The 72,089-nt window shown below is 37.0% G+C and overlaps 2 protein-coding genes and 4 long non-coding RNA genes across 15 annotated transcripts in view; 2 read left to right on the top strand and 4 right to left on the bottom strand.

Annotated features, from left to right (window-relative positions):
• Positions 1-2,729, top strand: part of LOC147544039 (Pseudouridine synthase family protein) — a 7,378-nt gene extending 4,649 nt beyond the window's left edge. Inside the window, exons 4-10 of the mRNA XM_086633271.1 lie at positions 33-80; positions 165-245; positions 872-985; positions 1,087-1,188; positions 1,397-1,508; positions 1,999-2,045; positions 2,182-2,729. Coding sequence (XP_086489397.1) covers positions 33-80; positions 165-245; positions 872-985; positions 1,087-1,188; positions 1,397-1,508; positions 1,999-2,045; positions 2,182-2,517 — 840 coding nt within the window. The 3' untranslated portion in view covers positions 2,518-2,729. The remainder of the gene's footprint in view (positions 1-32; positions 81-164; positions 246-871; positions 986-1,086; positions 1,189-1,396; positions 1,509-1,998; positions 2,046-2,181) is intronic.
• An 8,239-nt stretch (positions 2,730-10,968) lies between these two features.
• Positions 10,969-18,474, bottom strand: LOC147544038 (uncharacterized). The gene is made up of 9 exons (XR_015224239.1): positions 18,427-18,474; positions 17,695-17,865; positions 15,416-17,430; positions 15,223-15,316; positions 14,309-15,131; positions 12,439-12,618; positions 11,873-12,407; positions 11,565-11,669; positions 10,969-11,476 (listed from the first exon to the last, which is right to left on the bottom strand). It is a non-coding gene; the product is annotated as an uncharacterized LOC147544038 (long non-coding RNA).
• Positions 18,475-19,750: 1,276 nt separating this feature from the next.
• Positions 19,751-22,752, top strand: LOC147544037 (uncharacterized). Its single transcript, XM_086633927.1, has one exon. The coding sequence runs from the start codon at positions 19,930-19,932 to the stop codon at positions 22,000-22,002; it is 2,073 nt and encodes a 690-aa protein (XP_086490053.1). The 5' UTR covers positions 19,751-19,929; the 3' UTR covers positions 22,003-22,752.
• A 7,683-nt stretch (positions 22,753-30,435) lies between these two features.
• LOC147544036 (uncharacterized) lies at positions 30,436-30,951 on the bottom strand. 2 transcript variants are annotated; one of them, XR_015223302.1, is made up of 3 exons: positions 30,828-30,951; positions 30,669-30,742; positions 30,436-30,577 (listed from the first exon to the last, which is right to left on the bottom strand). It is a non-coding gene; the product is annotated as an uncharacterized LOC147544036 (long non-coding RNA). The 2 variants fall into 2 exon arrangements; XR_015223303.1 differs by having other exon boundaries at positions 30,833-30,932.
• Positions 30,952-31,354: 403 nt separating this feature from the next.
• LOC147544035 (uncharacterized) lies at positions 31,355-32,045 on the bottom strand. Its single transcript, XR_015223304.1, has 4 exons — positions 31,930-32,045; positions 31,804-31,819; positions 31,619-31,715; positions 31,355-31,505 (listed from the first exon to the last, which is right to left on the bottom strand). It is a non-coding gene; the product is annotated as an uncharacterized LOC147544035 (long non-coding RNA).
• A 2,700-nt stretch (positions 32,046-34,745) lies between these two features.
• Positions 34,746-55,670, bottom strand: LOC147544034 (uncharacterized). Of its 9 annotated transcripts, XR_015223294.1 has the most exons (9): positions 55,211-55,640; positions 50,493-50,673; positions 49,076-49,191; positions 48,364-48,413; positions 48,212-48,260; positions 47,107-47,330; positions 46,030-46,338; positions 45,703-45,920; positions 44,501-45,295 (listed from the first exon to the last, which is right to left on the bottom strand). It is a non-coding gene; the product is annotated as an uncharacterized LOC147544034 (long non-coding RNA). The 9 variants fall into 9 exon arrangements; XR_015223296.1 differs by lacking the exons at positions 44,501-45,295; positions 45,703-45,920; positions 46,030-46,338; ... (4 more) ...; positions 50,493-50,673; positions 55,211-55,640 and adding exons at positions 36,352-36,555; positions 36,651-36,732; positions 38,499-38,605; ... (2 more) ...; positions 42,094-42,189; positions 42,353-42,483; XR_015223293.1 differs by lacking the exons at positions 47,107-47,330; positions 48,212-48,260; positions 48,364-48,413; ... (1 more) ...; positions 50,493-50,673; positions 55,211-55,640 and adding exons at positions 39,475-39,570; positions 42,358-42,409 and having other exon boundaries at positions 44,917-44,973; positions 45,862-45,920; positions 46,030-46,201.
• Positions 55,671-72,089: the final 16,419 nt, after the last annotated feature.

Genomic DNA, 72,089 nt, shown 5'->3' with positions numbered 1-72,089 from the left:
TTTACACGGTACTTGTTCTTGTTGAGTTTCAGGACCCATCTATTATTGTTGTTAATAAGCCTCCAGGCATGCCAGTTCAGGTAACCTAATTGTACTTGGATTCTCTTGATACTTTATAGTTTCTCTTAGTTTCTCACTTATAGTTCATATTTTTCTTTTAACAGGGTGGCATTGGCATAAAGAAAAGTTTGGATGTGCTAGCATCAACTTATTTAAGATATGACTACCCAGAACCCCCACGGCTGGTGAGTTTTCACTAATGATTTTAGTCCACGTTTGCGTCAACTTGAATGAAGCTATAAGTGACATATATAATGAAATTTGAATTATGAATAATGGGAAAGATGGTCCTTCTAGGTCCGAAGATGGTCCACATGAAGTACGCTAGTTTCCACTTTTATTAAATTGTAACATGTTTACTGTATTTAACTAGCCATAAACAAACTAATTACTTGCTGATTGACTCAAAAGCAATAAAATTAGTGATATTTAGCTTCTGCTTAGAAGATATTTTGCGAACCCCACGTCTAACAGAACTACAGAAGGAGCACAACCTTTATTGGATGAAAGAAAGTAAGGAATACTATATTTGGTTTAAGGCTTGAATACCTATATTCATAATCTCCGTCTTGAGCGCACAAACACACACGCACACTTGGGATGTCAAACTTGATCCACGGGAAAAGGTTGTTACTTTTCTAGTTGCCATCCCTCTTGAATTATAAACCTAGCTGCTTCCATTCAGGATGATGTCACATTTACTTTGGAATTATGTTCACCATTGTTTTACTTTTTGGAATTCTAAGTAACTTTTTTCTATAGGTTAGTTTCTTGTGATTTTTTTCCTGAGAACAAATTATTAAATTATTAGGTACACCGATTGGATAGAGATAGCAGTGGTGTCCTAGTGATGGGGAGGACACAAACAAGTGCTACCATTCTGCATTCCGTTTTCCGTGAAAAGACTTTTGGAGCATCAAATGATGTGAGTTGATTTTGTATTGCATTAGTACCTGCTAGGAACAGTTTCCGACTCATCATTATCCTTTTTGACTTACAATTACAACTGGTATATGATATATTAAGGATACAAACAACACCACAAGACTCTTGCAGAGGAAATACTGGGCACTTGTCATCGGAAATCCCAGACGCACGAGTGGATTAATTTCTGCTCCACTAGGAAAGGTTAGCTTGATAACACTGAACTTCGGATAGAACTTTTCTTTCGTTGCTTAGTAGATATGTAAGATAATGCTGTTATGAGTCCTAGATACAATGACGAGCTCTACACTTCGTAGGTTAATATTTTCAATTTACTTTTGATATTTGAGTTATGCTTTATGTGCCAAATGTTTGTTCATGTTTAAGAGTTTCTAGGTTTTATTTGTGTCAGGTGATTGTAGATAATGGAAAGTCTGAGAGAATAACTGTTGTCAATGGTACTGAAAGCATGTCATCTCAGCACGCCGTGACCGAGTATCGCTTCATTCAATCTCCCATTCAAGGTTAGCATTATGATCTTTAGGTCCTAACCTAGGTAACATGTGTAGTCTATTTCTTATGCCTTTGCCGCATCAATCACATAGACAAGATTGTCAGACCTAACTGGTTGGAGGTGGGCTATACTAACTCCTCGATGAATCGTTGTTTCATGCTTATTTTCTCTATTTAGTCATATGTTTTTGCTTATTTATTAGAAAAAAAATGTTCATCATAACTTAACCTCCTACAGCTTTTGAAAGAAATCAGTAAACAATGTAAGGTGTAAAATATTAATTATGCTTTCAAGTTTCAACTTACACGAGACTTGCACCTTGGATGCTGCCTTGGTTCTGTCCCGAAGCTATGTTCCGAATTATCAAGGCAAACCACCTCTGGACATCATTCTCTTAATAGAACCTAGTATGCTAGTAGTATGAACAACATAGATTTCAAACAATTTTCGTTATAATGGAACGTTTTGATTATTCTTAAGCTTTCATGTATTCTTTGCAGGTTTAACATGGATAGAGTTGTGCCCGGTTACTGGTAGAAAGCACCAGGTAAGAGAAGTCTCACTGAGTCATAGTTGCCAAAGAATACTTCATGAGAAACAATTCAATATCACTCTATCTGCTAAAAGCAAAAAAACTGTACATAAATTGGATCTTTTTATTCGTTATGTTTGTCTTTATTCAGCTTCGTGTTCACTGTGCTGAGGTCTTGGGAACACCTATCGTTGGAGACTACAAATACGGCTGGCAAGCTCACAGGAAATGGAAGCCCTTTCCTTCTCTCTGTTCCGTGACCGGGTTGACTGAGAAGCTCGTAAGTTTTGACAGTGGAAGCATCTCAGTGAAGGAGCCTCGCTTGCATCTTCATTGCAGGCAGATGGTTTTGCCAAATGTCGATTTGGCTTTGCAACATGTGCAATCATCAACCTCAAGTCTTGATCTTTCTGAGCTTGACAGCCTCAACTTTATTGCTCCTTTGCCTTCTCATATGCAAAGAAGTTGGGATATATTGAACTCGTAATTGCATTTGAAAATCCCATTTTCAGAGCACATCGTCAGCTCGTATTGCGCCAATTTCTGATTCTAAATTTTGTTTTTATTCATTAGTTAATGATTAAATACTGAAGATCACTATAATAATGAGAAATTAATACCCCGTAAGAGAGCTTTTGTGTTGTGTACTAATGAGTAATTAACACCCCATAAGAGAAGAACGTTTCTATTGTGTACCAAGATATTTTCAGACGGTGGATGTTACAAGATTTTTGTTGCAATCGTAAAATGTTAATCTTTTGACAGGTCCTTGAACAGGAAAGGACAGATAAAACAGGAACGACCCTTCAATTTTATATCGGTTAGGGATGTCACCTGACATATGTCGTTCCGGGTGTAGTGCTTGTAAGAGAAGTTTCAGAAAGACATAACTGCTCTAGTGAACTAGTTTAATGTCGAGTATGGTCTTTGCTGGGCCAAATATCAGTCACCGACAAGGATACACATGTTGAAGTCATTAGGGAGGTGGATTTGACGGAATCATGCTACTTTAGCTTTGATATGGGAAGTCGACGTGAGTCCCTAAGGGATGTTGAATTTTGCTCTAGTTTAGAGACAAGCTAGGAGAAGACCGGTGCCTCTAGTAAGAGCTCTGCTTAGAGTTCGGAATGGTAAGGGAGGTCTAAGGAAATCAAATCGGAAACTTGAACCCCATACTGCCTCAAGGCAAGTGGGAAGGTGAATCTAAGATGAGATTTACTTGACCTGGGTTGGATATTATCCTCCGGCAGTCAACACGTGGCTCTGATAAGACCGGTGCCTTACCACCGCATCATCTTAATCGAGCATAATCAAGAAAAATCCAAACCTATATGAGCTTATCAGGTTTTCCCTAAACAGGGGAGAAGTTCAGTTCCAAATTCAGACTTTGAATTCATTTCTTACACTGCAAGAAACACGTCACTGACTTGAGCTTCGGATGGTTTACTTTGTTTTTTTTGCTGGTTTTGTTTTTATCAACAAGACCAGAGAATTGAGATCTCTGATTTATAGATCTCAATCATCAAAGATATAATCGAGAATACCGTTTGGATATTATCAATTTGACACTAGAGGAAGGAGGAAACTTTAGTAACCTGGATTGATCATCCTGAATTCAACATTTTGTGTTCATAGATTCAAAACCTACATTCAAATCTTTGAATTAACCATGGCATCCAACGAGGGCTTGACAACAGAGATAGCTCAGTTGAAAGAGGAGAAGAAACGTGGGACTGATGCCATGTTAATAATGCAGTAAACTCTTTTTAAATTGCAGGAAGAATTTGGGCAGATGAAGAAACATGAGGAAAGGAGGGAGCCATTTCAGTCCGTCACTAAAAGTTTATTCGCAACCCAGCCGTTGCTTTTGCCTCATTTATCGGTAACGATAGAGAAGCTTTGACAGGAAAAAAAGATGGGAAGAGGTGAGGAAGAAAAAGCGGGAGACAAAAAACGAAAGAGCTAGAGAGGCTGCAGAAAGAGGACGGAGAGGCCAACTCAGTCCCCGATCCTAGTACTAGAAATTGTTCCCGATAAGGACAAATCTTTGCACAAAGCCTTGGTAGTTCAATCGCTAGCCGAGATGAAAAAGAAGATAGGTGAGAAGAAGACGCCAACACTCGAAAGGATACTCCCCTAGCGTAAAAGTACTCAACGCTGAGAGACTAATGGACTTTAAATGATCAATGTTGGAGACTTATGATGGGTCGAAAAACCTGAAAATGTTCCTCCAAAATTACATTGAGCTCATGAGTCTAGGGACCAGAGATGAGCCAATTATGTGTCGGGTCTTCCCCACCATGTTGAGAGGAAAGCTTGGTCTTGGTATTTTACTCTACTTTCTAGAATTATAAAGTCATTAGCAGTAAGATGCCCGAGAAGAGCTCTGAATATCTGCTCAGAGTAATCCAAAATAAGCGAGAGTCACTAAGGAGTTCTTGGCAGAGATTCAGAGACGAAGTGGTACAAATTCCACACCTAAACGCCGAACATTTGCTCCAAAGACCGACTCCTATTATATGTTGTTATTCTTGAATTTAGAGGAGGAGAAGAAGAAGTAAAAACTTTGTAAGAAATTGGTCAACTGTAGATGACCAAATTATTTTTGTAATTGCTATAGGGAAACATTTTAGTTGACCATATCTTCTCCATGCCAGTAAGGGTCGCCAGTAAATTGTCATTGTCAACAATTTTAATCTTTCTTTTCTTGAAACTTTCTCTTTTCACCTCCGTCCACCATTTTGGACCACCATCACCACTTATTTATTTCCCTCACCTACTGATGCACCGGAAAAGGTTGCACACCCAAGCGGAGGTATCAAGTAGTAATCCGGCAAAGCCGGGATCGATCCAAGGATAGGAAGGTAGTTTGGATGTCGAAGGGTCTTATCCCCCGGTCTAGATATTACAAACTAACTTAGACTAAAAATGAGAAGAACAAAGGTAAACGGGGGTTTTGATTGAATAAGCAATAAAGAAAACAAATAAACTAAATTAAACTATCAAAGTGAACGGGCGAGAGAGATTCGAGAGAAGAGTTCGGAGGAACAAGAGTCGGGAGACGATAAGACTCGATTCGGGCAACAAATAAGTGAGAGAGGTGTCGAAGTTCGGGAATCCATAATGATAAACCTACGACTATGTGTAGTCCGATTTGATGTGTCGAGGTACAATCGATATTCGACTCCTAAAGTAGATGTCTCTAAGTACTATGTATATCCGAAGATCATACTTAGTCAAACAAACGTCTAAATCGGTTAATCCCGAGTCATCGAAAGTGTCGTCTAGTCGCCTAACTATGTGAAGTGCATGACAAGACACATGAAATTATGACTTAGACTACGATCGATATCGAATACTTCGTTTCGTCTATTAACTATGCGAAGTGCTTGACAAGACACATGAAAATACGGTCAAAACGATAATCGAAATAAATGAACATCAATTTATAATCAAAACATCAAATCATATTAAACATTATCACGAATTCATCACATTTCATCTCATATAATCGACACACTAAAGTTAGCTAAACATGGTGATTAAATAAGAAATGGAAAGAAGATGATGAGAGAATCCCCCTTTTTCAATGTGGTTGGAGGCTAAGATTGTCGGAAAATATGAGTCTTTAAGGTGCAGCCGATCTCCCCTTAGCAAATTTTGGGTTCCCCATAGCGACCACCATCATCTTCTCCATTTATCACAAACCTCCATTAAAGCTAAACCCTAGCTTTATCTCTCTAGCAATTTCTAACCCAAAATCAAATCAAACCAAATGAGAAGCAAAATCATGGCATGGGGAGTAAAAGCCCTAAGATTTCCGGCCAAGAAGGTGGCCGGAATCCTAGAAATCCGGCAAAACAACTTCCGGCCAAGAAAGAAGAAATCCGGCCAGCAGCTCCCATGGAAGCTTCCCGTGCCCGCAGCCGCGTCCCGTCCGTGCGTCCCATGCTTGCAGTCGCGTCCGTGAAGGCGTCCTTGCTGTCCCGTGTGCCGGCAGCAGCCCGAGCTCGAGAACGAGCAACACAGCCCGAGCTGCTGTTGCAGCAGCTGGCCGTCCGAGCTGTAGAAGCTCCAGTCCGTCTTACAGGGTTGCTGCTGCAGCTCCCGTGGAAGCTCCCTTCCGTGCGCTATACTGCTGCTGCCGAACTCTTATGTCCGGCCAAAGCTTTGGCCGGCCTAGCTTGGCCGACCAAGCTTTGGCCGGTCTCCTTCCCCTCTCTAGCAAACCCTCAAGTAACTCAAACCCTAGATTTTTTATGGAGAAACTCTAGCCTCCTTTTCTCTCTCTCCTCCTTGCCTCCTTTTCCAAGGTTGAAGAAGATGAATAATAGATTAAACTACTAAAACCCTAGAGTCCATTGACTTAGTCAATCCATTTAGACTTTGTTGACTCTAATCCATAAAGAGAGGGTGCTCATATAATTTCTCCTTGTCATTCTTCTTTGGGCTTGTGTGGGCTTTGGGTTTGGTTTAGAAACCAAGAGAGTGCCTCCATCCTTGTCTCTACATCTCCAAATTCTCACAAAGGACTAGAATACCCTCAGACTTCTTTCTTTCCTATCTTCTCCGTCCGAACTCCGAATTGAATACCGTTTTCACCGTCGGACTCGTCATTGACTATACTTGTCATTTGATTTGCTTGAAGTCTTTTTATCTCATTTTCGACACATGAAATGATAGTGATGATTCGCTCTCTTTATTCCAAATTACATGTTTAACTCCAAAATAGGTACCTAACATGAAAAACACATAAAATTATTATTGATAACACTCGAAAAGGACTAATTAGTCTAAGTTAGGCTCTCCAAATGTGACATTTTCGTGTCACATCACCCACTCTCTTCCCTTCTCTCCCTCTCTCTCCTTTGAACAAGTATAAACCTATCAAATGACATTTGTACAAACAAAATCATTCGACTCGACATTCTCTTTCTGTTTAAACAAGTATAACCATATGAAATGGCATTTATATAAATGCAATAGAAGGTGCTCTTTCGGTGAGAAAGAATTTGCCATATAATCAACATGATAAGTTGCTTATGAATGCAATAAAAAAGATAAAAGGGTCCACGAGTTTTAGGCCCAAAATAAAATTCAAAAAGGATTAAGGTCCAATCTTCCTAGAAAATAGGATTTTAGTCCTTTACCCTTTTGGAAGAAACATAGTTGATAGATAATGTGTTATGTATGACACATATAAAAAAAATGAAATAAAGTATGAAACTTTGTTATTTATGAAACAAAACAAGAATCAATAAACAGAAACACACTGTAACTTTGACATCTAGACATACTTTAACTATACTAAATGTGTTTTGTTGTAGAAATATACGTAATTGATACTAAATAACGTGTTTATTGCGAAACAGATAGTAAGTTTGAAATCAATCGAAAAAATCTGAGAAAAAAAAAGAAAGAGAATTTTTGGGATTGGTTTTCAAAAGTGGGTTTTTCCTTATATAAAAGGTTATAATGGGTATTATGATTAAATAGAAATGATAGAGATCTGTTTTTTCTATAGAGATGGGTCAATTTGGACTAAATATCCATTATAATCATTATTTTGACTTAAAATCCTATATTAATACTAGGGTAGACTAACTGTGTGTTTAGGTGTAGATTTTTAGACTAGGAACCCAAAAATTCAAGATTAAAAGCCTATCCACAATCGAGTTCAACAACAAAAACGTCTAATAGTAGTTTGTCATAATCACAATTACAAACTAAACCACTAAATTAGAATCATACAGCTTTGAAATAACCTAATCACATCAAATTATAGATACCCATAGTTTTCTTCAATCAATGTTCACAAATATTAGCTAACTAAAGTGCTTAAATAGCAACAAAATCCCTTAGATCCAACCCAAAATGAGAAAACTAGAAAACAAAATCTTAATTTTGAACGCCAGTTTGGCGCCTTAAAAAGTATAACCTTCGAACACCGACTTTTTAATGTATTAAAGGGAAAAATGAAATCGAAACAAGAGATCCCTCTTCGTCGGGTTTGAAAGAAAGAGGATTGAGGAGAGAGAAAAGATGAGAGGAGGAGAGAAAAAGGATAAATAGAGGTGGTGGAGGAAGATGTGGACGGGTAGAAAGTCACACGGTTAGAGAGATCGTTAGGTGGGCACCAGCAACCAGGCTTTGGGCCTTCAAATAGACGGGCAAACGGGCAGAAGGTCGGTTCTGGTAATCGGGTAGCTGGGTAGGTGAACATCGGTGAAGGAAACTGCTACTGGTTGGCAAATGTTAGGGTAGGAAAGAGGTACTGGCAGGCTAACGTCAGGGTAGGCAACGAGTACTAGCAACCTGTAGACCTGCACAAGACAAACAGAATCGTGAAGTCCAAGGGCACTGGGGATGGTGTCGGCCAAGGACCTTTCGACGGTCTAGTCGGTAACTTAGTTCGATAAAATAAGGTAAATAGAACAAAGATGGAGTTACTAATGATATCAGTGTGGATGTAGCGTCGCGTTGGCACGACTCGCAGAGTGGTCGGAGCTCGATTCTACGGAATGATTAATTGCATAGCTTCTGGACTACTCGATCAACATAGTAGATTTTTGGTTATGGAAGAGTAGGATTCTGCTTGAGGAAGGATAAAAATAGAAAGATATGAGAGGAACAGGAAGCCTCTAGCGAGTTCTGATGAGGTATCGTAGACACTTCTAGCCGGAACCTCTGCCTTAGACTAGTGATTGTGAGGGTAAGAAATCATCGGTCAAGAAGTCAGCTGGACCGGGCCATTGACCGGATGTCGAACCTCCACCTTGTTAATATTTTTGTGGGCACCGACAACGTCTTTGGGCTTAACCTTTGATAAAAGAGACAAGGACACACGTTACCGTAAGTCATTTGGGACACCGGGATGGTGCCAGCCTAAGGGAGCTCCGACGGTCAAGTCAGTAAGCTTGCAAGAGAAGTAAAATGTACGTGACTATATCCTTAGAATGTTACCGTTAGTTGGATAATGGTCGGAGTTTAGGCAGGGCTCGTAGAGTGGCCGAAGCTCGCTCTCTACGGATAGACTGACTTGTTTGGAGAGAGATTATCAGGTCTGCCTCGTGTATGAACAACCCTTTAGGAGAGGTTTGCTTGTTCAGGGGTATGTACCGTAAATAAGTGAAAAGCTTTATGGTCCTGACCTTGTATGTGGATAATCACGTGGGTGACAAGTAAAGGACCTGACCTTTAAGAGAGATAAAGTAGGCAAGCTCGTAAAGGTAAAGTGGTTGAACCCTTGATCTCGTGAGTGTCTGGAGAGAGAAAGTAGCCTGCTTCCTCAAGGTCCCGTACTTTGATGATTGTACCTGGTGAAGAAGGCAACAAGATCCTGAACCTTCTACAAACAGTTCCTCGTAAAGACTTGTATAATATGAGACCGATCCTTAGGTGAGAGGATGAAGACGGGATTATGCAACAGAGCGGGATTGTTCCAAAGAGCAAGACTCTATGAGAGAGAAAGTAAGGTGTCTTGGATAACGGGTGATGATGTTTAGGCTGGTACTCGATGTGTTTACTCGATGTTTAGGATGGTCGCTCTGTATGAGAGAAAGTAGTGGGGTGTGTTCGGCGATAACCAGATCCTCGAGTCTATTCGTCGAGAGTTGGATGCCCTGTATCATTCTTGGTTTCGTCCTTTTATAGTGTCTTGGGTCGACTGTTACCCGTTGATGAGTTGTCATCTTTAATGGTGGTAAAGCATGGGTTGTCACCATTAATATGAATTTCGTAACCCCTTAACGGATATATCCAGGTACGGTCATCTTGAATGACTGTAATGTCTCTCCAACGGATATACGGCAGGAGGTCCGTTAAGGATTTGAGGGCGGACCTCTTTATCCAGGGTTGGATGTGCTTTCGTACTTGGGTCTGTTGAGAAGGCGAGGGCAAACCTTTTCTTCTAGGGCTGGAAGTGCTTGCATATTTCAGTCTCGTGAGGAGGCCAGGGCGGACCTCTTCATCCAGGGCTGGAAGTGTTTCTTTATTTTGGCGTTGCTTGGGATGTCCGAAGATGAATGGGTCGGGCCCATTAGCCATTAATTCATGGGCTTGGTCATCGAGTAAGCCCATTAATCGCGAATTTCTTGGGGCAGTCCTAGTGACGTATTTTGGCCCATACAGTGATGAGACATGAAAATGTCCCATCTGAATCTCTTAACTTGGGTTAGTTAGTATATTTCGAGCAGTTACTCTGATGAATTGCTTGTTTCTATTTCGAGCAGTTACACAAACATAAACAAAAGGATTCGCAACCACAAACTAATACACAAGAAGACCCAAACTAGCTCAAACGAACACAAAAAAGAAATAACACTTTGCAAGTCAAGATGATATAATAACTTAGGCTCTAGTTGGAGATGCTAACCCTTCTGAGTTACCCCATCCAAGACTCCATTTAAGCAAAACCCTATAGATGTTTACTGTACCGTCAACAATAAATCAAAATAGCATCACTTTGTAACTCGTAAGTTCTGTCCTTGTGGCTTCTGTTTTTTTGCAGCATACCTTAAAGGGGAGTAATATTTCCATGACTGAAATACTTAGAACATCACATATAAGTTACCAAAAATCCCTAAAATGAAGTTGCATTGTCATAGGAAAATCAAAGACAGATTAATTATCAATATTATATTATACAAGAATGGAAGAAATGGAGTGAAAGGCAAGAAATTTACCGTGCTAGATTCTACAATCATGTGTAATTACTTCTGAATCATACTTCTCTCTTGGAGATTCTACCATCAACTGAAATGCAAAACAACAAAGAACAGGAAAAAACCAAATTGAACGACCTGTTGCTCCACTTTTCCTTTACATGGTGGAGATTCTACCATCATGTGTAATTACTACTAAGTTCCAACATATTTCGCGGCAATGTTACCTTATTGAAGACACTGAAAGCGGAAGCAGATCTAAAAACACAGGAATAAAACAACATGTTCTTAATTTCCCCAACAACCACGACACTGAGAAGAGTTAAAACAACTCACAGCATTCAATAACAGCATGATTATCAATATTATACAAGAATTGAAAGAAATGGAATAAAAGGCAAGGAAACAACAATGCTAGCAGGCAAGAGCGAGAACTGTTAATTTCAGCCAGCTATAAACTGTATAAGACTAGTAACAACTCTATCTCCCTGAATTTGTAAACTCGAACAAAGAAAAACAAAGGCAATTTAGCCCTAATTGCACAACAAGATCCGTACAGTTTAAAGGTCTATAGAACACCAGTATAGCAAGATTTAGGAGGTCTTCTTCCTTGAGACTGGTTATAATTTTTTCTTCAAATAACTATGCGAAATTTGCAGCTCCAATCTCCTAGTTGCTGAAACGTGTAAGACAACTAAATATCAAATAGTTAACAAATTTTCTTAATGGCAATTCCCCATTTATCTCAAATGTCTCTCATAACACAAATGTTCAAGAGTCGATCTGCAGTTTAAATTGAGGTACCAGCTTGGTTATCGTTCAAAGAAATAAAATAAGTGTTATTAAATAAAGATTCCAACTGCCTGCTTACCTCTTGCTTCTTCAGTCAAACGAGGGAACTCACTTTTCAACCGAAGCGACCCGATCGCATGAGAGCAGAATCCAAAATTTCAACATGATTGATTGCAGCTATAACCTGAACATCACGAAACCCTCAGTAAAATATTTTTACTAAAATGTGAAAGGTAGACATTCTAGTTTACTATCCTTATAACGTGGCAAACAGAAACAAAGACCGATAAAACGTTAATATCCTTATAACGTATGTTTATCCAGTATGCATTAATTTTGGCAGTAAATCATTAAGACAGTTCCAACTTTTCTGACACCTAGGATTACCTTAGTTAGGAACGTATTTTGATCCTTAGTTGTGAATTAGAAACTTCCTGCAGATAAACCAGGAACAATCAATACATATGCAACTAGAACAAAACCCACATAGGAATCCCCCGTCAAAGGTGATTTATTATCACAGCTTAAATTTGAATCAAGAGGGTCTAATTTGCTCGTACTCGAGAATATATTCACATTAAACTTGGCATCCTTCTTTTTGTACTCGTTCACCTTCACTTTCAATACCCATATCACTTTCAATATCCAAATCTTAAAGACAGCTGAACCAAAGTATGATCGAGAGCTTCAACTTCAAACTCACTTAATAAAGGGAAACTGACTTTCATGCATTTATTTCTCTTCGAAAATAAATTCTTGGTCGGAGGTAAGTGTCACACGATTACTTCTAACCTATTCCGCAACAATGATACCTTCCCGAGGATACTTAAAGTTGTCAAGACTATGTAAGCACATTAGAAGAAATGAAATGAAAAGTGAGGAATTAATATTGCTAGCAAGTAAGGAGGGCAGCCAATGATACCTTCCCGAGGATACTTAAAGTGAAATGATACTTCTAACAGCAAATTGATAAAACACAGGAAAAAAAACAATCCTTAGTTTTCCCAACAACCAAGACACAAAGAAAAGTTTAAATGACTCACAACATTTAATAACCGCACATATACGATTCAAAAAATCAGACTTCAGTCTCCAGTACGAAATTGTGCTGCAATATTCAGTGCTACTGGGACCTGAAAGACATAAAGTTATCAAGACTACATAAGCACATTAGAAGAAATGAAATGAAAAGTGAGGAATTAATATTGCTAGCAAGTAAGTAGGGCATCCAATGTATACCTTCAGTCTGTTAAAAGATGTATAAGGATCTAGTAACAACTCCATTTCACTGGATCAAAAAAATACAAACAACAAAAGTAGAGGAAATTTAATCCTACTTCCATAATGAGACCCATAAAATTTCTTCTAAATGAGAACATCAGCAAAAGCTGCAAGGAATCAGATCTCCTAACATGCTTAATTAACAATAACAATCAACTAGATGTCTAACCTATGCAGTCTAACAACGAAAAAGAATTTCAAAGCTGCACGGTCAATCAATAGAAGTGATGATTTCAAAGCTTAGCAGTCCAAACAATTTCTTTGTAGGATTTTAGCATCTGGAAAAGCAAGTTATGTTTGCATGTAACAGCGAAAGAATTCACGTGTCAAGTAAGAAAATAATAGTGAGTGAGTCACAAACAAGCACCGCAATAACACTCATGCATGCACCTCATCTAGGAACAATTACAAGAAAACACACAAACAAGTACAACAAACACACGACGCACAAACACAAAAAAAAACTCCGACCTACAACACAAACACTTGTACAAAGACAAACACCAAACATAAACAGAAACACCATAAAAAAACCACAACAACAAGCGCAAGCAGAAACAGAAACAAAAACACAAACACATATTACTAGCTCACCGAAAACGAGATTAGGGACCACAAGCCAAGCACTCCAAACAAGCTAATTGAATAAACCAGTACGAAATCACTAGTTCACTAAAAGAAACCCTTATTTTTGGAAAGGGCGTAAAATCATAAGAAGCGCTCAGTGCTTGCCTGGGTGTAAAGGATGGTCATCCGGCCGAAGAAAGCTAAACACAAACACAAACACAAACGAAAACATAAACACAAACACAACCACCAGCCCAACCACAATCACGAACACAGACACAACTACAAACACAAAGAGAAACACAATCACAAAGACAAACACAAAAAAACCGCAAACACAAGCACAATTACAAACACAAACACATGTAATGAATCAAAAGTAAACACAAACACATGCACACCTACAAACATAAGCACAAATACAAGCAAAAGCAGACACAACTAATAACTCAAACTCAAAAAAATAGCACAAAAGCAACCAAATTAAAAACACCCCAAGAAGACTATCTTTTACCAAACAAATATTAATTTTTCCTCTTCAAACACAACCAACAAAATTAAGACGCTCGAAATCGATAAAAGGGTTGAAGAAACATTTTACTCTGAATGCAATAAACTCAAAATTGGAGGTTTTCAAGATGCTGAATCAACGCTTACAAATTGGAAATATAGAGACAATAAATATCGGTTTAAAGTTTGAACATAAAAGGTTCGTTCCTCTAATTGAACATCCAAATGTGTTGAGCATATGTTAGTACACAACAACAACCAAGGGAAGCAAAACTTGATTATTAATCTGACATAGTGCCATAGCCAAATTTAGCAAATATCAGCTTAAACCAAAAGGTGCTGGTATGCAATCTTATCTTGTAAAGATATGATATATATAACTCATGATTGTCATGATGATTATTAAAGCACATAAGAGAATAAAACAAGAAGATAATGGTCTGAGTTCGCCTTTTTGGAGCTTACACTTTCAAACTCAACTTCCTTACATAAGAAACATTCCTCCAAGTCTGAGCTTCGTGATATGAGCGTCATCCTAAGTAGACCCCACCAAAGGATTAATTGAATCTGGTTCTCACCGGTTTACGTATTGTAGCTTTACTTCAGCAGTTCAACATCTTTTCTTATCAAGTTTTAATACAAGGGGGATATCTTTCGCGACCAACCCAAGATGTGTTTGTTTATTGGGGTAATATTGCATTACCTAAGAAGGGAAGGAAGATAATGGAGAATAAGTCCTCATGCGATGGTTTTGGGGCAGTATGGAAAGAGAAGAACAACACTATCATCAAAGGCTACCAGGTCAAGCCCGATTCTCAAGTTATTTATCCATATTTGGAAAATTTATGGAGATTTAATAATGAAAGACGAAATTGCTAGAAGATGCAAATTGTACCAGAATAAGTAATCCATAGTTCCCATACCACCGATTTTCTGGAGCCGGAATCCTAGAAGATTAAGCCAGATATACAAGTTTTGCACCCCTAGGATTGTACAAGTGTTATGAGGTGTTATGAGCAGATATACAAGTTTTGCACCCGGTAGGATTGTAAAAGTGTTCTTAATAGTCTTATTTCAGCAAACCACCGAACATGCACCGCAGTTTCCTTTTATTCCATTTTACCTACTAAAGTCTAACCTCATATCAGCTCATAACATGCATAAGGTTGGTAGTAGTATATGAACTAAGATGAAGAAAATATAAATACATAACTCATTAAGAGGACGAAATACCCGTGACGACAACAAAAAAAACCTTATCATGTGCCAGTTTGAGTTTTCAATTCACCTGTGAAGCATGGGAAATGTAAAAAATATATCTTCTGTAGATCACGAAGCAAATATCACAACATAGTATATAAAGGCTGTCTGTCCTTTACCATTTCTGAAATTGCGTGGTATGCCCTTTACTCAACTCATCAACGAACTTCCACCTGTGGTATTATGTCACAAACCTCTAGAAGTCTAATGTACCTACAATTTTAATTAGTTGACCATAACTCGAGATTCCACTACCATGACTCATGTAACTCTAAAAGTTATGTCCTTACAACGTATGTTTTTGCAGCATACCTTAATTTGAACATAAAATCAACAAGATACCCGGGCTGCCTTGATTCTTCTTCCTAACAATTTGCATTCCTCACACAACTTACGAGGAAATCATACTTAAAACTGAAAATTCAAAAACAACCATAGACAACAACTTTTAAGCACCAAAACGTTGAAAGTGCACAAGAATAAATCTGCCTTTTGTCAGTTTCCCCCGGAACCAAGACATCGGGAACAAGTTTAAATAATATACAACAGTACTGTCACTACATATACTTTTCGAATGAGGAAATTGTCTTCCATATCCAGAGTTTTTAGCATCTGAAGAAGAGATTAGTTATCACTATTATACAACAACAATACATATACTCTTCCAATGATGAAATTGTCTTCCATATCCTTTCATCTGAAGGATGGATTGTAATAACTTCGGCCTAGTATCAAATGTATAAGAAACTAGTATTAACCTGGCATTTAACCTACTCATTTGGCCTTTCATGGATTGTATTAACTTCAGCTCTTGCTTTCTTTCTTAATATATTAATTCAAATTTTCAAAAAAAAAAAATTTGTTCCACAACCTGCAAGGTGAGGCCCCATTAGTTATAACAACAGTCAATTTTTAAGGAAAGAAATGTTTTGAGTTAACTCATACCATTTTTTTGGCCATCCAATAGCCTGATCAGTCTAATCCATTTTCTTCTCCCCACAAATGATAAACTCTTGATTAGACATTGCTGAAAAAATAGTTAAGACAAAAATATGATGCATTCATGAAGCACAAAGAGTCTCTAGGAGCCAGTCTAGGGTTCTCTCTCTTATTTATTGCAAGGCAACTTAACTGGAAAAAGGAAAGAAATTGAAATTGTCCTCAAAACAGTAACCAGTCAGCAGTCAACTTCATCAAATTAAACCTAATCCTAGAAAGTGCATCAAGTCTGACTTTGTTAACTAAAGTTGAAAGACTTAAACTTCGTTGCCAAAATCTGTGCTCGAGGGTTGGTTGTGTTGCCTAAAAGCAAATGCATCAAGTGTTATCTATCTTACCCAAATTAAACACAATGGGTTGCTTATGAAAATGTTAAGAATGTTAAAAATGTCAAAATCTGTCCTTTTTGCTTTTGTTATTTTTTATGATTTTATATATGGCAAAAAGAAAGTAAATTTATTTAAAAGATCCTAACTTCCTAGTAATATTGAATGAAAAAGCAGGCCCTAAATGTTTGAGGTTGTTATTTGGTATGTAGAGGCATGAAAGTAACAAATCAAGTCTCATCTAATAGGATTTGAATATTTTCCTGGGCTAGGTTCACTACTTCCTCCACTCCATATCAAAGAGCTAACTATCTTAAGGTCAATGTTAGCCGTATATGTGCAGTAACACCAAATTGATCAGAACCTGTAGACCAAATTTAAATAGAAGCAAGGTCTGCAAGTTAGGCAATAAGTACACAAAGTCATGACAGATAGCAACAATAAAACGTACTTATGCTGGAGCTAGGTTTATGGAATGATTGAAGCCCACGTGGTTAACAAGCTTAAAACCTTAACCCAAGTAAGTCCTTATATATGAATCTAACAAACTAAAATTCCTCTTGCCTTATTAAGAATCCCAACTTGTATATGCTCCTTTCGGTGCAGCCGCTTTTGTGCAAGTTCACATGTCTCGTATTGGAAATCTTATAATGTCATATATACTAATCAGTACCAGAATAACATCATATAGATATAAAATGAAGAGGTATCCCAGGGCATACAAGATACAGCATTGTTGGCAAATTACTTCTAGTTGCCACAAGACTTCCCTTTCATGGCCACGATAACAAGAAGAGTGGAACTTAACTTACATTTTTCTTATGTAACATATGAATTTAGTACTTTCGGTTAGTTACACAAGTATTGGTAACCAAAAGAAAGGATAACATTTATTTAAACAAGTTAAACAACTAACCAGCGTCTGCTTTTTCTTCCAGAGCTCAGGCTAGTTCCCAGTTTCCTCATCTTCACTTTGGGGATAAAAATCTTTGATCAACCAAACTAAAAAAGAGAAAGATTGAAAATTTTATGAACTTATTCAGTTGCCACTAGAAAGATATATTTGTCAACAAGCTCGGACTATTTGATAGATAACAAGTTTATACATTTCCTACATAACAACATGATTTCTAGACTAAATGAAAGTTGAAACTAGCCCGCAAGGCATGCCAAAAGTATAGTAAGAGCTAAGACATGAACACAACTTCAAACACCAATGTAAGTGGAGGGAATAAAGCACACACTACTGAAGTAGATTAAACATACCCTGTCGTCACTCTCATTATCTCTGCAAATTCCTCCAACAGCTTGCATTGTTTGTTGGTGTCTTTAGTCTTATCCAGCTTCTACAAGCAATGTATGTAGAACGCGACAAGTTAAAAACGTGCTCACTTTTTTACTTTTCATGGATTCATGAATCATCGACATATCAGTTCCCTGTAGAGAGAGTGCATTAATGTTATTATAATATTTTATCAGTAAGGCAAGAATATGATCATATTGACAGTGTCTAAAGAGATGAAGAAAGAATTCTATTGTCCTAAAGGATGTGTGAACATTTGATTGTTAAATAACAAAAGATATTAAGTTTAGCCTTATCCATCACAATCCGAAATCTTCATTGAGCAGGAAATGTTTTTTTAGATAGACATGGTTGCTTCAAGATTTTCATGGATTTTTGTCTCTTGAATCACCAACATACCACTTCACAATGTCCTAGGGATCTCCTAGACATAACACAATAGCAGAATTCAGCAACTATATGATATACAACTCAACATGCTCAAGATGACTGTTTAAGCACATCAGGGAATAAACCACAAGAACATTGTCTAAATTCGTCTTTTAGGAGCTTGCACTTTCAAAACCTATTTCCTTGTAATGAAAAACCTTTCAGAACAAAAGTACAAAGAAATGTATTTTTTGACTAAAGTACATCTAATAATGTGAGCACTTAGACTTTACACACCATAAAAGCTCCACGAAGTGAAAACATACCTTCTCAACCAGAGCTGCAAGGAGTCAGATCTGTTAACATGCTTCAATTAGAGGACCCCTGTAATAAAAGGAATGAATTTTGCATGTGTCAACTATTACTCCTTGTTTCTTGTAACAAGGATAAAAGTTAAAGAAGCAAGTTAAGAAAGACCCATTCGACTACATCTCATCGGAATCAGTTCACTCAATAATGCATTACATAAGGTAGACTCCCTTCAAGTAAAGATTTTCGCTTTTGGTTCCAAGAGCCTCCCACAAAAACAATCTACAGACTTAGACCTTGTTAACAGGAAGTGTGCTACAAGCAATAGAAAACGACAATCACTTTAATCACAATGTAGAGTTGTAAAGCATTAAAAAAATTTCAAACCTCAATAAACCTTCCGATGACCAAGATGTCATTAAGTACGCAAAACAGCCATACCCATCACCACGAGCGGATCCACAAAAACTCATGTTCATGTTTCCATACAGACATACCTAACATCAACTATATTGATCTTACTGTTTCTGCGAAAGCCTCTTCGGATCCCACACAACAGGAGCTCAAAGATTAATATAAATATGAAACCTAAACAGTCCCCACTTACAGTTTAAAGTAGCCACCGAAAACAGAGAAAACTAACTGATCCAGAGAAATAACACAAGATAGACACATGGAGCCAAAACAGATAAATAACACAAGATAAAGACATATAAGAACCACCATGAGGTCTTCCCACGCAATGGTCGCGAAGTACATCTAAGACAAAGACCATTCGACAAACAACATGGGTCTAAGGTAAGATCAAGCAAAATTCAACAGCAAAACTTAAATTGTATAACAGTACTAGGTCAACCCGCTCATATCAACAAGATGGAATCTCCACCACGAGGGACAAACCCATCTAGCACTTTCGGAAGACGAACAAAGAGAAAAAAGGAAGAAGCAAGGGTAAAGGACCTGGCTACAAGCTTTAACTCCTGCTAAGACTGGACAAGAAACGAGCCCGCGGATCCTCATCACATCACAAAAGAGACAACCAATTGTGTTTTCACACCAGGCACCCTGAAGAGCAGGAAATTGTATGCCTTCAATCGGAAAATACATATGTCGCAGAAAAGAAGACGAGCACAAGTTATAACTTCCAAATCACACCTAAAATCCTCAGGAAAACAAAGAATGCAGCAAGAACAATTCCCCAAGATATATTAAGGAAATGCCGACCACATTGTGCAAACAAGACATAAGCCACCAACAGAACACAAAATGTTTCTCTTAATCGCGGACAGCAGCAACTATCGTAATGCGAATCCCTAAAAATGAAGAAAGGTTAACTGATGCAAAGTATCTCTTTAAGGGTCAAGATAGATTAGTAGTTAGTCAACTAATTTTATTACTACCTAGAAAATGTAAGAATAGAGTTATTAGGAATTATCTAGTAGTTGCCTAGGAAATATAAGAGTTTAGTCTTAAGAAGTGTCTAGTAATTGTCTAGGGAATGTAATAGTGTGGTCCTATAAATGGGGATCTCTCTAGTCTGGAAAATCAGTGAAGAATTCTCATATAACCAAGTAATATCAGACCTGCTTCCCCAGCAAACTTCTCTTAAGTCTTTCCCTTGGTTTTATCTCAAGAAATCAAGGCTCCAACGGTGTTTGGAGTACGAATTAGCTCTCCTTACTGCTGTAAACAGTAAGGTCAGCATGTTCACTTTAAGTGTTTCATTAAGTGGTATCAGAGCCACGCTAGATTTGTCATTCTGCGAATCTGTGGCAGGGCGGTGTAATAACGTGGAGCAAAGTCAAGGAAATACCGAAACAAATCCAGCAGCAAGTAATATGGCTACAAAAGAAGATGTGGAGATGCTTCAGCAGCAATTTACACAACTTTGTGATCGCCTAGAGCAAGCTGGAATCTTCGGGCCTCGTAATGTGACTAATACGGAACAAAGAGAGCAACGTGGCAACATATTTCAGCAAACGTATCATCGAAGAAGACAACCAGATCCAGCAAGGGTACAAACACAACACCATGTAGAAGAATCTTCAGACGAAGAAGGTGAAGATCAGCCTTATGAAAGACAACCTCCTTTCAGTTTTGGTACTCGACGTAATCAAGATCCACATGTGAGAGTAGAAATTCCAGACTTTACAGGAGAGGAACAAATAGAAGAAGTTTTGGACTGGTTGAATGAGGTTGAAAGAATTTTTGAGTATTTGGAGCTACCAGAAGATAAGAAAGTCAAATTGGTGGCTGTTAAACTAAAAGGGTATACATCTTCTTGGTGGCAACAATTACAAATGACAAGAATGCAGTCCGGAAAGGAGCGAGTTCAGACATGGTCAAAGATGCAACGGTTGATTCGGAGTCAATTTCTTCCATTAAACTATGAAGGTATGTTGTTCCAACAATACCAGTCCATTCAGCAAGGAAACCGTTCAGTTCGAGAGTACACCAATGATTTCTACAAAACAAAGACTCGTGTAAACTTGGTTGAACCAGAAACACAAGTCATACATCGTTATCTGATGGGACTAAGGCCAAATATTAGAAATTGGGTCGAGTTACAGCCTTGTTGGACATTGGCTAGTGTTGTTCAGTTGGCAATGAAGGTTGAATTACAACAAACAAGACCTCATAATCGGCAAAATCAGATGGACAGAGGGCAAGTGCAAGCAGGGGCTTATAATGGTCAAGGTGGTTCGACTCAAAAGCTCGAAGCAGGCCCTTCATTCACACAAAGGTCTGGACCAGCACCTTACTCTCAAGGGCGTGGACAGAATCGAGGAAGTGGGACACCAAATTTCAATATGGGAGGTCGTGACAATACCAATCAATATGTGGGAGACAGAATGAAGTGCTACAAGTGTGGGAAAAAAGGGCATAAGTCTGCTGAATGTCGAAAGAGGAATGCCAATTTACTAGTAAATGAAGAAGTTGAGGACTTTGGAGCTGCTTATGACGATGGTGGCAGCACTAATGAGAAAAACTTGTTAGAGTTTACAGAAGATGAAGTCTTATATGATGACAAGGATTTGCCGGCTCTAGTTGTTCGACGAGCCATGCTAGCACCTAAAGTTATCGAAGCTAAACCCCAACGTAATAACATCTTTAGAACAAGGTGTTCGTCACATGGACGACTTTGCGATGTTATCATTGATAGTGGTAGATGTGAGAATTTTGTTTCTAGAGAAATGGTAACAAAATTGAACGTTGCTATGCAACCACATCCAAAACCATACAAAGTAGTCTGGTTCAAGAAAGGGGGCGAAGTAAAGGTAACCCATCAATGCTATGTTCCTTTCTCAATTGGTAAAAATTATTCGGATAAAGTTTTATGTGACGTGGTGGATATGGAAGCTTGTCATATATTGCTAGGGAGACCATGGCAATATGACAACAAGACTGTCCACCTTGGAGAAAAGAACATTTACGCTTTTTACAAAAAAGGCGTTAAAGTGGTTCTTGCCCCAATGATAGAGGAAGACTTTCCTGAACTCAAAAGAGAAGGAGAACATGCCTCATTGACAGCCCAACACTTTATAGAAGAGCTTGAGGCAAACTCAGTGGCATATGTTCTTATTGTGAAATAAGCAAGGAAGCCACACCAAACTCATTCAGCTGAAATACAAGCGTTGTTAGATGAATACATAGAAGTATTTCCTCATGATCTACCCTCTGGATTACCGCCACAAAGGAGTATCCAACATCATATAGATCTGGTGCCAGGAGCTAGTTTACCGAATCTGCCACATTATCGAATGAATCCCAAGGAACATGGGGAACTACAAAGACAGGTTGAAGAGCTGCTGCATAAGGGATTTATTAGGGAATCACTGAGTCCTTGTGCTTTTCCAGCATTGTTAACACCCAAAAAGGACGGATCGTGGAGGATGTGTATTGATAGTAGAGCAATCAACAAAATAACAATCAAATATCGTTTTCCAATACCCCGATTAGACGACATGTTAGATATGTTTCATGGGGCAAAGGTATTTTCCAAGATTGATCTCAAAAGTGGTTATCACCAAATAAGGATTCGGGAGGGTGACGAGTGGAAGACGGCCTTTAAAACAAAAGAAGGGGTATATGAATGGATGGTGATGCCCTTTGGTTTGTCAAATGCGCCAAGCACATTTATGCGTTTGATTTTAAAACCATTCATTGGGAAGTTTGTTGTCGTATATTTTGACGACATCTTAATTTATAGTCCATCCAAAGAAGCACATCTACTACATCTAAGGGAAGTACTTGCTGTCTTACACTAAGAAAAGCTCTATATTAACGTGAAGAAGTGTGACTTTCTCACTGACTCTTTGTTGTTTCTGGGTTATGTGGTAAGTGCAAGTGGAATTAAAATGGATGAGAGTAAAGTTGAAGCAATCAAGAACTGGCCAGCACCAACTACAATAGGAGAGGTACGCAGTTTTCACGGATTAGCGACATTTTACCGACGTTTTATCAGAAATTTCAGCACCATAGTGGCTCCATTAACTGATTGTATGAAGAAAGGGAAGTTTGAATGGACTGCACATGCTGGAAAAAGCTTCCAAGATATAAAAGAAAAGCTGTGTTCCGCACCTATTCTAGCATTGCCTGACTTTGACAAGGTTTTTCAAGTGAAATGTGATGCATCCGGAGTGGGGATTGGTGCAGTCCTAAGCCAAGAAGGGAAACCAATAGCATTTTACAGCGAGAAGTTAAATGATACAAGGCGGAGATATAGTACCTACGATCAAGAATTTTATGTTATTGTTCAAGCATTAAGGCATTGGCAGCACTACTTGATACAAAGGGAGTTCGTTTTGTTCTCTGACCACGAAGCACTAAAACATATTAAGAGCCAAAAGAAATTAGACAAGAGACATGCCCGTTGGGTTTCATTTCTTCAGCAATGCACATTTGCCATAAAACATAAGTCTGTAATCTCCAATAAAGTGGCTGATGCACTCAGCAGGAGAACAATGCTTTTGACAAGTATGACAACAACTATTGAAGGATTTGACTCTTTCAAGGAGTTGTACGCTGTTGATCCATACTTCAGTTCCTTTTGGAATGACTCTAAAACAGGACAGCAAGGTAATTTTGTCTTGCACAATGAATTCCTTTTCAAAGGCAACCAGTTGTGCATACCTGATTGCTCATTAAGAGAAAGAATCATCTTTGATATGCATAGTAGTGGCTTGGGGGGACATTTTGGTCGTGATAAAACCTATGCTATGGTCGAACAAAAGTTTTTTTGGCCAAGAATGAGGCGTGATGTTTACAGGTTTGTTGATAAATGTAAAATATGCCAAGAGTCTAAGGGAAGGGTGCAAAATACAGGGTTTTATACCCCTCTTCCGGTTCCTACTTCGCCTTGGGAAGATGTGAGCATGGATTTTGTCTTGGGATTGCCTAGAACCCAACGAGGGATGGACTCCATCTTTGTAGTGGTGGATCGTTTTTCTAAAATGGCTCACTTCATTTGTTGCAAGAAAACTATGGGCGCTTCTCACATTGCCAATCTCTTCTTTCGTGAAGTTGTTCGCTTGCACAGGGTACCAAAAACCATTACATCAGATCGAGACTCTAAGTTCTTATCACATTTTTGGAGGAGTTTATGGAAAAAGCTTGGAACTGAACTTCAATATAGCAGTTCCCACCATCCACAAACTGATGGGCAGACTGAGGTGGTCAATCGAAGCCTTGGAAATCCACTACGTTGCTTAATTGGGGATAACCCAAAACAGTGGGAAGTGGTTACAGCTCAGGCAGAATTTGCTTACAACTATTCTAAGAATCGAAGCACGGGTAAAAGTCCTTTTGAAGTCGTATACGGAAAACAACCACTCCATTTTCTTGATTTAACTCCCATAGTAAACAACAGTAAGGGAAATGGAAAGGGAGAAGACATGGCTGAGGAGATGAAGAGGCTTCATAACGATATCAGGTTGAAGATTGAAGAATCCAATGCCAGGTACATAGAACATGCAGATAAGAAGAAACGGGGTCAGACTTTTAAAGAAGGGAATCTGGTTATGGTTTACCTAAGAAAAGAGAGGTTCCCAGCAGGAACTTATTCGAAACTGAATAAAAAGAAAATTGGACCATATCGGGTTATCAAAAGGATTGGGGAAAATGCCTATGCAGTTGATTTACCACCATACATGGGCATTGACTCTACATTCAACGTTTCAGATTTGTATGCTTATCACGGGGATGACGCGACCAACAACGAACTCGAGGATGAGTTTTCTTCAAGAAGGAAGGGCTGATGCAAAGTATCTCTTTAAGGGTCAAGATAGATTAGTAGTTAGTCAACTAATTTTATTACTACCTAGAAAATGTAAGAATAGAGTTATAAGGAATTATCTAGTAGTTGCCTAGGAAATATAAGAGTTTAGTCTTAAGAAGTGTCTAGTAATTGCCTAGGGAATGTAATAGTGTGGTCCTATAAATGGGGATCTCTCTAGTCTGGAAAATCAGTGAAGAATTCTCATATAACCAAGTAATATCAGACCTAATTCCCCAGCAAACTTCTCTCAAGTCTTTCCCTTGGTTTTATCTCAAGAAATCAAGACTCCAACGGTGTTTGGAGTACGAATTAGCTCTCCTTACTACTGTAAACAGTAAGGTCAGCCTGTTCACTTTAAGTGTTTCATTATTAACACACTGCTACACAAACAACTTAAAGTAACTACTCCCTCCAGTAAGACCAAGTCATGTTTCAACGCGATGTGTAGTCCTTGAATATAAAGGATGAACATGAGGGTCTGGATAGCAAACATCCACGGACATTTCCTCGAACAATTTGATGCAATTTCTAACAATATGTCGTAAAGATACTGCAGCAATACAAAAATTCAATGCACTTAAAGATAAAAAGACAACGAGAACAAAAGTTTCAAACCAATTATAAGGAAGAAATTTGAACACCACACTTTATGATGAGAGCACTTCCCTGTCGCAACGGGCGCCAAGTCCTAAAAGTAAGGTGAAGGAATTTTAATACGCTAGCAAAGATGGACAAACCGTAAATTAAGCTTTCACAAAAGCAAAAAGTGTAAAACCCCCTTACGATTAAACAACCTCAGCTTAAATCCAGGACCTAGAATATCAAATGCCAGTGATCATCTGAATGGAGACCAACAAAATCACGCAAATTGCACCGTTAAATCCAATTCCAACTGCACCTTATAGTGGTCAGAACGATCATAACCCAAAAAAAAAAACTTACTCCAATGTAGCAAGGACAGAAAACTCTATTCTTCAAAAGAAGAACCTTACCAGTTCTCCGAGAGTTAAATCCTAATCACCGTGGGAAAGTGAGGAAGGGAGGTTTAGAAGAGGAATGAAAGTGAAAGTAATAAAAACAAATTAAGCTTTTAGGGGTCAATCAAAACATTAATGTTGAGAAAATCGTCGTGACCAGGTCTGTAGTGCTAAAACCTCCAATGCAGTCCCTAGAATAAGGAGAAAGAAATTGCATGTACTCAATAGTCAAATAAAGAACCAAGTTAGCACATAAAACCTCCTATACAACAACAACAAATCGCTTCTTCAAGTAGATCCTATCATCAGTAAATAAGTAATACAGCTCAGATATCAAGATTAATTTATTCCCTCGAAATGTGGAAAAAGTAACGAGACTGAGCGGAAGAAAAGAGAAACTGATAAGACCGTATTTATACAACCCATCAAAAAAGTAAGCAGATCTTAGGGTGGGAGTAAAAGTATTACTCTTTTCTACATCAGCACATCATCGGATTTTGACAAACTAACACTCCATAATGTTGTCCCTGTACTAAGAAGATATACCTGAACAAAAACATATATTACATAATCAACTTGAAATAGAAAAACCCTTCAGTCTCTACATGTATTCAATCCTATGTTGGAAAAGTCGGCAAGGGGGACTAGTCGGTGGACTCAGGACTAGGCTTAGTCGCCACTAGTCGTATTTACACGGGACTAGTCGTAGAATATATATATATATATATAGTCTATTTTGTATATATAATTAAAGATGGGTATAAATATCAGTATTTGGGCTTTCATGAAGTATAAACACTAGAAATTTATCCCTAAGAAGAAGACATCTAATTATCAACAAGTTCTACAACATTAATGAAGTATAAAACACTAAAAACTAACATTTATTTGAGGTTTAGAGAATAGTAGTAGAATCTGGGTTCTAAAAGGAACTGAGAAGATAGAGAGAGAAACTTGGAATCTTGTTTGGAGAGGAAGAAACTTCAAAATTACTTCAATCTAGTTAGAATGGTGTTTGGAGGGGAGAGGAAGGGTGAAGAAGAAGAATGAGCAAATCCTAAACCACCTTTGTCGATTTGAGCAAAAGAAAAGAAGGGTCAGCTAAATAATCCTGCCTGAACTGACTAGTCGACTCGGTCCTAGTCGGGGATTTAGTCGGAATTCCACGGGACTAGGGTTTTGGCCTCTAGTCGAGTCGGCAAGATGGGGACTGAGGAGTAGTCGGGGAGTACTCGGGGATTCATCCCGACTTTTTCTTCATAGATTCAATCCATACAAGACAATCCACCAAGATGAAGGAAGACCAAGACAGTTGAAGAAAAGACACCTAACAACTACAACACATAAAAGTTAAAGCTATACTCAAATGAAACTTCAGAAGCAAACATGTTACCGAAATGAAACTTGAGACGAAACTGATTTCTTTCCATAAACCTCAGTTTACCTAAAATATCAGCAATTAAGAGAAGGGTCCAGACACAACATGTTAGGGAATGAAAATAGAGAAAATTCGTCAATTTATGCTAGAAACTAAAAAGCAAAAATGCAAGTGATATTGTACGACACAAGTGGACGAAGGGAATCAGGTTTTTGAATATGACAGATTCCTTAAAATATTTGGATCGGTGAAGGTACTAACACCCTAACAGTAGAATTTTATATAAAAAAAAATATTTGTATTTTGAATCCAATGACAATTGAAATTTCCAAAATTGAATACTATTTGCAGAAGCAATCAACTTATCAAGAACGAAAATCCAAGCCATATTATACTACGGCTAATCAGAGAAAGATTAAAGAATCAGATCTAGATGTTCAAAACACAAGCCAAAAACAACAAAACAAAATTAACTACGAAACCCTAGATTAGTCGAAAAGAAAAACCATGGAAGAGTGCCCTTATAGTACAGGAAGCATATAATAGATATCGCTCACTGGGAGGTAATTTCAATTGAATCATCCTAAGTAAACAAGAAGACCACAATAGGACAGAAAAACCACACATTTCACAAAACAATATAATGTCTCCCTGGAATGAACTTTCATGCTTCTACAGTTAAATGATAGTGTTTGCCAAGGCAAGAGAGGAAGACAAGAACCAGATTTCTAAATATGACAAACACCTAAAAATATTAGGGTAGGTAATTAGGTTATAACACTCCCAACACCCATGAGAAGAAACCAGATCGTGTCTCGCCGCATACCCCTGGAGACGTCAAGTGATATGGCATGTGTTAATTATAACTTCTCCAACATGGATAAAAAAATCAAAGAAGCAAGTTCAGAAGCCCCCTTCTTACATATAACTTGACAATGTTGACCACAATCTTCCTAGCAAACCAATAGACTATGGCAGAATAGGACTAACCATTCCATCACGAAGATCTTTGATAAAAAGAATGAAAATAAATTATTTATGTCAATTCAAGTAAACCACCTAATGACTAAACCGAAAGAGGAAAGTTAATGAAAAAGACCCAGTTAACAGAAAACAAAAGATCACAGTTCTCAAATAGAACACCATAAGAACACGAGAGGTACTGCAAATTCCTGAAGCGAATTCACTGGTTTCACTGTCTCTATATTTGCGTAACCAACACCTTCATAAACCACAAATAAGGAAGAACACTCTATAGAACAACAAAAGATAGGAAAACCCCCTCAATGCACAAAACAAGGTAACACCTCCCTGGAATAAGACAAGTTCTCACATCCCTGGCAAAAAACAGATTACTTTGCATGCTTCACTAATTACTCCACCAACATGGTTAAAAATCAAAGAAGAAGGTTAAAAGACGGGAACCACCCTTCCAAGATAAACAACTTATTGGTGATTATAAAGGACAGAATCCTAGAGGCTAATCCTCTCAAAGAGATATAACTGAAGTTAACTCAAGACACCAGTCATCCTTGAAACTAACAAACACAGAGGAGGAATTCACAAGTTAGCGAGTCATAACTCGTAAGATAGAACAAGATTCTTAATAGAGCATATTAGAAATTGTGAAGGAAATTTAATAATCTACTGTAGCCAGATGGACATGAAACAATGTTTCAAAATTCGGTAGAGTACGCGCATAAAGGCAAAACGGGGACCAGATTTTTGAACATTGGAGATTCCTGAAGAATATTTGGATAGGTTATTAGGTGTTAACACCCTCATACCAGCAATTAAGAGAATACTTACGTAACTAAAATAAATCAGGAAACCCCCCTTCAGAGGAAACTAGATCGCGTCTCCTTTGAGTAGGTCCAAGTTGCAAATCCCTGGAAAATCAATTGATTTGACTTCCGTTAAACATAATTTCTCTAACAAGAACAAGAAATCAAAGAAGCAAGTTCAGAGAGCCCCCTTCACATGGTTAACTTGCCAAAGTTGACCCCAATCTTCCTACCGAAACCAATAAAATAAAATGAGTACATATAACTATTCAAACACCCAAGAACGAAACGAACTAGAATGACTTTTTAAGCCATCGCCTCTAACACTAACATGGCAGCATCAGGCCAGCCGTCGCATCACAAATCAGCCTGAGAACCAAAACAAAAACAAAATGTCAATCAATTCAAGTTCAATTAGATAACACCCGACCAAAAATAAAATAACCTAGCCGTTAATTATATTACCATTGGGACGCAAGAGTACTTTTGAGTATTGTAAGCTCCTGAAATAGTATTAACTAGATTCATTGTTTAATACTTACATAACTAACACCTTTCTAAAGCAAGAATAAGGAAGAAGATTTCTATAGGACAATAGAGATCAGATTTCACCCCGCATTGCACAAATAATGTAATGTCTCCCTGGAATAAGTATAATTCTCACATCCCTGTGAAAAATAGAAATGACCTTTTCATGCTTCTAGCTCGAAGTATTAAATAAATCATATTTATAGACATAAATACGAAAAACCCTCATAGAGAAGTATAAATCAACGATAAGGAAGAGTTTTATGAAATATATGCAAAAGAGGAAAACCTCCTTGAGACCAGGCTGAGTCACATCTCGTTGAAGAAGCAAATGAATTTTGCATGTGTCCACTATTATTTCTCATTTGCTTTAACAAGAATAAAAGTTAAAGAAGCAAGTTAAGAAAGGCCCCTTCCGCTACATTGCAGTTTCATCCACATAGCTGACTCCTTCCTGCTACCAAACAATGAAGTGAAATAAATACTTATAAGTACTCTAAAGACTAGAAAAAGAAAGAATGCGTGTAGATTTAAAAGCCATCGCCTTCCCCACGAAAACACGAGAAGAGGAATAGCTATTCCATCACAAAGATTCCTGAGAAAGAAAATGGAAACAATTTTTTAGTTGAAGAGATCCCTGAACAGAGAAGCAAAAAAAAAAAAAACGAGAGGAACAATTAACCGAAACTAGACAACCCCCTTTAGACGAAAGAAGAAAGCCCAATCTTCCTCCCGAAGACACCAACTTTCCTGTATAACACCATGAAACTTTTAATAATGCACATTACATTTATAATAATGAACTACAAAAATTGGAATGTGTTGCAAAAGCTACATTCCCTTCAAGTAAATGTTTTCATTTTTGGTTTCGAACCCCTTCGTCGAAAAAGAAAATTAACGGACTGAGATCTTGTTGACAAGGTCCTGGATACCAGCTGGAGGTAACAACAATTAATTCAAACCGTTTCAAAATTCAACCCTTGACTGAAGTATCTCATCAATAAATCTTTGTATGTTACAGATATTCGTAGATTAAAACATAACCTTCAAATGACCAAGCTTTGTGGAGATTGATCCTAATTGCCATAGTGTAGAACATTTGGAAGGATGGGAACAATAAGATCTTCAAGGAATCAAATTCAAACATGGACAGCGACTTTCAAGTAGAAGATGTCAAAGGTTTTATGTATCATTGGTGCAGGAACTCTGCATATGTATCCCAATCTGGACAAGCAAAATCACACAATGAGCACCATTCAAGTGAACTGCATCTAGTAGTTGCAGGAACGAACATAACCAAAAAATAAAAACTTACTCCCATGGAGCAAGCATAGAAAACTCCCTTCAAAGAAGAACCATACCAGTTCGTCAAGTGCTAAATCCTAATCACTGTTGAAAATGAGGAAGGGAGGTTAGGAAGAAGAACGAAAGTGAAACTAGTACAGAAATTAAGTTCTAAGCGGTCAATCGAAACCTTACTGCTTCCTAAATCAGGTTAGGACGAGGTACAGAGTGCATTGACTTCCAACAAGCAGAATGAGAAAGAAATTGCCTGTACTCAATAGTCAAACAAAGAACCTATGAACTAGAGAACAAAGTTAGCATATAAAACCTCCTTTACAACAAAAACCAATCGCTCCTTCAGGTAGATCTCAACATTTGGAAATAAGTTATACAGCTAAAAAATCAAGATTCATTTATCCCATCGCATGGAGGGAAAAGTAACCAGATTGAGCGGAAGAAAAGAGAAACTAAAGATGAGACAGTATCTACACAACTAATTTAAAAAGAATAGCAGATTCTAGAGTAGGAAATCGAGTGTCACTCTTCCCACATCAGGAGATCATTAGAACTACAGAAACTAACACTCCATAACGTTGTCCCTGTAATAAACTGAAGGAATAACTATTGGTCAACATTAGAACTTTGTGAAACTTATTATATTGCAAATTTCAATATTAACAATGAACAGAAGAACCTGTAATGCATTGCATATTTCCCTGTAGAAGTGTGCTACCAACTGGAAAAAACAACAATCACTTCAAAGGTATTCTCAAACTTTAACTCCAGGTGGAAATATACAAATGGCAAAGATGTCCTGAAGTTATGCGGGAGCAGCCGTACCAATTAACACAAACGGATACCTAAACGTCTGTGAAGAAAAACCCAATCAAGAATAGATTCCAGATAAACAATAACTGAAAAACTAGATCATGTTTAAGTTTCTATACTGACATATCTCATACAAAACACAGCTGATCTTACTGTTGAAAGCTTCCTTTGAAGCCACACAGCTGGGCTCAACTTGAGAACATGAATCTGTGATTTCTCCTTCAGGGGCAATCCAATCAATAAACAGTTACTGGTTTAAACCACAAGTACAACAACTATCAAAGGCGATCCTGATGTGGATTTTATCGTGCACATAGCATAACAAATTAACTTCTCACCATAACCACAGTTGTCCTAAAACACCAAGAACAAAGAAAAGGGTCCCACAACACGTTAGGGAACGGAATATAGAGCAAATTTTTCAATTTATACAAGCTACAAACTAAAAGATAAGCGAAACATACTTTTCTCTTGGGCATTTGAGGAAGACAGGTACCAGATTTTGAATGATTCGGAAAATACTTGGGTAGGCAATTAGGTAATAACACCCTGAAGAGAGAACCAGGCCGCATCTCGTTGCAAATCCCTGGGAAACATCAAATGGTTTTTCATGTGTTAATTATAATTCTCAAACAAGGATAAAATCAAAGAAGCAAGTCCATAAGCCCACTTCACTCGGTTAACTTCACAATGCTGACCACAATCCTCCTACCAACACTACGGCGGAATAGGACGCCCCATCATGAAGATCACTGATAAGGAGAACGAAAAATAAATTATGTCTATCAATTCAAGTAGACAACCTAATGAAGAAATAAAAAGAAACTGAAACAGGAAAGTTCAATTAGAAGGAAAACAAAAGAACCCAGTTTTTAAACAGAAAACCACTACGGCAGGAGAATACTTCAGGTACTGCAGGTTCCTGCAAGTATCAGTAGATTGATCGTTTCCGTACGAGAAGGAAAACCCGACACAGACCGCTATGAGAACTCGAAATGATTATTTTAATTACTTCAGGTGGTAGATTGCAGCAACAACCGTAATGCAAATCCCTAAAAGTGAACTGAAAATCAGCGAACTGCTACACAAACAACTTAAAGAAAGGACTGTCCCCAGAAAGACCAAGAGATTTTTCAGTGATATTTTCTCTAATAATTTGATACAATTGCAAAAAATGCCGTAAAGATATCGCCTACAATAAATAAGAAACTTCTACGAATTTGGTGTAGAAAACCTTCTTCAAGAAGAAACCATGAAACTATGTCAATCTATTTCCATGCTGCATAAAAGAAATCAAGAAAGATAGTCTTCATGGGAATACAAGAAACTCAATGGAACTTATAGCATAAAAACCCAAAGAAAACAAAAAGTTCCAGACAAATTGTAAGGAAGAATTCTAATACTACACCTTTTAACAGGAGAGCTTCCATAGTGCTACAGGTGCCAAATCCTAGGAGAAGAAGGAATTTTTAATACAGTAGGAAAAATGGACGAATTGTAAAGTAAGCATTTCCAGAAGAGCAAAAAGTAGAAAAACTCCCTTGCAATTTAACAAGCTCAGCTTAAATCCAAGTCCTAGTATACCAAATGCCAGCGATCATCTGCATCTGGATCAGCAAAATCATGTAGATACACCTGTTAAATCCAACTGCATATTGTAGTCGTCAGGACAAACTCAACCGAAAAACAAAAACTGAGCAAGAACAGAAAACTCCCTTAAAAAAAACATGCCGATTCTACAAGGGTTAAAGCCTAATAAACCGTGGGAAAATGAGGAAGTGAGTACAGAAGAAGAACGTAAGTGAAACTAATCAAAAATTTAAGCTACTGTTTCCTAAATTAGTTGCAACCAGGTACGGAGTGCTAAAACCACCAACGCAGACCCTATAATAAGAAGAAAGAAATTGCATGTACTAAATAGTCAAATAAAGAACCAAGATAGCATATAAAAGCTCCTCTACAACAACAATTAAATCGCTTCTCCGAGTAGATCCTATCATCTGTAAATAAGTAATACAACTAAGAAATCAAGATTAAGCATTCCCCTCTAAATGAGGAAAACGTAACCAGACGAAGAAAAGATAAACTGTACATACAGTATTTTCATGTCCAATAAAAAAGGAAGCAGATTTTAGAGTGGGAGTTCAAGTGTTACTCTTTTCTACATCAGGGTATCATCTTATTTTTAGAAAGTTGAAGCAAGTTAAGAGGGACCCTTCTGATACATCACGATTAGCACCTCATAGTTGACCTGCTAAAAAGACCCAGCACAAATACAAACGTCGCAAAAGGGCATATCAAAAGCCACTGCCTCCCCCCATTGGAATACAGGAATAATAAGAATAAATATTCCATAAAAAAGAGTCCTGTGAGAGAAAAAGGAACCCGAAGTTACCAATTTTTCATTTACAAATACACATCTAAGAACTTAGAGGGAAACCCTAAAATAGTAAACCCCCATCACTAAACAAAGCCCAATCCTCCTCATAATAGAGACAGTGATTTCCCTGTAGAACATTGTGAAACTTATTAGTTATTTCATTGCATATATCCAGTATTAACAACGAAAGGAAAAACCTATAATGCGATGCATAAGCTAGACTCCCTGCACGTAACGATTTCCATTTTTAGTTCCACGAAGTGTGCTACCAACTGGAGAAAACAACAATCACTTCAAAGATATTCTCAGTTAAGCAAAAACAGCCATACTGATTACCACGAACGGATACCTAAGCTTCTGTGAAAAAAAAAACCAAATCAAGAATAAATTCCAGATAGACAATAACTGAAAAACTAGATAATGTTTAAGTTTCTATAGCAACATATCTGATACATCGACACAGCTGATCCTACTGTTTGCCCGAAAGCTCAATTGGAAGAATATGAATCCATGCTTCCCCCCAGAAGAGCAATCGAATCAATAAACTGTTATTGGTTTAAACCACCAGCACAGAAAGTACTCAAGATGATCCTGATATGGATCGTATCATGCACATAAACATGATAAGATCGGCATCAAAATCGTTCTCTTAAGCCATTAAAAGGGATCAAAAACCCTATAAAGCTATGACTAAGATGAAGTCCAAGACATACACCAAATACAACTAAGCAACTACAAGACAGAAGAAATTTATAAGAATTATCCAAATGGAACTCAAGACAAAAAATAAGTGAACTCCTCTAGCTATAAACCAACATTGCCCTAGAATAAATAACAACAATAAAGAAAGGGTTCAGACGACATGTTATAAACTGTTAGAGAAAATTCGTCAATTATTATGCAAGCTAGAAATTACAAGAGACCATAAGAAATTTAAATGGTACTGGTCTACCAAGGAAGGCCATAAGCGAAAGGAGGAAACCAGACTTTAGAATATCGCAGATTCCTGAAAAATATTTAGATAGGTAATCAGAAGAAGAGAAAATTGAGCACATTTGTAAGGTTGCTGAAAACTTATGGTCCTACTTCATATCCTCTCTCAAGTCCGTAGGCCAAATTCTATCAATCAGATGTTTGAACAATGGGAAGGGCTCCGAAAGCCAAAATCAAAGAAGGGAATTTGGGATTTAGTGTAGGTGGCAATTGTTTGGAATATTTGGAAGGACCGCAACAACAAGATATTCAAAGACTCCAATGCAGCAACAAACCTAGATGTGGATGATGTCAAAGGAACACTTTTGTGTTGGGCTAAATGTTTAGTTAAATTTAAGCACTAATTTAAATTTTCAGAGAAAAAAATATTTGGATAGGTAATTAGGTATTAAGTATTAACATTCTCATACAAAGTATACTTATGTAACAAGATAAATCAGGAAAACCCCCTTGAGAGGAAACTAGATCGTGTCTCCTTGGAGTTGGTCCAAGTTGCAAATCCCTGGAAAACATCAATTGGTTTTATTTCCGTTAATTATAGTTTCTCAAGCAAGGACAAAAATCAAAGAAGTTCAGAAAAAGCCCATTCAAACTAATGACTTGATGAAGTTGACCCCAATCATCCTAGCAAACCAATAACAATCAAAGGGGTACTTATAGCTATTCAAAACACCGTAAAAACAAACGAACTAGGATGGCTTTCTAACCCATCGCCTCTCTGACATCAACATGGCATAATAAGACTAATCTCCCATCACAAGTTTCTAGATTAATGTCAAAAAATTTTATACCGACATATCCAAATACATCAACTAAATGATCTGACGGTTTTCCCGAATCATCCTTGGAGACCATACAGCAAAGACTCCCTAGGATGAATATGAATGTGCAGTAGTAAGTGGTGCAGCCCGAAGTCAATTTCTCAGGCGCTGGAGCAACGGAATGGTTTGTGTGTCGAGAACTAAAAGGGATCTGTGGTCTCTTATTCCATTTGCCATAGTTTGGGCCATCTGGAAGGACAGGCATGATCAGACGTTTAAAGTAGATTTTGGAGTCTCTGGGCTAGGGGTGGAGGATATCTTAGATATCCTTTATCATTGGAGTAGGCAAATAGCTTGGGCCAGGGATAAGTCTTATTTCGACTTCATCTCTAGGTGGGAGGTCGTTATTGTGTAATCTGTTTTGTTGGTGTTCTTTTTGGTTTATGTTTTTGTTTGTGTCGTTTGTTTCCCTTTTCATGTTCAATATTAATTCAAGTTATTCAAAAAAAAATATGAATGTGCTTACCTGAAGTAAAATCAGATCAATAAACTATTGCTGGTTTAAACCACCAACACAACAAGTATGCAAGATCATCCATATGTATATCTTATCGTGCATATAGAAATGATAATATCGGCATCAGAACCATCTCTAGAGCCATTAAAAAGTAAATACGAATGAACTAATAACACCGTCCAATATCAAATATATAAGCGAACCAAATTTAGATGCTCAAAATGCAAATCAAAAGAAATGAATTTTTCATGATTCTATAACTAACCCTATAACAACAAAAAAAATTGAAAAGCAAGTTAAGAGACAGAAAACACCCTTCCATAAACAACTCACTAGTAATTCGAAAGGATGAAACCTGAAGATGCAAATTTGAATGGAACTCGACATGAAGACCTCTTCTAAAAAAAGAAATTAACACCTTCTCTGAACACCAATCATCCTCACATCGAAAAAGAAAAGGAATGCAAATAAGGAGAAACATTCTTAAAATAAAGCAAGCAGGAACTGAAAAGAAAACCTAATAGTACTAGTTACCCGAAAGACATGACAAATCAGGAGAACCCCCTTCAGGGGAAACTACATCACATCTCCTTGGAGTTGCCCAAGTTGCAAATCCCTGAAAAACATCAATTGAAAAGGAAACAAAAGTTTCAATCAAATGCTAAGGAAGAAATTCAATAAAAAAAGTTTATCAGCAAAGCACTTCCATTCGGCAACAGGCGCAAATCCTAAGAGTAACGTGAAGGAATTTTTAATACGGTAGCAAAAATGGACGCATTGTAAACTAAGCTTTCAGAAAAGCAACTCAAGTAGAAAACCCCCTTACGATTAAACGGCCTTAGCATAAATCTGAGTCCTAGGGCTAGAATACCAAATGTCAGTGATCATCTGAATCTGAACAAGCAGAATCACACAAATAGCACCGTTATATTCAACTGCATCTAGTAGTTGTCGGAACGAGCATAACGGAAAAACAAGATTTACTCCCATGGAGCAAGGATAGAAAAATCCCTTCAACGGAAAAACTATACCAGTTCGTCCAGTGTTAAATCCTAGTCACCGTGCGAGAAGACGAGGAGGGGAGGTTCAAAAGAACCCCGAAAGTTAAATTATAAAAATGATGTTTTTAGGGGTCAACTGAAACAACACTGCCTCCAAAATTAGGTTACGACCAGGTACACAATGCATAGACTCCCATCGCACCTAAGAAGCAGCAGAAAGAAATTGCCTCTAGTCAATAGTCAAATAAAGAACCTATGAACTAAAAAACAAGGTTAGCATACAAATCCTCCTTTTCAACAAAAACCAAATCGCTCCTCCAGGTAGATCTCATCATCTGGAAATAAGTTATACAGCTACTACATCAAGATTCATTTCTTCCATCGAAAGGAGGAAAAAGCAACCAGACTAAGCGGAAGAAAGGAGAAAATGAAGATGAGACAGTATTGACAGAACCAATTTAAATAGAACATTATGAAACTTGTGAACTTATGATATTGCATATTTCAGTATTAACAATGAACTGAAAACCTATAGTGTAATGCATATTTTCCTGAGTGTGCTACCAACTGGACAAAACAACAATCACTTCAAAAACATTCTCAAATTTCAAATCCATGTTGAAATATACAGGTTCAAGTAGAACGCCTAAGAAGAAAGAAAAAGAAACTAAAAGAAGAAAGCTCAACCAACAAACACACAAGAATACTTAAAAATGCTATCCTTTCTAGCTTTCCTAATGGACCAGCAAATGGCAAAAGGGATTAAAACCCACAGCTCCCTCTTGGTTTTTTTGTGGGATTAAAACCCACAGCTAATGGCAAAAGGGATTAAAACCCACACGTTGTCTATTTACATAACTAACACCATCATAAAGAAACGATAAGGAAGAAGGCTTCTTTTGGACAATAAAGGATCGGAATACCCAGTTAGTTCATTAACAATGTAATGTCTCTCTGGAATAAGTTTAGTTCTCACATCCCAGTGAAAAAACAAATGAACTTTTCATGCTTCTATGACTACCCCTCTAACAAGGAAAAGATTGAAAAGACAAGTGACGGCAAGCCCCCTTCCAAATAAACAATGCATTAGTAAGTAAAAAGGCAAATCGAAAGGAAATTCGAGAGGAAGATCTCCTTCAAGAAAACAAACAGTTAACGCAATGGAGGACTCCAAATATCGGGAAATGAAAATTACCAAGATTCTTTGTATATTGCACACTAGAAACCAGCAATGTTTCCCTAGGGGAGGAGAAAAACACAGACGACCTACCTATGGATATCGCACATTGCTTAGATTATTCTATAAATTCAATGTTATTAACATAATAACGTCAACCCTAGATAACTAAAGAGTTTTATGATATATGCAGAAGAGGAAAACCTCTTTGAGAGAAAACTGAATCACATCTCGTTGGAGTCGGTCCAATTCGAAGATCCCTGGAAAAAAAACAAAAGAGACCAATCTTCCTCCTGAAGACACCAACTTTCCTGTATTACACCATGAAACTTTTAATAATGCATATCAGATTAGTAACAATGAACTAAGAAAATTGGAATTCAATGCTACACCCCATGGAAGAATTTGCATTTTTGGTCCCGAAACCCTCCCACGAAATAAAAAATCAACAAACTAAGATCTTGTTGACAAGAAGCAAGAACCAACTGACCAACTGTTAAAAAAAATAATCAATTCAAACCATTCTTAAAGTTAAACCCTTAATAGGAGTATCAATAAATCACTCGTGTTACAGATACTCGGAAATCGAAATGATAAACCTTCCAATGACAAGAAACCCTCCCACGAAATAAAAAATCAACAAACTAAGATCTTGTTGACAAGAAGCAAGAACCAACTGACCAACTGTTAAAAAAAATAATCAATTCAAACCATTCTGAAAGTTAAACCCTTAATAGGAGTATCAATAAATCACTTCGTGTTACAAATACTCGCAAATCGAAATGATAAACCTTCCAATGACAAAGGCTTAAAGTTATGCCAAAGCACATATACCCAAAAAAGCAATCCTTATCAGAATTTGGTGGTCATAGATCATTATCAAGATATTAAACAAAAGGATAAACCTTCCGCTCACCAAGATGATGTTCTCAAGTTATGTCAAAGCAACTATATAGACTAGCATGAAAAATCCAGAGAGTATACCTACGTATCTGTTAAGAATAACCGAAGGCGAGAACAAATTCTAGATTAACAGTTACAGAGAGACTAGTAAATGTCAAAAGTTTCTATATTGACATATTCCGAAATCTACATCAACAAAGACCAAAGTGACCTTGCGGTTTCCCCGAAATCTACGTTGGAGACCACATAGCAAAGGCTCAATAGAATGATTATAAATGTGCTTTACTTGAAGAAAAATCAGATTAATAAACTGTTGCTAGTTTAAACCACCAACTTAGCAAGCATGCAAGTTCATCCGGATGTAGATTTTCTCCTGCATATAGTCATGATAAGATCGGCATCAGAACAATCTCTAAAGCCATTAAAAAGTAAATATCAGTGAACTAATAACACTGTCCTATATCAAATATAAAAGCTAACCAAATTTAGATGCTCAAAATGAAAATCAAAACAAATGACCTTTTCATGATTCGATGACTACCCCTATAACAGTGAAAAAAATTGAAAAAGCAAGTTAAGAGAGATAAAACAATTTCTAAAGCCATTAAAAAGTGAATATCAGTGAACTAATAACACCGTCCTATATCAAGTATAAAAGCTAACCAAATTTAGATGCTCAAAATGCCAATCAAAAGAAATGAACTTTTCATGCTTCGATGACTGCCCCTATAACAGTGAAAAAAATTGAAAAAACAAGTTAAGAGAGAGAAAACACCCTTCCATACACAACTCATTAGTAATTGGAAACAACTCATTCGAACACTACACCTTCTAACAGGAGAGTGCTTCCATACCGCTACAGGCGCCAAATCCTAGGAGGTGAAGGAATTTTTAAGACAAGGGGATCCTCTATCCTTCTCAATGGATGCCCTACCAGACCCTACCAGAAAACTCTCGTGGTCTCAGACAAGGGGATCCTCTATCCCGTTTATTGTTTTTATTGGTGGCCGAGACTCTTAGCCATTGCCTTAGAGTTGCTGAGTTCAAAGAGTGGGTGAAGGGTTTCAAGGTGGATATCAATGGGATTGGGGTAAATCACCTCCAGTTTGCTGACGACACATTGTTCTTCCTAGACGACTCAACAGCTCAAGTGGATAAACTTAAAGATATTCTGATTTGGTTCGAATTAGCGTCTGGTCTCAAAGTGAACTACACAAAATCAGTGGTGTTTCCAGCCATCTCTGCCGTTCCCATCAATGCCAACATAGCGAGTCTCGGCTGCAAGCTAGATGCTCTCCCCTCTAGTTACTTGGGCCTCCCCCTTGGTTAGGCTTACAAGAGTAAAGCACTTTGGGATGTAGTGGTTGAGAGGATCAATAGAAAACTGTCTGCTTGGAAAGCGAATGTATTATCCAAGGGGGGTAAGTTAACCCTTAGGAAGTTTGTGCTGTCTGCTCTGCCCCTATACTTTCTCTCCTTATTTAGCATGTCAGCTTCGATACTTAAAGTAATTGATAGCAAGATGTGCAACTTCTCTTGGCACGATAAGGAGGACACGAAAAGGATACTTGGGTTGCATGGAGAAATATTTGTGTTGAACTGGAGGCAGGAGGTCTTGGCTTGAAGAACCTAAGAATTATGAATGATGCTCTGCTCTCTAAGTGGTTGTGGAGGTTCGCTCAAGAGAAATCTGCCCTCTGGAGAGGGATCATAGCTGAGAAATATGGTAGTAGTTAAGGAGGATGGAAGCATGTCAAGATCAAGGAACCATACGGATGTGGAGTCTGGAAAGGCATAGTAGCTAAGGGTAAGGTGTTCGAAGAGGTCACTAAATGGAAGCTGGGAGATGGCAGGCTCATTAGATTCTGGGATGATGTCTGGTGCCTCCAAATCTCCCTTAAGGATCGATTCCCAGCCATCTTTTTCTTAGCAGCCAACAAAGAGGGATCAGTTCATAGTTTTTTTAACTACTCCTTGGGATGTTGGGAAATTAACCTTCGCAGTAGCCTTAATGACTACCCATCTTCTTGGATATGCTGAAAGCGTTGGAACAATGGAAGCCTTCTCCTAAGCATGATGACTCAAGGGTGTGGAGTAATAAAGAAGAGGAGGATCTATCGGTCAAGCAATACTATGCTCGGTTTATACATCAGGAAGATACCCCTGAGGTCTATTTTGACTTCAAAGCATTGTGGAGTAGCATAATCCCTCCGAGAGTCAGCTTCTTGATGTGGGCAGCTACTTTGGGGAAGCTCCCCACGGTTGACAATCTCAAAAAAAGGGGCATGCACCTGGTGAACAGGTGTGGCAGGTGTTCCTTAGAAGAGGAAACCACCAGCCATCTCTTCATTCATTGTAAGGAAGCCTTGAAGCTTTGGAATTTCTTTATTGGTTCGGTTCATGTGGCCTGGTGCGTTCCGGCCTCTATTCCCCTAGCAATGGAGCAATGGAAGACGATTCAAGTAAAAAAGGCGAACAGGGACCTTTGGAACCTAGTTCCTTTTGCAATCTGTTGGTCTATATGGAAAGCAAGAAACGAGGGGATTTTCAGGGATTCCACAGCGAGCTTTGCTGTGGAGAGGGAGGATGTTCTAGGGGTACTATTTGCGTGGAGTAGACAGTTAGGATGTGCAAATATGTATTCTTATGTTGATTTTGTGTCGAATTGGGGGAGTATCTTTGGGTGAGATTTACCCGAGTACGCCCCCTATCTCTTCCTTTTTGTTTGTAAATTCTTTTTCCCCTTCTTAATTCAATCAACTTTTCAAAAAAAAAAAAAAGGAATTTTAAAGACGGTAGGGAAAATTGACAAATTGTAAACTAAGCTTTAAGGAGAACAAAAAGTAGAAAACCCCTTGAGTTGAACAAGTCAGCTTAAATCCAAGTCCTAATATACCAAATGTGAGCGATCATCTAAACCTGGACCAGCAAAACCACACAAATAGCACTGTTAAAGCCAACTGCATCTTGTAGCTGTCGCGACGAACATAACCTAAAAATAAAAATTTAGCAACAGAAAACTTCCTTCAAGAAAGAACCATGCCGGTTCTTCAAGGGTTAAAGCCTAATAACGCGGCAAAAATGAGGAAGGGAGTTCAAAAGAAGAACAAAAGTGAAACTAATAAAAAAGTTAAGTTTTTAGGGGTCAATCAAACCTTACTGTTTTGTAAATCGATTGCAACAAGTACAGAGTACAACCTCCAATGCAGTCCCTAGAATAAGAAGAAAGCAATCGCATGTACTCAATAGTCAAATAAATAACCTATGGACTAAGAGAACAAGATTTATTAACCCCCTAGAAATGAGGAAAAAGTAACCAGAACGAGCGAAAACTAGGTCGTGTCTACTTGGAATTGGCCCAAGTCGCAAATCCCTGGAAAACATCAATTTGATTTTGCTTCCATTAATTATAGTTTCTCTAACAAGGACAAAAATCACAGAAGCAAGTTAAAAAAAAATGGCCCTTCACACAGGTGATTTGACAAAGTTGACCCCAATCATCCTAGCAAACCAATAAGAATCAAATGAGTACTTATATCTATTGAAAACACCGTGAAAAGAAACGAACTAGTGTGGTTTTTTTATGTTTCATTATGGTTTAATAATCTTGTTATATACAATCACATCATATTTTCTATCATATATAGATTTGTAAAATTTCCACACTAACTAAAATATTTCAAATACACCTAACAAATAAGAGTTAATTCCTATATGGCCCCCTACTTTGTGACCAGCTTCCTTTATGGTCCCCTTTTTTTCGTAAATTCAAATATGGCCCCCTTTTTTGATGTAATTGTCCTAACTACCCTTCCTTTAAATCTTTTTTCAAAATTAAAAATAAAAATAAAATTATAATTCCACCTCATTTCCTCTCCACCACACATCTCTCTCCATGTCAACTCTCTCTCTCCACATCACCTCTCTTTCCAACTCACCTCTCTCTCTCTCCAACTCACCCCTCTCTCTCTCTCTCCAACTCACCTTCATCTTCTTCGATTGAAGTCGCCGGCAGGAGATTTTCCGGCTGGCGACTTCCCGAAAAAAAAAAATTTCTCTCATCTCTCTCTCTCTCTAAAAATCCGGCGAAGGGGGTTTCCCTTCGCCGGAGCCGTGAACGGACCGATCTGGTCTGTTCACGGCAACCCTTAGAGAGATGAGAGAATTTTTTTTTTTTTTTTGGGAAGTCGCCGGCCGGAAAAATCTCGGCCGGCGACTTCAATCGGAGAAGATGAAAGTGAGTTGGAGAGAGAGAGAGAGGTGAGTTGGAAAGAGAGAGACGGGTGAGTTGTAGAGAGAGATGAGGTGGAGAGAGATGAGGTGGAGAGAGAGAGGGGTGAGGTGAAAATAACTTTTTTTAAATGTTTTAAATTTAGAATTAAGAAGGGTAGTAATGACATTTACTTGAAAATAGGGGGCCATATTTGAATTTACGAAAAAAAGGGGGCCATAAAGGAAGCTGGTCACAAAATAGGGGGCCATATAGGAATTAACTCAACAAATAAACACCCTTTTGTTAGGTGTATTTTTACGAAATATTTATATTTTTGAAATTACTGAAATTTCCACCGAAACAAAAATTTGATTCCTTAGTCTAGATTGCATTGGCCTTACGGTCAGTTCAATTTTGCACCGACGGTCTACCAGGTTCCTCAATTTCCCTAATATAATGTCCGCTTAAAAAGTTACTTTTAGGTTTCACTAATATAATGCTAGCTAAAAAATACTTCCACTGATACTAAATCTTATTGAGACTCCCAGACTGAATTGCATGTACCTTACTGCAACTTCAATTTTGTACCGACAGTCTGCCACATTTTCTCAATTGCCCTAAGAGGGTGTTGTAGCTTTGATAGGTCGTTTGTATCTTTCATACTAATGTCTTGGGACATTAATAGTTCTGACGGGCTCAAAATACTCAGCCTGAGTACTTTAAGCGTGATCGACGACTATTCACATTATGTAACTAATAATGATGAGTGATGAGAGAGAAACTGCAAATACTGTTTTACGACTGATATTGTTTAACTACAGAGATAGTTCAAGAGATATTACCTGCACATTTTTATTGAAGTTCATCTTTCTGACCATCCTAATTTAATCACTCTTCACCTCAATAATCATCTTATCTTGTGATGCACAGATCAGAAAAGCATCACATTGTCAAATGTTATATGAACTCTTCACTTTTTTTTTATCTAAAGTAACTAATCTACTATGTAATTAGAAATTCCAACTGTAAAATTAAAAACTGCTAAATACGAGTAGTTGCATCTTTGCAGCAAAATTCAAGAAGAAAAATCTACAAAGATGCTTTGTCAATTCTATTAAATCTTTCAAGAACAAACTGAGGTTGGATATTTTTGTTCAAGCGGTTAATCGACGAATATCGGCAAGTAGGATATTAGGTGACTAGACAATGTTTCTAGTTATTAGTGTTGACTACAATTTGGGTGAACTTTTAGCCCTGATCCCGCTGATTTTATTTTCCGATTGGCACAGGTACAATCTAGATAAAGCGTGCGGAGGATTCAGACAACTGATCTGGCCGGCTGAACCCGACCCCTAACAATAAGTATATTTGAAACCATTGAAGTAGAGTTAACAAATTTTTAGAAACACAAAAGATCAAATAATAAAAATGGATTTTACAATAATTATCATTAAAAGTAGAATTTAGAAAGAAGGAGCCAACTTCATCAACTACTAATGCATGTACCTGGATAAGCTTCGCAACCTGTAATCAGAGAGACCTTAGGCAATAAGCTTTTTTTGCCTGTACGGAAGAATTACCGCAAATGATTGAAGCGTGTTATTTATAGTAAAAATATTTGGTTAGGATAGTTCCGGTATAAGGAGCCAGCTATCGTAATGGAACATAGTGTTAAGCAGCTAGAGGTTTAGAGCTAGAATAATTGATATATGCACAATCAGAAAAAGGCATGGTAAAGAAATAAATTTCAGTTCTACCTTTCAAACTTATGAGCAAACTATATTGTTTTTTTCTTGATTGACCCATCAACTGATTAATTACTTGAAATAGACTATCAGGTTTCTAATTAACAGTATTGAGTGAAAGTTAATAAAAAAGACAAAAGCTATAATGGTGTGTTTGAATGGCGGATTCATGAATCCTAGTAATATTTTTTGGCTTGTTTGGCAACTAAGAATCCTAGGATTTATTATTATTTGAGTATTTTTAAAAGTCTTTAGAAAAAAATATGATTTTTGAAAAAAATAATGATTTTGAAAAAAAATAGTGATTTTGTAGAAGGAAATATTTTTTTGTTAATTTTAAGTTTGAAATTTAGGTTCATTAATCCAAAATCCTAGCAAATCCTAGGGGGTAAGGTGGGATTTTGGTCCAATACAATTTTTGGAATTAGGAATCCTTAGGATTCAAGAGTCCTAGGATTCTTGGTAGCCAAACAGACCAAGGATTCATGATTCCTACCAAATTCCACTTTTGATAGGAATCCTACTTAGGAATCCTGCAACCAAACACACCATAAAAGTACTTTTAATTTGAAATGTAAATCAAGCAATCTCGAGGAAATTAACTAACCTTATTTCCCCATCACTGTCTTTTTCTTCGAATTAAGAAAGAAAGTAAACACTAGGCTAGCATGATTTTCTCTCGCCATAAAAAAATTTGTTTGATTACCTCCAAGAGATATCAGTTCACATCTTGAGGTCCAAATCTGATTCCAATGCCATTTTTCACTGTCAAAACATGAAACAACATTAAAATTGAAATCCATATTCATGAAGCCTTTTATAGTTCAATTTATTCTCTAACTAATATAAGAGAGATTAAGTGCTCCTTGAATACCAATAATCTAATTTCCTGGCCTGAGACAACTTCATTTAGTGAATCCTTCTTGAAGACTAGAATACAGACTAATCTCCAGTTCTAGTTCCGAACTTCAGATGCAAATCCCTTACAGCCGGGCGGCTCGTAGATATATGAACATCGAAGGTACTACTTTTTGAGATTATGAACGACAAACATCGCAAGGGATATATATTTCTATGTAATATCTTATGCACTTAGAAGTCCCACGAAATAGAAAAGAAAACGTCGAACAACCTCTAGCACGCACATGGGTCCTCGATAAGACATACATCATACATGCACCGACTTGTCACGGACCAAAATTTGATGCACCAGCTAGCAGCTCAGGTGGCCCGGACCAGCAACATAATAGCTCCAGGCTGCAGCCCAAACAGCCCACATATGAGTGCACCAAACAGCAGCTATCCAGTGGGTCGGACAGTAGCTACCAGTTGGACCAGGCAGCAGCTTGCACAGCTCGGGACAGCAGCCTGCACGGCCAGAAACAGCAGCTAAACATGGGATTAAGTGTATAGGAGCTGGGCTGCCTTGTGTGCAAGAGGGAGGTGCATCCTTGGCCCAGCCCAAGAGACTTCTCTAGGGGATGGGAGAAGATATTTTGGAGGAAGCTTCTAGGGTTGCTTGGAGCCCAAGTTTTCTAGAGAATTCCTAGGAAGCTTCCTAGCCATTAGATGCAAACCAAGTGGCTTAATCCTAGCCATCCATTGTATAGGCAAAGTAGTATAAATAGGGGTGATCCCCTCATTTGTAAATCAACAAGTTAGAGAACAAGTTGAGAGCAACCAAGTTGGTATCCAAGAGAGTGAGTGACTTGGGAAGTGTGCCCACTTGTAAAGAGTTTTTCATAAGCAATAAAGCTTGGAATTTTCTCTTAGAGTGTTCTTGTGCATACTTAGAAGCTTTCTTTGTTCAATCATATAGTGTTGGAGCAGCCTACTAGTCTTAGTTACATAGGCATCCAAGTTCAAAAGGCTTAGACTTGTGCAGGAAGAGAAGCTACACAAGTGCCGCACGGAGTAAACAACATAGCCGAGATTTTACCCCGTGACAGACTGCTACCCAAGATCTTTTGTATCTCTTACCATCCTCCGATAGTCCGATATACTTCGTTTCTATTGATGGCATCAAGCCTCCGTAGGCAAAAGCTTCGTTTACTAATATTGCAGGGACCTTGTTCCATATACAATCATAGCTTTCCTCTTATTTCCTCGTCCTCCACTGGTTATCCTTCCGTAATTTGTATAGTGCCATATTCCAAATGAATATGCTACTGAATGCTGATAAGAGGCATTATAGGAAAGAAATGTAGTGAGCTAAAAAGCTATCTCAGTCTGTAGGGTGAAGAGTTCAACCACTGGAAGTTTTGCTAACCGTAGATGACAACTGTGTAATCTTTATGGCTACTCAGTCATGTCTTCTCTTCAGATTTGTCAATGTTATGCTAACTATAGATGACAACTGTGTAATCTTTATGGCAATTCAGTCATGTATCTCTTTCTCATCCCAAACAGACTTGTTAGTCATTCCACAATTACTGATGGTAGAATATTATATATGATTATACTAGTAAGCATCACAAAAACTGAAAATATTTACTATAATACAGTTAGTTCGACAAGCAACGATTGCATCATTGAACCAGCATTATTTTGTTAGTACCATCTGAGAAATTTGTAGATGCACTGTGTGTTTTCAGAAAAAAGAAGCAAACATACAAGCACGCATAGAAAACCTACTCGTAGATCTATTTGCGCTCAATTATAGGTAAAAAGATAGAATCACACTTGTGTACAATAAAAAATCAAAAACGAATGAAATTAACAAGCACATGCATACACTATATACAGCACCAAATAGACGGTTAACCAATATGGTATCTTGCTTATATAATAGCTTCTCATGTATCGATAGAAGAATGTGACGCATGAAAAGCTTGACTTAGAAACTCAAAATACTAATATTTAGTACATATATTAAACAAAACAAGGGCATACACCATATAGACCACAACATAAAAGTTTCACTAGCTAACTTGCAAAAACTATACCCTCGAACACTATGTCGGGTGTGAAAACAAATATTGTAAGTAATTAGCACCTCTTTAAGACTGTCTACTGAATGTGTTGCACTTTCAATTAATCAATATGGATTAACTAACCTTGTTTCAATATGGATTTTGCAGGTCTCATTTGGAAGTCTCTTCAACTCTTAAAAAAGAAGTATTTTGACCCATGATCAAGAGGTGTATTCGTGACCAAGAGAAAGTAAAAATTGTGAAATAAATCAGGCAATCCAAACAAATTAACTAACCTTGTTTCAATTATCTCTTGCCATCAAAACAACTTTTTGTTGAGAGAAATCTGCCTACATCTCAAGAGTATTAGTCCCACTCTCAAACCACTCAACAACATTAAAACCAATCATATAAAAGTTATCCATGAAGCCTATTATAGTCCACTGCATTTTCTGTCGTGGGAGAGAATTGCATCGTGAAAATCAATAAACTAAAGTCCCGCTTCTGAAGGAATTTGATTTACTGGTTACTTTTGAAAGACGTGACAGAAAATACCGCGAATCGTAGGCGCCTTCGTAGCAGAAGAGATATTTGGCGATAAACCCGAGTTGGTCTTAAGGGACGATTATAATGATTGAAGTATATTGGTGAAAAAATATTCAGCTAACACTGTTCAGATCTAGGTATTGTAATGCAAGATATGAGCATTCTTCAACAATAAGAGCAACTATAATAAATGATTGAAATATATTGGTGAAAATATATTCAGCTAACACAATATTAGTAGAATGAGTCGGTTTATTTTTCCTATTATAAATCATACTAGCTCTCAGATCTAACGCCCATACTTTACTAATCTGTAACGGAAACTTATCATAGTGTCGACCAACTACCCTTGGCATATATGGCTTTAACTTTAATAAGAAGAGGAAGCTTGCAATCTCTTTACATGAATTTCCTGACAGTCTCAGACAAACTCACGAATTAAAAAACTAAGGATAGAAGAACATCCCATGATTAAAAAAGACTCAGCCAGAGAATTATATAAATAGCCATAACTAATTAAGATGCGAGCTCAGCAGCAAATCCGATACTGTTGATATTAAAACATTCCCAAATATCACCTGCATGTTTGAACATTTGAACTACTATACATGCGAGCTCAGCTGCAAATCTTATCGAGCTATGCAGATATCAAAAAAGCATATAGGTTCTCATTGTCATAAGTTAAAAGATTTCTCCTAAAAAGTTACTGTGCAATTATGTTACAAGACATTCCAACGGTGAAACTTGAAAAACAACTGACCGGAATACTTGATACTTTGCAGCAAAAGTCGAGAAGAAAATCTACAGAGATGTCATGACAATTCTCCTAAACCTTTCATGAGCAAACTAAATTGCCAATTCCGGCTGAAGCAGTTAACTAATGAATAACTTCATTACAACTTAGGTGAACTTTTACACCTCAGTCCAGATAAAGCTTTTGGTGTCCGAGATCCACCAGTACACTTGGACAAACATATCGTGGCCCCTTAAATTTCAACTCCTAGTAAAAGGAATCTAATTTACATCCTCATAAAGAGGTGCAGGGTTATATGAAGTAAAATTGTAACAAAAATCAAGCAATTCAGACAAAACTGGCGACCTTATTTCTTTATCACTGCTTTTTCTTCCACAACAACAAACAAGACAATCACAATGCCAAAATGCATGGTTATTTCTTGCGATCAAAACAATTTTTTATCTAATTACTCGCACGACAGATTCATTTACATTCGAGAGTTCAGAATTTGATCTATGTGGAAGAATAAAATGAATCTAAAGTGGTTGCCAATGGAACGTTTTGTAGTCCAGTATATTCTCTACTATAGGAAAGAATTACTATTTAAAAACAAATAAGTGAACTTCCAGCTTTGGGTTAGCATAATTTAGCAGCTCCTTAATATGAATGCAGGTATCTAATAAGCTTCTTGACTTAAGGGTCTCTGTAAAAGGAGACATTATGCAAGAATCTTGTGCTTGTTTGAGGGGATCGTCCACAATGATTGACGTTGTCATCCACAGTAGATATATTAGTTAGTCATCTTTGTATAAGGATCTAGGTATTACAATGCAACATATTTGATGTAGCCTAAGGATAAGTCAAGTGGTGTGAGTGTGTAGTGTGTGTGAATATTGGACACTGTTTGAAAGCTAAAGCTACTATAATTGAACTATTCACGATTTTAGTAGATTGTTACCCATCTCGACCAGTTTGTTTTTATCTTTATGAAACAGAGTGACACAATAATTTTAAGTTCTAACATCCGAACTAATGATGCAAACCTCCTAATGGAGGGTCGAGAGTAGATATCTGAAGATACAACATGCCCTTTATTTTTAACCCAAAATGCTCTCAAGACATGACAAACATACCCAAATTTACCTGCACATGAAGCCTCACCTTTGTGGCAGAGCTTTTGCAGCTATCGTTGTCAAATGCGAGATGAACTCTTTAATTTTATCAAAATTTCCATCTACGAAAGCTAAAAACAAACTGATTCTAGTATTTTTGCAGCCTTGTCAATTCTCTTGAACTTTTCAAGTGCAAACTAAATTGCTTACTCCTGTTTAAGCCATTAATCGATTATTAACTAAAAATACACTGTCGGATTTTAGCTCACAATCTATATTATAGTATTAAGGATAAATCAATCAAAACCCATAAAAGTATGCTCAAGTTGTAACGTAAATCAAACAATCTGGCTAAATTAACTAAACTTTTTTGCTCCTGAGCCGTCTTTTGTCAACATCAAGAGAGAAGACCAACACAAGGTCAGAATGCATGATTTTCTCCTGTCACCAAAACAAAAATTTATTTGGTTACCTATTAGAGGAATCAATTTACGCTCCTAGATTCGAAACTGATTTCGAGGTCGTGATCTCACTCTAAAAACAGATAATAATATGGTTATCCATTAAAACTTTTATAGTTTAATACGTTATATACTAAAGGAGATAACTGCTTTTTTACACCAATAAGCTGAATTCCCAACCTTTAAGAATGTTGATTCCGCGCCTCCCAGAAGACATATTGTAATAAGTTTAAAATATCAGCCACCGAAGCTCCTATACAAAGAATCACGTACTACAATGCAACATATTTTCTTCAAAAGGAAGAGCTGATATTATTGAACAATTATAAATTCAATTTATTTTTTTTCCGAATCAAACTGACTTAACGACAAAAAAGAAATCCATTAGGATTATGAAAGACCAACATCCCCAGGATTATACATTTAGAATATGTCAATATAGTTTGAATAAGATCTTTCCTCATCCTCCCAGGCGTGATTGTAAGATGACATATGCCTACGAATATGCTACTGATAACATACATTACAAGAACCAAGTTATACTGGACAGACTACCTTTCAAAGTTCAAACCCAGATGCTAATGTACAAACTATGTAATCCCAATGGTTATTCAGTAACATATCTCTTAATCTCCTTCTTATCTTGTCGTAAAATATTGTTCATGTTCATATTCGTATGCATCAGCAAACCAAAAAGGTAGAAATCAAGCAACAAGAATTGAAAACTATGGTATTATAATATAGTTGAATTCCGTGCAAAATCGTGCACCGCTTAATCCACCACTATATTTGTTAGCGTATCAATGATTAAATTAAACAAGTAAAACATGTATAGTATGTTAAAGTTCTATTTCTTAAGCATCACAACCCAAAGATGTAATATCCTTCCCTCAGTTATTAAAGGTTTATTTCTTAATCAGCACTATCCAAAAATTTCTAATTCTTCCCTCGGTTATTGATGGAACAATATTGTTAACCACATCAAAGTTTCATTCTTAAGCATCACTGCCCACAAATGTGTAATCCTTCTTTTTTTTTTGAAAAGTTTGAATTAATATTAACTGAAACTAAGAGTTACAAAAGAATTGCGACGGAAAGCAATAAGAAGGCCTTGGGAGGTATATCGAGAACCAAATGTGTAATCCTTCTCACGTTATTAAAGTTTTGTTTCTTAAGCATCGCTACCAGCAGACGCATAATTTTCCCCTTGATTATTGGTGGAACAATAAGGTAATACCACATTAGAGTTGTATTTCTTAAGCATCACTACCCACAAATGTACAATCCTTCCCTCGATTATTGATTGAACAATACGGAAAACCAGATTAAAATTTCATTTCTTAAGCATCACTACAGGCAGATTTGGAATCCTTCCCGATTATTGATGAAACAATATGGTATACCACATTAAAGTTTCATTTCTTAAGCATCACTGCCGACAAATATATAGTACTTCCTCGATTATTGATGGAAATATATGGTATAACAGATTAAAGTTCTATTTCTTATTATAGCCGACAACTGTATAATTATTCCCTCAAAATTGATGGAACAATGTGGAATACCACATTAAAGTTCAATTTCTTAGGCATCACAACCGACAAATGTATAAACCTTCCCTTGATTATTGATGGAAATGTATGGTATAACACATTAAAATTCCATTTCTCAAGCATCTTAACAGACATCCTTCCCTCGAATATTGATGGAAATATATGGTAAACCACATTAACGTTCCATTACTCGAGCATCATAACCGACAAACGTATTATCCTTTCCTCAAATATTGATGGAACAATGTGGTATACCACATTAAAGATCCATTACTTAGGCATCACAACCGACATATGTATAGTCCTTCCCTCGAATATTGATGGAACAATGTGCTACCACACTAATGTTCCATTGCTTAGGCATCACAACCGAGAGATTAATGTATAATCCTTCCCCCGAATATTGAGGGAACAATGTGGTATATGATATTACAGTTTCATTTCTTAGGCATCACAGTCGACAAATGTATAATCTATCCCCGAAACATTGATAGAACAATGTGGTATACCACATTGAAGTTCTATTTTGTAGGTATCACAACCGGTAAAATGTATAATCCTTCCCGAAATATTGATGAAACAATGTTCCATTTTGTAGGTATCACATTAAAGTTCCATTTGTTAGGCATCACAACCAACAAATGTGTAATCCTTTCCGAAAATATCAATGGAACAGTGGGGCGTACCACATTAAATTTTCATTTTTTAGGCATCACAATTAATAAATGTACAGTCCTTCCCTTGAATATTGATGGAACAATGTGATATACCACATTAAAGTTCCATTTCTTAGGCATCACAACCTACAAATGTAAAATCTTTCCCAAAAGTATTGATGAAACAATGTGGTATACCACATTGAAGTTCCATCTCTTAGGCATCACAACCGACAAACGTAAAATCCTTCCCGAAAATATTAATGGAACAAAGTGGTATACCACATTGAAGTTCCATTTCTTAGTCATCACAACCGACAAATGTAAAATCTTTCCCGAAAATATTGATGAAACAAGAAGTTCCATCTCTTAGGCATCACAACCGACAAATATAGATCCTTCCCGAAAATATTGATGGAAGAAAGTGGTATACCACATTGAAGTTCCATTTCTTAGGCATCACAACCGACAAATGTAAATCTTTCCCGAAAAAATTGATGAAACAATGTGGAATACCACATTGAAGTTCCATCTCTTAGGCATCACAACCGACAAACGTAAAATCCTTCCCGAAAATATTGATGGAACAAAGTGGTATACCACATTGAAGTTCAATTTCTTAGGCATCACAACAGACAAACATAAAATCCTTCCCAAAAATATTGATGGAACAATGTGGTGTACACATTAAAGTTCCATTTCTCAGGCATCACAACCAACAAACGTATAATCCGTACCGAAATATTGATGGAACAATGTGGTATACCACATTAAAGTTCCATTTTTTAGGCATCACAACCGATAAATGTGTAATCCTTCCCGAAAATATTTATGGAACAATTTGGTATACCACATTAAAATTCTATTTCTTCGACATCACAACTGACAAAAATGTATAATCTTTCCCGAAAATATTGATGGAACAATGTGATACACCACGTTAAAGTTCTATTTCTTGGATAATCATAACCGACAAATGTATAATCCTTATCGAAAATATGGATGGAACAACGTGGCATACCTCATTAAAGTTCCATTTCTTAGGCATCACAACCGACAAATGTATAATAATTCCCAAAAATATTGATGGAATAATGTGGTGTTCCAATTCTTAGGCATCACAACCGACAAATGTATAATCCTTCCCTCGTTAAAGTTTCATTTCTCAAGCATCCTAACCGACAAATGTACAAACCTTCTCGAAAGTATTAATGGAACAATGTGGTATACCACATTAAAGCTCCATTTCTTAGGCATCACAACTGACAAAAGTATAATCCTTCCCGAAATGTTGATGGAACAATGAGGTATACCACATTAAATTTTCAATTCTTAAGCATCATAAACGACAAATGTGTACTTCCTCGAATATTGATGAAACAATCCTTCCCACTACCACATTAAAGTTTTTTCCTAAGCATCACTACCGAAAAATGTACAATCCTTCCCACTATCATGAAGCAGATGCAATAGTGTAAATAAGAAAAATATCAATTATTGGATTAAACAATACATATACACCATCTCTTAAACATCAGTACCTAGGATTGTAGAATCGTTCCCTCAATTATTGGTGGACAAATAAAATATATGTACTTGCATAAGGTAATATCGGAAACTTCTATAATAAAATGATATAACAAGTAAGTGATACGCCAATAACGCAACATGTCTTCAAGTTATGATAGCCACGCTTAATTAGTCGCAAAGAAAGGATGCATCGACAACTTTGTGTACAAAAGTGATAATCGAGACTATCAAGAAAATCAACTCGACAAATCTTGTTCTTCCAAGTAAAAGAAAGTATGACGGCTAGTGTTTAGGTTTTTATGCACTTTAGTAAATCGAATCAAAGAAAAAACCTGAGATTCAAGAATTGAACAGGTTTGTCAAGAAATGAGTCGATTATGATTTGTGAAAGAACGGAAGAGAAACAAAGTGATCGATTCAAGAAAAGCACTTTTCAGTTCTCATATATTCAAGAATATTTATTGACGAAAGAAATGTATCTGACATCTTACTTTGCCCTAATTTAATAAACCAACCATGTCTAGGGAGAAGTTAAATATTAGAACATACCATTTTTTGATCATAACAATATCGGAATTTCTTTGACGATAGTGGCGATTGAAGAGAAACAAACTCTCGCTCAACTTTCCGTATCGTTCTTCTTCAGTTTTCTTTTACTTCAGCGATAAAAGTCCTCTTTCAAGAATCTCGGATCGAAACATTTATGATATACTGATCTCTATCTACTTTTGGTATAATCAAACCCTAGGGGAGCAGTTGATGTTCTATCGGAAAAGAAACCCTATCCAAGAAAGCAACGAAACAACCGAACCTTCAAATTTATTACTCCAGTTTGTAGTCCATCCGACTTTCTTTCAAATTATCGGACCGTTGTAAGGAATTGAAGCTTGATTAGTTGATTTTGTAAGCAAATTGTCTTGGAAAGTTGGACGTAGAAATCGGAACAAAGAGGAGATGTCGTGCTTTTCTTTTTGTTCTTGTGCGTTTCCTGAAATTGAAGGAAATTTGTAAAGGAAAAGGGGGACTTCGAGTGTCTTTAATGCTAACAGAGGGTGCCTTTAAAACAGTTATTAGCGGATTTGGTTACTCTTAACTTGATCCTCAATTTTTCGAATCATTCATAGACATAATGAAGATAAAGTACTCGAATAATTGATACACGTATCAAAGATATAGTACTTGCAAAAGATATAGTACTTGCAACAGAAGAAAAACGAAACAAAGATACATTATAAACAATAATAGAGAGAACCACTTCTTCAAATCAAACAATTTAATTAAAAGTTCGCTCCACTATTAACTTCAATATTCAATCAAAATATGAATGACTCAGCTTAATAGTCGTCTACATTATTCTATTTAAAACCAACCAATGTCTCAACATTAGATTATGTTTGTACTCGCAATGTTGAGACATAATCTAATGACTATAGAGACATGAACATTGAACAACATGTTTGTACTCGCAATGTGCTTCGGTTATATCTAGGTGGTTCGTGGTGGCCTACCATTTTAGCAAATATTCTTTTGGATGGATCAATATGTTTGCGGTATTCTGATCCATATGTTACTTGGGCAAACTATGATATGAATACATTTGCCCAATCATCATAGCCACCAATCCTGCATTCATATACAAGGAAATCAATAGCAAATTATGTCTAAAACATATAAAAGAAGAAGAAAGAGAGAGAGAGAGTAAGAGAAAAAGGCGGATTCCATTTACATCTACCGAAAGAGAAAAAGAAATGTTTTAGAAAGAAGAAATAAAATAAACGCGGAGAACACAAGTGTCTTAATATAGGTTGGACAATCCAATTAGAAAATGTCAACAATTTTGGTTCCAAATCTATAATGATTATCATACTACAAGAAAAGTTCCCATAATTATACATCTGACAAAATCTATACCCATAGACTAGCTAGTATTACACCAACATGTAAGAGAAGCTATGAGAGAAATGGGAAATTGCCTTTTTTGCTTTTTTTTTCGTGGGTGGGAAATTGCCTAGAAGCCATTAATAATGACGGTAATACATTTTTTATGAAGGTGTTGACATAAACTCCAGAAATCCCTGGAGGTCCCAGGTTCGAATCCTAAAGAAGTTGGCATCTTTAGTTATTTGAATTGGGATTATGTAGGTATTAATATAGTTGTTAGGCTTCAGGCCATTGTCTTTGTTGGGCTATAGGCCCGGTGTTGTTAATGTTTGAGTGGGCAGTTATCGAGCTTATCACATCTATGATGTATCATATGTCATATACCACGACGTACGTAGATCGTTGTCGTCTTCCAAAAAAAAAAACAATGAAACACCCAAATTTTGGGTCCTAATAGGAAATAAAGCCCAACCCGAAATAAAAACCCACCAAAAACCCAATACTCCAATATTATCACAAATCAAATCCAAATACGCATTTATAGGCTCCATCTCTCTAAAAAATGTATCTCTAAGACCTCATATTTTTCCATAATCCCTCTTTTAGCCTCCTATATATACTCAACCACTCACCACTTTCTCTCTTATAAAACCGTCGTCCATCTCTCTCTCAAATACGGAAACCCATCTGTTTTTCTCTCTAAAATCTTTTCCAGCTTTCTCTCTCTACATAAACTCAAACCCTCTTCAACCAGAGAAATCAAACCTTCATTATCTAAACATTCATTATCTCCTTCATTTCTTAAGATTCCGAAACTGGTTCTACCTTCCTTCATCATCTTCAAACATCGTATCCATATATCTTTCTCTCTCTAAAATCTTTTCGAGCTTCCTCTCTCTACATAAACCCAAACCCTCTTCAACCAGAGAAATGAAACCTCGTTTTGGAAGGAAAATCTTTTAAACATTCACTATCTTCCTTTGTTTCTTAAGAACCCGAAACTGGTTTTACCTTCCTTCCTCATCTTCAAACGTCGTATTCAGTCATCACCTTCATTCTGAAACTGGTTTTACCTTACTTCTTCTTTTGTAGACCTTAAAAAGTTCAGATAATGTTTCTATTTATTTGTTATCCTCTTATATTTTCTTGAAGATTTTGAGTTTTTTCATGTTTGTTCGTCAGAAATGTTTCTATTTCTTTGGTTTTTCCGTACAAGTTTGTTCATATACTCGTTTTGTTTACAAAACTTTACAGCTTATGTAAACATGAGGGTATAACCCGTGCCCGTGGGGCACAGCCAGTTTTGTAAAATGCGTTAAGTGAAGTGCGTATTAACTGAGAACATTTAGACACCACATCATAAGAAACCGATTTTAGTTTAACACAAACTGATTTTATAAACCAACAAAAATCTAGTAGCACATAGTAAACTGTAATTGAAATTCAATACAAAAGCTTTTAACGTGAAAATAATCTTAAACTGATAAGTTTATACATCTAAATGTTCCAAATTAGAAACAGATTGTTGGTTGGACTGTGCTTTCCCCAAATGCAAGAATAAAGGTGTCAAGCAGGCTAGGCTTCCCACACCCAGGGGCTAATCCAGACTCATGCTTCACCAAGGGTCGGAACATGCCTAGGTTGGGCTACTCCGTGCAGCCTGTGAATCTATTAGGGACCGACCTGTTCAACCTGTACTTGTTTAACAGTCGAGCGGTCGGGTTCGACAGGTCATGCTAACTTAAAGATACCTGGAACAATGAACCTTAAAGTCATGCAAACTGTTGTTGCATCATCATTGTTTAGCTTGTATTATCTTAAGAGTGAAGAAAAAGAAACAGTAAAAACTAATCGAGGTTGATAACCTTTGATACCATGTGTGAAAATTCTCTTGCATCGCGCATTAACCTATGTCGTTCTCTCTGCACACAATCTAGATCAATCCTCCCATAATCGATCAAGTAGTTTAAGATCTGCAGAGAATTTAAAATGTAAGTGATCTAGTGTGCAATAAGAGTAAAAAAGTGAGAATATATTAATGAATTCACTAATAGGTTCAACAATAAATAAAATGCAAAAGTCATCATTTTTCCAAGTATTACTCAAATGATATCATTGAGCAAATGAGCTTAACAAATTGAGTGAAACCCAACAAATATAGATGGAACATAACAAATTTCTCCAAATTCAACAATTCATTCAAACATAACTGGTCAAATACATATTACATGTACCTAAATCATAACGGAATCTAAAACTAAATTCTTCATTGGGTTTGAAATCGAATATAAATCTGATCATTTAAACAGTGATTCAGTTAGGACTTAGAAGTTGTTGATTGAAGGGATTCGGTACAATAAATAAACTAACACCTATCCAGTAAGTTACCTAAATTTAGTTTGGGAAACAATACACCACAGTACCATCTTCATGACATCATTTTTAAAGTTCTAATACTGAAAATGAATGTTCATGAGTATTCGAGTTTAGCTAACAAAATCTTGAAATTACTGAAACTCTATATATATTCCAAATGAATGATTTGTATTTAGATGTTCAAAATGGCTTTTCATGAAAAACTAAAATAATTATTTATACCTGTTGTGGAATCGTGTCAATTCTTGAATCTCTAGGTAACTCATGAACAAATGAATGATCCCTATTCGGATCTTCAAGCTTTAGTAAAGATTAGTTAGCTAGGAAGCCTTAAACCAAAACCCTAAATATTAAATTTTAAATATCAACTGAGAGATGGCCTAATTAAAACTCGAATTTTTGGAGCCCTAAATCGAAACCCTACGTCGAGTGAGAGAGAGAGAGGTTTTTGTTTTTGTTTGGAACCATTGATTCAATCAATTTAATTCACCTAGTGACCTACATCAACTGAGAGATGATCCTAACATCAAGTTTCAATTAACCTAGTGACCTACATCTTCTATCTAAATTGAAACCTTACATTATAATAACACAATGATCGTAACAACATATTTTACTACAATTAGTTCTAATCACAGTATTAAAAGCCCTAACTCGAAAGAGAGAGGGAGCGGGAGAAGACAGCTATGGAAGACATAAAGAAATGGTAGCAAAATAACAAAGTGATAGCTTAAATCACACTAAACCCTAGGAGGCCAAAATTCAACAAAAACATAGAGAGGAAAAAAAATCAGTGAACTATATTAAGTGACAAAATATTTACCCGGGAAAGTTGCAATGGAAAACGAAGTCATACTGAACCCTAACATGCAAAAATTTCGCCAAAACTGCAGAGAGAAAGAGGCAAAAAATATTTAGCAAACTACAAAGAGAAATAGATAAAGAGAAAGAAACAAAACTAAAGAGAGAAAGAGGGCAAAAAAATTCATACATGGTAGCACCAATGTACAAAAGTTGTATTGGTGAAACCTACAAAATTGACACTGATTTACCTGCAAATCAATTAAGTAGTGTTGGCCTTGTTGTCACGGACATCTTCGAACCCTAAAATCAGCATAATGTAAGTCTTAATTAATCAGTATTGATTTCTCCTAAAGATGCACAAAACCCATGTAAGCAACTAAATTTCATTCAGGAAATTCATTGAGCAATTCAATGAAAAAATTTCACCAATTATATGATTTGATAAAAGGACAATATAACCCAAGACACAATAACAAATACCTCCACATGAGTAAAGGAAATTAAATGAGATTTTGATTTAAATTTGTGTTACAAATGACTGGTTTGGTTACATTGAGCATATAAATTCAACAATTTTGTTTTTCACAATAAAGCAATTTTCTCTAAATATACATGAAGGGTTACGCCCATCTTCGCGAGCTATGAACTACACTATCTGAGTTTAACCATAACAACATTGTTGAAGGACTCAATGATAAAGTGCAAAGCAGATGTAATTCATATCTTAAAGATTTCAAAATTTGATATTTTAAAGTTTCACAAACAACAAATGTTAAAAAATTGAATAGAATAACGATTTTGTTGACTATTTGTAACGTTCCTTCACTACATCCTCTCATGGACATTACTTTCAACACTTCATGTGCATAAGTAGAAACTAAAACAAACTAAAACCACCAAATTCTGCTAAATTACTAAATTCTCATATATATTTAGTGAAGTAAGGCTACTAATGAACTGAATTAGCATGATTAGAGCTGAACATATAATGCAGAAAGTAGGGGGAATGTATTTCCATGAACACTACTGTAAGTAATAATATAGCTGAGAAAATAGAAATTATAGATGATGATTAGAGCTTTCACCTGGAATAACGAACAGGTAACTTAGGATAACAACCCCAAAGTCGAAGGAGAGCATAAGCAACCATACAAAAAAAATCAAACAGAAATCGATGAAGAAATGCGAAGAGAAAGGTAACAAAAAACAAAGAAATAAAAAGACACGGATTGATAAATTGAAAATGTTTATGCTTTTTACTATCTAGAAAAAACGTTTAGGAATATGAATGAAGATAGAAAGAGAAATAACTCACAGTAACAACGAATTCAGTGTGCCATATTCTTCTTTCGCCTTCGTTGCGTTGAGAAAATCAACAAGTAAGATAAAGAGAGATAAAAAGAAACTTGGATGAAAAAAGAGGTAGAAAAGGTTCCCAAGATCAATCATAAACAATTAAACATAAAGTGATTTTAGGTACAACACATGAACCCTAAACTGATTCTAGGTCATATTATCTTCAGTTAGGTGTCGTTTGGCAACCGAAAGTAGAAGTACTTTTGCTTGTAGTAGAAGTTCTTTTGCTTTAAAAAAGTAAAAAAGTTTCAAAAGTATATTTGGGAAAAATGTTACTTATAAGAATAAAAAAATTAGTTTGGTTACTCAATTTACCTTTGATAATTTTATTTTTCTTTCTCATAGAGATACTTGATTTTCATTGTTATGATTTCCACGATTACTCTCGTATACGAAATAGTGGTAGTGGTGGTGCCATGAAAATATGGTTATGGGGTGTGGTGGTGGTTGAGGTTTGATGGTGGTGGTGGTGGTAGAGGTATGATGATGGCTGCAGTGGTGGTTGTGGTTGAGGTATGGGTGGTGGTGGAGGTATGATGGTGGCGATGGTGGTGGTGGAAGTACGGTGGTGGTTGGGATACGATGGTGATAGTGACGGAGTTATGGTGGTGGTGGTAAAGGTGATGGATAAGATATATAGGTGGTAATGATGGAGGTATGGTGGTGGTGGTGGCGGTGGTGAAGGTACCGTGGTGGCGGTGAGTGGTGGTGGTGGCGATGGTGGCGTTGAAGGTACGGTGGTGGTGGTGATGAAGGTACCGTGGTGGTGGTGGAGATACGAGGTGGTTGTTGTCGACGTGTGGTGTATGGTGGTGGTACGAAGGTGGTGGTTAAGGTGTGGCGGTGGTAGTTGAGGTAGGGTGGTGGGAAGGTGCAATGCTTGTTGTGGAGGTGGTGGGGGTAGAATGGTATGGTAGAAGTTTAGTTGTGGTAGTGGAGCGGAGATAGACAAAAAAAATTCGTCAAGTACAAAATTCATGCATGTCATAAAAAAAGTTAATTTACTTTGAAGTTAAAAGCTAAAAATTTTCATCCATTGATGATTCCGACTCTTGCGTGCTATAATCCATCGATGGATTCCTGAAGCATACTTATGGACATAACTGGACTGGAAGAATTTCATTCCTCTTGTCTAGTTTTGGGAAACACGAATGTTTTCATCCTTATCAATTTTCTACTCTGGAAAACTAATTTAGGTCTTCCGTTGACTTAAATTATCAAGCTACATGTCTTGACGAGATATGGATTCCATGATAATTTTGGCTTTTAGCCAAAATCTAGAGTCAGTTTCCGTCTCTGCGCAGGTCTTTTATCTCTTCAAAAATAACGTTTATCTTCTGAATCTTTGAGATTTACTCTTTGACCTTTAGGGCTTTTGAACAACAATTTGGAGTACTCTTAGTCGCTTGAGAGTTCTCCTGCGAAGGTCATTTGCTTTTGTGCGGTAGGTTTATAAGATTACATCTTTACCATTTCCTTTTCTGAGGAACCACAATTTACTGTCTTTCAACAGTTTTGTTGCTCTTGGTCGAACTTAATCGGCCTGTACAATATTCATGATTGTTCTTCATAACTCTTCATGATTTTTCTCATGGCCGAATTAATTCGACTTGTACTTTTCTCCCACTTATTCTTGTAATAATTAGTACTTTTCTCCTGGGAAGCTAATTAATAATATCATGAGCAACAAACACTTTGTTCTCTTGATCGTTTGTGGAAGAAGCCCAAATTTCTTCTAAAGAAATTGCGTCAGACTTTAGCTAATTTTGTATCCTCGTAAAACACTTTACACAAGCTTAGCTTTAGACGGTGTAGGTTAAGTGTGAAAACAATCATTTCTAGAATATATTTCAAAATATTCGGAAGACTTGGCTTAAACCCATCATTGATCGAATCATGCATAACAGTGTTCGATTACTCCAACTGAATCCACATCCCTCAGATGTGTTCTATGGAGTGAGTTGGGAAACGGTTTCTGAACTCCTTTGATGGTTATCAAGTGTTTGACTCAAGTTTTCACCACTCCAATCAGATGGCTTAAACTTTCTTGTCAAAGTGATTCTTTTCTTCGGTTTGTACTTTGTTTGAACCTTTCAAACATTCCGACTTACACTTTATGATTTGTACGTTTCCATACTTCATGAAGTTGTCAGAGTACGTATTGAAGTTTCTCTCGTTAGCTTCTGCAAGTAAACTTATAGGTCTGCATAACACCGTATGAGTCCTAATAGATTACTAGTCACTTTGCCAGGGTGACTTTGTCAATCGACAATGCAGAAGTTAATGAGTTTGTCAATCGACACCGTATGGGTCCTAATAGTTTCTCTCGTTAGCTTCTTTAAGACCTAATCGACAATGCAGAAGTTAATGAGTTTGAATCTTTTGATATCAGCCATTATCAATGTTACCCTTTAGTTAATTTACCATTGGTTTAAAATATCAGATGTTTCTAGAAGAACAAGATAATCATTATTAAGTTCTAAGCTAGATCAGTGTCTAAAAGAAGACTTCGATCCCTTTCAGCATCCCTAGCATTACTGCTTCTGCTCCCTCTTGGATCTTTACTCCTTTTAGTCAAGTATGTGATTCCCTTAAGCTCCCACTGAGCCGCTCATCTGGTATTAAATACCAGGTGAAGGAATTCTTTGTTAATAAGGATACTAGAATCGGAATCCATAATTCTATTCCTTTTGTCTTCCAGGTGTTAAGGGTAGTTTCCTTTTAAATGGTCTAGCCATTATTTGGAAACATTTACTGTAATGAGGAATACTCTTGATCATGTACTCGGCAGTTGCTTGCCTTTTCTTTGATCAAATGTTTTTCTTATCTGACTATCCCTTTGCCCCTTTTGAATCTCAATAACCACTTTCTTAGATTCCTTTTATCAAATCTCAAGAACCTTTATTAGATTTGATGTTCCCGTGTGTTCTGCTCAGTCGTTCGTAAAAATCTGAGTGACTCATCTAAGGTCTAATCTATCTTTTTTCAATCGTCATTGAATTGGGTGATAGATGAGTTCTGCTGTCTTCCATTACGATGACTTTCAGATTGCCTTGGAGGTCTCGTACCTCTCCATTTATGACTTATGTAGGAACCTCTTCCTCAGTTTGTCTTAATGGTCATGCTAGCATCCATTACTCTTTCAAAAGAATGTTATACGATTGCTTGCAAAAAGGCTTTTGACCTTCTCCGGTATGAGTCAACATTGGGATTGGGTATTCTAGTACACTTTCCTTTTGAATCCGAGAACTATTATCGGATTCACTCTTCCATTCTAGGAAGTTGATCAGCACCTCCTTTAGGTGTGATTTAAAGTTGATCTCGTTTCCTTGTGTAATTACCGAAGTTATCCGACGACTGTAGTTGGCTTCTAGCTAAGCATTACGACCCCTAATTTGACCGGACTAATGATCTTCCAAATAAGGTCACTATGATCCTATTCGCTAAATCGTACGCATTGTCATCTTGGTCGAAGGACATCCCTTAGAAGGATACCATTCCTTCGGACCGAGGGAATATATCCTTCAGTCTCCCACTTGTACTTAGAATAAGTGCAATGCTCGATTCCCATGTCTTTTCATATATCATCTGATATGTCATACTTATCAGACTTTCTTGATCCCGAGAACAAACTGTCAAATCAAATGATTAACGTTTAATCTATTTGAGCATGGCCATGCTAATAGAGGACATAGAACATATTTATTTACAGGAATCGTTAGACAGAACTAAAAGCTAGAAGAAAGATGACCGGGGACCGAGAATCGAACTATGTCCCGGAGATATTTTATCCTGATTTTACTCAGGAAGACATATTCCATTCTTGTAGTCCCACTTAATTTCATGTCTATCCTGTCTCCCCCATCAATCCGCCTTTATAACCTCCTTTTACGGCGCGGCGCTTAACGGTGCCAAAGTTCGACATTCCTTACACAAATTGAGTGAGTACTCATGTTTTGAGGAATCTCTCCGATTTGCTAAATGAGAGTTATGACATCTCATGACTTCTTCTCTCGAAGTACTCTCACTTGGCGGGTTTCCAGTGTATCAACTTATACGCCCATGAAGTTGACTTTGAATACTCCTATTCCCATAACCCAATAAACAGCGCTATCTCGTTAATCACTCATGCTAGTCTTCTTAAGTCATTGTTGTCCAACCAATGACCTGGACTAGGGATTCTTATAATGGTGTGCTTCCATGTTCACGTAGTAGGGTTTCTTTCATTAGATTACGTATCTAATAAACCTACCTGGAACACTCCATTATTTTGGACTGTCATCTAAATTCTAAACCATGATTTAGACGACGAAATAAACTCTTTTACGTTTCTCAATTTTACAAGTCTTTTTAGGATTTTCTTCCTTAATCCTAATTCCTTAGATTCGTTCATCTTCCATGTCCGTTCTGAGGTGTCAGTTTAGTTTATGTTTTTCACTTCGCTTATTATTATCATGCTTCAAAATTCTTTCGTAAGCTATTATGACAATGTCAGTTTCTTGAACTGAAATCAGCACTTCCCAAGTTCTAATTCTTGTTTATTATCTAATAGAGTTAGCAACGACTCCCAGCATGAAAACTCCTTTTCATCTGTTCACCCTTCCTAAAAGATTCTTATCTTTATTTTCGGAAGATTGCTCTTATGACTTTCTTCAACTTCTGTTTTCAAAGACAAAAGTTTGAATGCTCTCAGCACTCTCGGTCCTTTCTCTGACTTTCATGGGTGACGACATCTTTTGTACTCTAAGTACATTTTAGATGTGCGGGTAAACATCAATCATCTCCATGATCGATCTTATGTTTTCCTGACATAAGTATTTCTCTCATGTTCTGCTTTCGCTTGTCAGGATTTCCAAATTCTGAGTTTCCCTAGGCAGGTCTCATGTGAGATGGGTGGAAACTCTTCTCCAAGAGTTCTTGATCTCTTTTAAAACTTCTTTTGAAATGAGTCTCTTCATCACTTTAATCTATTGACATAGATTGTGATGCCCTAATAAATTTACCCTCGTCTCTTGTCCTATTGAGTCAGTTCTCTAACTGTTTTTCTCAATACAGGACTTTGAAACGATCTTGTTTCACTCCCACTTACCTTCTTGTCGAACAAGACTATTCATTCGAAGAAATTGAATCCGATCAAATTTCTTTGCGAATGTTAAAGCCCCAGTCCTTTTAGATCCTATCTTTTGGCCTCTCAGTCTAAACTCGGAGTAGTTTTGCTATAGTTTCTATGAATCTTCTCTAAGACTCACTCGGGGTTTTGAGCAATACCTTCTTAGTTTCTTTAAGAGGTTTGATCGTGAGTAATTTCTTACTCTCGTTATGGCAAGTAACTCCTTACTTCCATTATAGCGAGTAACTCTTTACTCCTATTTGTTGCTCTTTTTATTCGAACTTCTTTCGAATGTTTTATTTCCTCCCACTTGTCCGATTATCAAAGAACGCTTTCTTTTTAATAGGACACCATCGAGAGAAACAATCTAATTGTGTTTCGATGATTTGTGGAAAACCCCCGTTATTCTTCGCTTGAAGAATCTATGTCTTAAAGGTCTTTAGACTTGGGATAAAATCCATATTCGTATGGAATCATTTCACTATAGCTTTCTAGCTCTTAGTGGTATGGCTTTTGTGCATTTAGACTTTTGTTTTCGGAAGACTTTATGACTTTTAGACTTATGATCTTATCATAATCTTTTAGTCAGGTTTGATCCTTACTTGATTCAGGTTTAGTCTCCAAGACTTCCTTAAATCTAGTATTTAGTATATTCCAGTCACATTAATCACTTTCTTATGTCTAACATAAGCTTTTAGTGAGTAATTGACTCTTGAGATCTTGTCAAGTACATTTGTTTGAACCATGATTAACTATCGTTGAGGCATACAAGATCATTCAACTTTTAGCTTCATCCATCTTCTTTCAAATTTGTTTGACTAGATTAGAATAACTAAATTGGATTCTTTGGTATAATTCTCTAAAAGTTGAGTAGACATCTTTTAAGAACATCATAAAATACTGAATATTTTATTTATCTCCATAATCTCATTACGGAGTCAATGTTCGAAAAAGAAAAAGGAAAACTAAAACTAATTTAGAGTTATCCCTATGGAGTCCATGATCCTTCTCTAGCTTTATGCAGCAACTATTGCTCCTTTTAGCTTTTGACAGGTTCATCTACTTACTTATTAAATACTCAGCTTCCACTTGTTCCTGTCATTCATAATGAAAAGAACAATTTCAGGTATCCAATACCTTTCGTGGAATTGTATTTAATTGAATCAACTTTTAATATATTTTACCTTGACCGGAAACCACCTTTCTGTTCTTTTTATCTTCCAGGAATTTGGGACAGTTTCTCTTCCAATCGCCTATGCCATTACAGTAGAAACAGTTGGAATCAGATTGGGCACTTCTATTTTTGGCAACTTGTTTGCCTTTTCATTTGCCCATCTTCTTCTTCTTGAATCGCTGCTTTCCTTTCTTTTTAAATCCCTTTTCCTTTTGAACCATCAGAATTTCTTTCTCGGGCTCCACCACTGCGATATTCTCTTTGGCTGTCTGGGGCATAGCGTGTAGTTTTTCCAGAGATTTATCCCATCCATCCATGTTGTTGTGCATTCTGAACTGACTGAACCCATCATGAAGTGAATGCAGGATAATATCTGTGGCAAAATCTCGGCCATGGTCGACTCCAAGTCGAGCTAGTTTCTCAAAATGACTAATCATTTTGAAAACATATGGTCCTACAGGCTTTCCCTTCTCAAGGCGCACATCCAATATTGCCTTTGAAGTCTCAAACCTTTCCTTCCTCGACTTCTTTTGGAACAAATTCCTAAGTTGTCGAATCATGGTGTAAGCATCCATGTGAATGAACTTATCCTGAAGATTAGGTTCCATGGTTGCTAACATAAGGCATGTTACGGGTTCAGCCTTCTTTCGGAGACTTCTTTCCGAATCTATCTCCTCATCAGTCGAATCTCTAGTGATTATCGGAAGTGGTGTGTCTAGAATGCTTGCCTTGTTTTCGGATCTGAGAACGAGTTCCAGATTCCTTTCCCATACAATGAAGTTATCTCCGTTCAGTTTTTCTTTCTCTAGTAGCGAACGAATGTTGAAGGATTCTTTGGTTGTCATAATTAAACTACATGTAAGAAACGCGAAGTGATTTAAACTTGTTATCCTGGCATAATTCCTGTATGCCTATATTATTTTATATTTGTTGTCCCCTAAGAATAATATAATTCCAAGATCCCATTCCTCCGGAATTAAGCGTACTAAGGCACTGCCCTTAATCCATCGTCCTGGGTGAGTAACTCCTTACTGATCATACTCCTATGATTCTTGGTTGACAAATTTCACACTTGTGTGTCAAATTATCCCTTTGCCTCGAAATTCAAAACCCTTTTGCTGACTCGTTGAGAATAACCATTTAGACATGTAGATCTCTGCTATAGATCTACCCGTATTGTCCCTAGGTAAAAGATGGCACTCTGCGAAGGCCGACCCACCATTGATGAACAAGGGACAACAGGTGTCTTAATCTGGGTAGGCATTTACTCAAAATTCTTTTTGGGACTTTTTACGTAATTTATCAAGTTGCGTTACTGTGAACTCTGGCATAACCAATTATGATTTATTGCGTAAAGTTTATGTGGGTTTGCGTAAAGATATCTTACATCTTTTAGTATTACCCCTAAAAGATCTCATCTTTTAGGTTATTTCTTGTTCGTCTACGATTCATACGGATTCTTATCCTTGACCCACCATTGAGTACTCCCACTCGAATCATGATCTCATCATTCGATTCGTCAATGGCTACTTAAGACCCTATACTCTAAGTATAATTCGGACATTTTCACTTGTGCTTAGGAACAAGAAACGTTTACCTAACTAACAGTATACTAAGCTACGCAATCACATAAAATATACATACATCCAGAAATATGACAATCATATAAGATAAAGTATGTATCCTAGATTCGTTTCTAGGTTCGCTATGTCTCGTATAGCTAATTGTGGGAAATTGTGACATTCCTATGTCTAACGTGAGTTCTAAGTCTATTTTCGTAATATGGATTTATAACATGTTATGTTTCTTCCTTAATGATTTCCAAAATCGATTCTAGGAAAAACTCCTTTTGGGTCATCCGATGACCCAGGTCAATTTCGAAAAAATAAGTTTGAAATTCGGAGAAAAAGCTTGAAAAACTCCCACTCGTGTCAAGATCCAAAATCTTCGAGTCAAACTAAAAAATGGACCCAAGTCAACTTTGGTAAAACCCTGGACAGACCTTTGGTCAAAGTCCTGGTCAAACCCTGGTCAAGCCTTAGTCAAACCTTAGTCAAACTCGGTCAAGGGACCTTTGACCAGTCAAGGATGAACCAAGGTCGGTCAAAGTCAAGGTTCGGACCCGGCTCGGCACGTTCCGAGCCGTGCCGTGTCCCTCGGGTGGACGCGTCCTGGCCCTAGGCCAGACGCGTCTGGACGCGTCCTTTGGTCACAGACGCGTCTGTCCGAGTTCGTAGCATCTCGAATCGCATCCGAGATGCTAGGGATGCGTCCCTAGGAAGAGGTTCCTACAGAAGCCTTAAAATCCCAATTTTAGAAACTTCTAAAAACCAAATTGTTTGTTCTTGAGAGAATTCATAATTCATGAAGATCAAATCCTTTTGAAAACACTTTTCAAAACCAAAAATCAATCAAATTGAATATTTTGAAACACTTTCAATCATCAATTTTGATTTTCAATTTGAACTCATTGAATCCCATTCAGTATAATCAAATTGTGAGTTTAAAACACTTTTAAACTCAACTATCAAACTAATCAAACATGGATTAGTTCGATTCTTAGCAAAAATTAGTTATTTGCAAGAGGCTATGACACCACTGTAGGGTATTGTGGTGTCTACTAATGTCGTATAAGCGGAATCTCAGACATCTCATGTCTTGACATTAGTACGTCCCAAGATCATCATGCATAAACTAATAATTAAACTAATAAGAAAATTGATGATTACCTTAATCGCTATTTTCCCTCGATTAAGAAGACCAAGAGCTCCAGTTGTCGCTCCTTTACTTGGGGCACCAAACGGTGTATTTAATCTCTCTCCTTGAGAGCTTGCTAGCACTCCAATGGTGGTTTGATAAGAAGAACACCTTCTTCCTGTTTGACTAGTTGATAGCTTGGGAATTAACTCACTTTCTCCTCTCTACTTGATGTGGTAGAGTAAGAAAGCTTAGACAGAAACTCCACACCTTATTCTCTGCCCTAAGAGTCTTTATATAGAACCCCAATAAGAATCCACCTCCAATTAGGTTTTCTGAAAGACCCTTTAGAATAAGATTTAAGGAAATTGCCGAAAATAGCACCTAATTGATATTTTCTCAATTCCATGAGGAGGTGACGTCCAAACCCAACCAAAATTGGCAGATTTTATGTTCTTAATATGAGGAACCAACCTTAAGAATCAGCCCAATCCGAGCCCTAAAAGTGCTCCAATCGGTTTAGGCCCCAAACCCCGTTTTCGGGCCTTTTTGCTATCTTTTGCCTAAATTCTCTTTAGGCCTATGAGATATGTTTATGGGACACTCCCATGGTTATATCTCACCCCAACTAATCATATCATCCGATTAAATACTCATTCTTATGTGTAACCCGTTGTAGGAACCGATCGAAGTTAGCCACGAATTACTTCGTAATTCGACGATCGTGGTTGGTTTCTAGCTTAAACTCCACGAACCCTAAATCAACCGGACTTGATGATCTTCTCCATCAATTGTCCTAGCCGATAAATTGCTCGCATTGCATCCTTGGTCGAAGGACATCTCCTTCAACTCCTTGAGTATTTACATAAATTGGTTAAGCATATAGTGTAATGTTTATAGCATTCTTACGAGTGCAACAAACATTACAGTATATGTTTACTGAAATAAAAAGAAGTTGGAAGAAGTTTCAGAAATGTTTTCAGCACAGAATTTTATATTCATACCTTTTATTTCTGTCCAAACAGAACTTATCCAACAACACCTGTTCGTCTTCCTTCACGTACTTCCAAACAAGGCCCTTCCTCCATTTACCCAGTTTATGCGCTGTTGAAGTTTGCTGTTCTGTCCTGTTTTGTTCCAACTCCACAATTTGATCTACATCAATGGTTATTTTTGAGTTGTTTTGCCTTCTCTGTCATCTTTCTTGTTCTGGGCTGAGATTTTACTCTTTTTACCAAAGAGTTTTTTTTTGTCTTTTCCGTCTTTCTCTTCACAAACCACTTGTTCCTCACCCATTCCCATGTGTATCTTTTCGACAAAATCGCCTTTCTCTTCACAAACTACTTGTTCCTCACTCATTCCCATGTTTGGCTTTTCGACAAAATCGTCTTTCTCTTCACAAACCACTTGTTCCTCACCCATTCCCATGATACCGTTTTGGACATTATCATAATCCTTTGCTATGTCGCAGACTTCTGAAAAAAAATCTTCGTTCTAAGTCATTTGGAACGCAAGATCGTCGTTAGAAGTACCACCTACATTGAAAACACTTTGAAAATGCTTTTCACCTATTCCCATCACCACAAGTTAACAGTCAACAACTGATAAAATGCAAACTAAACAACATTAATTGTTCAAGGAATGATCAATAAATATAAACATTATCATAAATGTTCTAAACATTTTACGCATTGTACAGAAAAATACTTGCTTGTTTCTTATTTATTATTAGCAGACCAATCTACTGTGTAACGGTCATTCTTTCATTGTCGTGGGAAAAGACATCGTGGGAGTACAATAGAACTCTTTTACTTACCGTGTAACAAAAAACTTGTAGCGATGGCCGAACAATTTAAGTTCACACCAATCATCTGACAAGTAAGAATTCCAGAGTAGAGAGAACTGCACAAGGCAAACATTAATGAGAACGTTATGTTATTTAAGAAAAACTAAAAATAAAAATCAACGTAATACATAAAAACATTATTCATTTTGTTTATCCAACTAGATTTCAAACATTAACATTCTAT

Source organism: Eschscholzia californica, unplaced genomic scaffold (assembly GCF_041429995.1).
Source record: "Eschscholzia californica isolate CP2 unplaced genomic scaffold, dmEscCali1.0.p SCAF_4, whole genome shotgun sequence".
NCBI classification, from domain to species: Eukaryota; Viridiplantae; Streptophyta; class Magnoliopsida; order Ranunculales; family Papaveraceae; genus Eschscholzia; species Eschscholzia californica.
The sequence above is the reverse complement of the archived record's forward strand: the minus strand, read 5'-3'. Positions and strand labels throughout refer to the sequence as shown.

What these genes read in the sequence shown, in the direction of transcription:
- LOC147544037 (XM_086633927.1), top strand. Translation starts at nt 19,930, where the DNA reads ATGGGGATCTCTCTAGTCTGGAAAATCAGTGAAGAATTCTCATATAAC.